Here is a 72089-nt window from a genome sequence, read left to right as displayed (position 1 = left end):
ATGCTAGTGCCTATTGGCCAATTTCAGTTTCCAAATTATGTATTTATTGGGGGGTGATTTAGGAGCTCTGCCTTTCTGTGCTGGCCCTCCACTGAGAGCAGCATGCCATTCATGGCTTTTTAACTGGGAATCGTGGCGGCCATGTGTACACAGCTTGCACTAGCTCAGCAGCAGCAACTCAGTTCTTCTCTACTTCCCTCTGCCCAGAATATTTTGTATTTTACCCCAGAATCATTATCATGAGTTTTGGAAACATCTTTGTGAAATATTGAATTGACTGCAGTGGTCAGAGGACTAAACAAAGTATCTCTATAAGTAGAGGTGACAAACAAGTAGATGGAAAGAGAAAAATCAGTGGCATCACAGTGCTATACTCTCCTATCTACCTTCTATGGCAAGAGAGCCATGCTCATTAGACAGCTAATTTCAGATTAGCAGATTTCTATTACCTTTTGAGCAATCAAAAAATGTAGTATTTTTAGCATCTAATTCATATTTTCCTTCCCAAAATATATTCCTTGGGAGTGAGGAGGTAATATTAGCATGCCAAAGGATCATTAAAACACAATAAATATGCAAATCTAATTTCATATTGCAAACACCTGACCTGAGGAAAGAAAACCAGCACTGTGATGTATTCTAAAATAATAACCCTCCCATATTTCCTTACACAAGTGAGGTACCTACCAAACACACATTTTAGAGGTTGATTGTACATAATAGTTAGCATGTTTTGAAAACATGTTTTCCTTATTCCTCTCACGTATTTGATAGTGACAACAGGCTAAGGTAATCCCATTCCCCAACTTTTCCTTTCATTTATCAAGTATTGTTTTCATAGTTTTAGTTCCTAGTGTAAGATAATTTGAATAAATTCTGTAGGGTGAGGTTCTCCCTTTTCTTTTCGGAGCACTTTGTCTCTGAATGGCTGGTTTTGCTCCCCACTCTTTGTAAAATAAAGGCCTAAGTATAAACTGCACAGAAGGATCTAATTCACCTACAATATTTCAAAAGTCTCCCAAAAGCCCATTAAGAGCTACCAATACCTTTTTCATAGGACACAGAAACCCCCCCCTGCATCCTTTAATTACTAGTTAGCATGGGGCACTTACAAAGGGTCAAATTATTTCCATATAAATTGAAGTAGAAAGTATTTATCCTGATGAGAGAGGTAATTGTAAAGCAATTTTATAAATTCAAGGGAAATAAAGGCTGGTAGTGTGAAATATGTAGCCCTAGGCTGATAGACATATTTTGCATTATAAGCAATTACTGATTTCTTCCAGTTATCAGTGGAAGCACAGTGATAAACAATAGATTTGATTCACTTGTGATCTGTGACACTGATTATTGTTAACCCAAGCTTCTGTAAGGTTTGTAGAATATTGCTGAGTTCTGTGTTTGAAAGATTCTCAGTTTGAAGGGAAGACAGAGTGCCTGTTTACATAACCACCTCTACGACAGGAAGGAATGAGCCCCTATGTTCTGTTGCAGAATAGGGATAACAGCATTTTCATGAAACTATTTTGTAGCAATAGAGAACCTTACTCAAAGTAAAATATTTTTGTTAGCCAGTGATAAAGTAAAATGGAAAGGAACAAAATATTAGTTATCCTGATTTTCTGGTTAAAACCACTTTCACTAGAATGCTTTACTACAAGTTAATTTACTGCAGTATTTTATAAAGAGCAGAAGCATAAAAGAATAGAAATTGCAAATAATAGATCTCTAAGTAAAGACTTGATAATTGTCTATCTCTGTTACTGCAGAACATCTGTTGAGTTAATTTGGCTTAGCACCAGGCTGGTACAGTCTAAGGAAACTAACAGTCAGTCACTGAGACTTTGACAAAACGATCCTCTTGCATTATTCTGGATAAAGTTTTATATGATAACATTGGCCCACTCTAGACAGAATACTCTTTTTTTTTTTTAATGTAATTTGCTGACTCTGGAAATTTTTAATAACTTTGGGTTTGTTTGCAAGTAATTTACTTAAAATGTATTCGCATAAGTTTGTTTTACATGTCATTCATAAAAATAATGGATAGATCTGGTTTGCAGTTAGAATTGTAATAAATAATTGGTGTGTTATTGACCATATCACTTATGAGTACTTTTGGTGACAAAAACGGTCACATAGATTGCACTTGTTCAACATTAGCTTGCATTACATAAAGATAGAAGTTGGACCTTTTTATCTCTCCATATGAAGGAGGAAATAGATATAAATATTTGGACCATTGCTTTTTTTCAGTCCCTAAAACAGTCAGACATAGATTACACTTGCTCAACATTAGCTTGCATTATATAAAGACAGAAGTTAGACCTTTTTTATCTCTCCATATGAAGGAGGAAATAGATATAAATATTTGGACCATTGATTTTTTTTCAGTCCCTGAAACAGTCAGATCTTGAATCCATGGAAAAGGAGCATGGCAGTTCCCATGAGCTTCTCATAGTTCTTTCAGAAATGAAACGAAGCCTCCAAGTGAGGTTAATCACAATATATTGCTGCTTTTAGATCAGAGAAAGCAATAAAATACTGAGTCATGATGGTCCGAGTTTATGTTAACAAAGTATGCTTCTAGTAAGCAGATTTGCATCATTTTGTCCATGGTCTGGGTTTTAAACAGTGTTATGGGTCAGGGTGGATCCCTGCCCCAATAAGATATTGTAAATCTGCCCCAGAGAGCAAATTTACCACAACTCAGGATTTGGAAAGTCAGAATTTTGTATTTTTATAATTAGCCTAAATATAACAGTATAGACTAAAAATACAAACCCAACCAACCAAACCAACAAGCAAACAAACCAAAACAAAAAAACCCAACCCCCAAACCCTACAAATAAACTATTGCAGAATATAGCAACCTTAGAGGAAGTAGAGATGAAGCAAGCAGCACAGCTGAGGCAAGCAGCAGCCAAAGCAGCAGCGGTTGGAGAGATAGCAGCAGGAGTGAGAAAAAGATACAAGCTGTGTTTCCAGATATAAAGTTTTCAACGCTCCAGTGAAATTATATTAATTTATCTATTGTTGCCATTTTATGGCCTATCCCTGGCGTGTTTTCCTTCTCACTCAGATGCTGCCGTATTTTCCGTTTTACAATCAGTGTCTAAGTTTCTCTGTTCCAAATATTTTATGTCTAATCTAGAAATCTATCTCAAATGGCCATAAGCAGAGTACCTCTTTGTACCTCTGTTGTCTCTAGGCAAATGAAATTAGCTGTACATACAGCTGTTGCTCTTTTGCAGTTGGTAGATCTCTGAGAAAGCTATAGATGAGCTCTACTAAGTAAATCTTCACTTGCAAAGATCAACAAGCTTTACTCCTGTGGAAAAATGCAGAGGAAATTCCAATGGCAGATATGCATTTTATTTCTCTTCAGATTACACAGACCTCAAAGGATGAAGACCTGACTCCCCATTTGAGGTTTTTTTAAAAGGTCATACAGGACTTTAAGCGGATTTAAGAGAAATCAGGTTTGAGAGTATTGTGTCATACCTGCACCTTTCTTACCGATGCTAGGAAATATGATCGTAGAGTGAAACTAATGTTTTCTAGGGAAAAAGTAGAGTTAAAAAAACTTTTGAAGGGCTAAAAAAATTCTCTAAGTTACTCTGTAAATTTTCAAAAGAACCTCTAGGAGACATGCAAGTCTTCATTCTTTTTAATAATTGCACTAATCATTGTACAATTGGCATTGGAAATTGATCTCTACTTGTGGAAGAAGAATGTGCCAGTATCTAATTGGATACAGCTGTACACTATTTGGGCTTATTTTTAGAATCCAAGAGAATAATGAGACATTGCAGATACTGTAGAATCCTTAGCAGGATTACATGAACTCAATAAATCCATCTTGAAAATTGTGAATTACATGGTACATTGAATTGCAAATTATACCTCATCCCTCATGTAACTTCACTGGTGTCAGTGAAATTGCAGTGCTCACAAAAGACAGCAAGCATTAACCCATTTGCAACAATATTTTCAAAACATGGCCTTTTGCTTTGTTTCTTAATGATTATTAAGCATGCTACTGAGCCTCAACATCAAGTAATGTGGAGATTGATCCCAAAGACTTGTTGAAGCACGGGACTGAAAAACAACAGGTATATCTATGAATTATCACTAGTTCTTTGTGAGTTTATGCCCTATGCTACCTAAACACTTACCCTAACCTTTCGACAGCACTCCTCAGGATTGCACCATCACTCTGGTTCTCCTCCCTTCTTTAATCCCCTTTGTGATTTGGTCTCTTTTGTACACTCTCTATTCCTTAGTAAAATCCTATCTCACCACTGTCAGGATTTTGCTCTTTATCTTCAGAACAGTTCAAATCAGCTGAAGTGAGGTCAAGAACATAGCTTGGTTTGGTTTGTTGTTTGTTTTTTTTAGCTGTCAAAAATGAGAAGTGTAGAAGATAAAGTATGCAGAGAGGTAGCTCTGACATTTCCCCACAGATAAGATGATGAACTATTTACAGCAATGTGGTTGGTCTGTCAATATTTCAATAAAATCTTAACTATAAAAATGTTGCCTGATGATACAGACTGCCTCTGAGCTTATCTTTAAACTGCAGAAGCAGCTAACAGTGCTGTATTAGAGCTCTGTGGAACGGTGCTAAAGCAGAAGGACATAATAACAGTTGTTAATTAAGGAACATAATTAAAAGATGTGTCATCATGGTTTAATCCCACTTACCTGACAACTAACTACCATGTGGCCAGTCACTCACTCCACCTACTTCCAGTAGGATGGGGAGGAGAAAAAAATATGAAGACTGAACAGTTGAAACAAAGGACAGGGAAGGCTCACTCACCACTTATGGTCATGGGAAAAAACAGCCTGGGATTGAGAAAAATCCCCCATCAGAAAAAATATGTCTGGGCAAGCCAGGACATGTATAAGGCAATTTGGCCTGCTTCGGCCTGCCATGACACCCACCCACCCTGGGTTCAGCTCTGCTCCCAGTTTCTGCGTCTCTTCACTTCCAGAGACTCAGCAGCCTAGTCAACAGTCTGAGCGGTGGGAGCTGCCTCCTTGGCAGCCAAACATCAGGAAACTGTAACTGATATTATTGGTGTGGCAGACAAAGAGAAAGAGATGGAAAAGGGAACAGGAAAATAATTGTGTTCAATTTTTATGGGCCAACACAGCTTAAGGAAGCCACTCAGCAAGTGACTTTTTTTTTGTTCCAATGTGCAATGTGCCTTTGAAGGCATGTGAACCCATAGGTAAAGGAAACATGAACATTCATGTTAAGATTTTATTTAAGTGCCAGCTTTCTCAAATGCAAAGTGCAAATAGCCAAAAGTCTGTTTTCACTGCTCTGTGTGTATAAACAGTAGCCGATCTCTGTGATGACATTTACCTACGCTGGAAAGAAACAGAGAAATAACCCTCTTGTGTCAACAATACTCATGAGTTATTCTATCTTTCCTCAGGAATGAAGATAAATGTCATCATAGAGATCAGCAGCCACATAATGTACAAAGGATAGGAAATGGATTGGCTGTGGGTAGATGTTATTTATTTTCTTGAGTTATTCATGACCTTTAAGCAGGGACACCAGTATTATGGGAAACATTTTCTTCATGGGAAACTAATGTACTTGATCTTTTTTGCAGCTTTTAGTCTTTCTGCCAATTACTATTAGTTACTTTAAAGGATAAATTTCTCAGAGACTCAAAAAAAAAACCAAAACCAAACACCCCACCCCATAAATTATTCATAAGAAATTAACTGAATTATATCAGGTTTTTCACCATTCACTGTTGATTTCAGATCAGGCAATTATTTCCATTTAAGAAAGTGCATTTAAGCACATGCATGCTGAAGTCCACTGTACATGGCTGAAGTCCTCTTTTGGATCTGGACTTACAAAAAGAAAGAAATATTAAAGAAATTGTTCAAAATATGTTAAAGAAATCACAGATAAATGTTCTTGAGGCATCTGGAAGAAGCCTCATGATCATTAACACTTCTTCTGTGGAAGACTTCAAACTCCCTAGTGTCTTCTGGAAATAAAATACAGCAAAGATGGAGCAGTCCCAGAAGCAGACTTTGGCCTGTTTCTGAGACTGATTGACAGGGTCCATTGGGAGGCAGTCGTACAGGCAAAATAGTCCAGGAAGGCTGGACATTCTTCAGGAAGGAAGCCTAAATACACAAGAAGTCTTAAATACACATGCCCATGTGCTAAAATATGAGTCAGTGTGGAAGAAGGCCAGTCTGAAGAGATCTGGTTGCAACGCAGGGAATAAAGGAGAACTGATGGTCTTTGGAAGAAGGGGCAGGCCACTCAAGAGGATTACAAAGTTGGTGTGAGGCTATTCATGGAGAAAATTAGGAGGGTCAGAGCCCAACTAGAACTTAATTTGCCTTCATCTGTTAAAGAGAGATGTTTCTACAAATATATTAGCAACAAAAGGTGGACTAAGGAGAATCCTTTATCAATGCAGGGGGAAAGACAGTAACCAAGGATGAGGAAGAGGGTGAGGTGCTCAATACCTTCTTTGCCTCAGTGTTAGTTAGTAACACCAGTTGTTCACTGGATACTCCGCCTCCTGAAATGGAACATAGTCATGGGGAGCAGAATGAAGACCCATAATCCAAAAGGAGATGGTTAGTGACCTGCTACACCACTTAGATATACACAAGCCTATGGAGTCAGATGGCATACATCCAAGGGTACTGGAAGAGGTGCTGAAAGTGCTCACCAAGCCACTTTCCATCATTTACCAGTGGTTCTGGCTAACCAGGGGAATCCTAGATGACTGGAGACTGGCAATGTGAAGCCAACCTACAAGAAGGACTGGAAGGAGGAACTGGGGAACTATAGATCTGCCTGTCTGACCTCAGTGCTGGTAAAAGTCATGGAGCAGATTCTCTTTAGTGTCATTACACAGCACATGCAAGGATAACCAGGTGTTCAGGCCTAGACACCAGAGAAGGGCAGGTCCTGCTTGATGAACCTGATCTCCTACTACAACAACATGACCTGCTTAGTGGATGTAGGAAAGGCTGTGGATGTTGTTCCCCTGGACTTTAGTAAGGCCTTTGCTACTGTGTCACACAGTGCCCTCTTCTAGAGACTGGCTGTTCATAGCTGGGTCGTGCACTTGGGACACAAAACTTCATGTGATGTGAGTGGTTTGGGGCAGAGTGTCTGGACAGCTGCCTGGCAGAAAAGGACCTGGGGATACTGATTGACAGCCATCTGAATATCAGCCCAATGTGCCCAGAAGACCAAGAAGGCCAAAAGCCTTCCTATATGAGGAATGCTGTGACAAGCAGGATCAGGGAAATGCTTGTCCTCCTCTACTTGGCACCGGTGAGACTGCACCTCAAGTACTACATTCAGTTTGGGGGCCTTCACTACAAGTAATGGAAGGTGCTGAAGTGAGTTTAATTAGAGCAGGGCAACAAAGCTAGTAAAGGGTCTAGAGAAAAAAGTCCTGTGACATGTGTCTGAGGGAAGTGGAGTTCTTTAGCTTGGATTAAAAGAGGCTGCACAAAGACCCTATTGCTCTCTACAACTACCTGAAAGGACAATGTAGTGAGGTGGATATTGGTCTCTCCTCTGAAGTAACATGTGATGGGTTGAGAGGAAACATCCTGAAGTTGTACGAGGTTGGATATTGAAATAAACTTCTTCAATGAAAGGTTATCAAATGGGCTTCTCAGGGAAGTGGTTTCATCATCATCCCTGGAGGTGTTTAAAAGACACATATATGGTGAGATATAAGGTTTAGCACCAGACTGGGTAGTGTTAGGTTAATGATTGGACCTATTGATATTAAAGGTCTTTTCCAGCCTAAGCCATTCTGTGATTCTACGGTTTTAAATTTAAGCTGCAAAAATATTCTAAAGTTGTGAGTGAATAGAAATTGGTTCAGCTATCAGTGACACTTAACTAATGGGATACCTTTCAAATCATCTGAAGTTTATTTAGCTCAAAATGACACCAGTTACAGGTTTTATTCTTTCTCAGGCATAAAGAAAGAAAGTGGATGGGATGGGTTTTCTCTTCAGTCATGAAAATTACCGAGTGTAAAAGAATGAAGCTTTCCAGAACAAAGAATATTTATCAAATGTTGAAGTACTCTAAATTGAATCTAAGAAAATACATTCTCTGCTGTGAAGGGAAGGAAATAGAAACTGTGCTTCACAAAAGAGCATCTACCCTGTGACAGAATACTGCAGAATTTAATGAGCTCATTGTATGATTGTGAAAGGCGCTGCGATAATGGAAAATGAGCTTATTTTTGAAATGTTAGAGATGCTGACTCTGTGAGTTGAATCTGAGTTTAATCGTGATCAAGCAAGTTTTCCTGGTGTGGTAGGAATATAGATTTTGTTCTCTGCTTTGTTTGTAACTGTGAAAGGGATTAAGAACTCTATCATATTAGTAACCTCAAAGAAAGAAGGAAGAGAAGTTTGTTGAAGAATAATTATATAGATCTGAAAATTCCTCGAAGAAATGATAGTAAAAGCATAATCACAAATTGGTTTCATGTAGAGGAGGGAGAGACTGTGCATTAAGGAATCAATTTAAGGAAACAGAGCTCTATATCAAGTTCAGATGTAAAAATATGTCAGCAAACACAAAGCAGATCAGGTTACTAAGGATGGCTATAAAGAGGTACAGAAAAGAAAAGGAAATAAAAAATCTCAAACTGGGATACAACTAATAAAAGATATCAAGCATGTCAAGAAATACTTTAGTACAAAGTTGAGGACAAAGGAGTTGGTCTGCTGTTGAGCAGTAAGGGAAAGCTGATGCTGACAACTCTGAAATGTCTAATACCTTTTGTCTTTGTGAAAAAGATCTGTGCATTTTTGCAGTAGCAAGTCATGCTCACCCTGAAACAGAAGAAGACGAGGTGAAATGTTTAAAGAAATTAAATGCTTCAAGTTAGCTTGGTCTTGAAAACTTCATCATAATGTACCTGAAGAACAGATTGAAGCAATCTGGAACTGCTAGTAATTTGGCAGGGTAGACAAATGAGAGAGAGCAGAAAAACAGAAAAAAAAAGAACATAATGTGGACATTTAAAAAAGGGTGGGCAATGTCAAGGAATTTAGAAATCTTAGCTTGCCTTTCAGTTATTGGGAGAATTCCAGCCCTTTGTCTCTTGCTCAACTGAATAGGCATTTGAAAGGTGAAAAGGAGACTTTTAGCATAGAAGGCTCTAGATAAATCCTGGTTTCCTTTCTGACTGGATAAGGACCAGTCTGTTTAAGAGAGAAATGGCAGCTGTCAAGTATCCTTGCATTAGTAAAGATCTAAAAAAAAAAAAATTTTTTTACTATTTTAAGTGGTGCATTCATAACTGAGGAACAGAAATAGATGAAACTATCATGGAAAAAAAGAAAATCTGACTTTAGAAAACAGTTGTCAGTGGTCATTCTGGAAAAAAAGTTTTAACTGAAAATTTTCACAGGTCTGTCCTGCTGCTCTTTCTACTCAGTATTTTCAGTAGCCACTTAGTTGATGGCATACTCTTGTTAGCTCTGTAGATGACTTAAAGTCAGGAGGAACTGCAAATACACTAGAGGATGCAGAATTAGAAATAACCGTGGCAGGTTATGGAAAAGACAGGGTAAAAATAAATACAGACAAATGCAACATGGTAAGAGCTCATAGATGGAAGCTGAGTTAACAAATTCAACGATTTGAGCATTAAAAAAGGCAGGTCTTCTGGGATATATGAAAGGGAGTGTAATCTGTGGATGTACAGAATAATCATCCCATTAATCATGTCCAGAACATTGGATGGCTCTGAGATTGTCAAATTGAAAACCATCCAGAGAAGAAAAGCAAGAATGATCCAAGTTATAGAAAATATGGCCAATGAAGGTGAAGAAGTTTCCAAGAAAAAGAAGAATGCTGTTCTGTCACCATCATCTTTGAATATGTAAAAAGCTTGCTGTAAAAGCAGCAGAAGTTTTCTTCTATGACAGTGGAGGACAAGATGAGTCGAAAATCAACAACAAAGATTTAGTGAAGACTTGATGAAAAAATTTGTAATGATAATTAAATGCTGGAACAGAAATTGCAAAGTCAGCCTCACTCTCAGACTCTTAATGACACGTTTACAAAATGCAGTTGTGACCTCTTCACTGCACTGTGTTGGATATGATCACATTTGTTGGTCCATTCTAACCTTATTGTTTAGCTTCCATAGTTCAAAATGAGGAGGAGGAGATCAGCAATCTGTGTCAAGCACTTTTAGTAAGGAAAGGGAAGCAAAGGAACACTTCTCCGTTATCATCCAGTTTGTGGCTATATTTCAGTGCTAGATAATGTTGAATTAGATACTATTCTATAGCTACATTTTTGTGAAATTGCATGGATCAGATAAAGATTAATTAAAAAAAATGTAGACTGTTATTTGCTACTACTCCTTCTATTGCAACATATATGTATACAATAAATACGTATTGAATAGCTTGAAAACATGATGAGCCTAGAGGGTATTTCCTTATCCAAACCTCAGATGAACCTCTAATGGTAAAATTGAGGTCCCTGCTCTTTCAGCCAGAAGTAGATGATGAATCATCACCTCACAAAACTATCTAGTTCTGCTTTTCATTTATCTTTTCTGACCTCTGCTTATGCTGAAATAACGAAGAACAATTTAATGTTTAGAAAGCCCTGTTAAACTTGTTTGTCTGATGGGTATTACCAACATTGGGTCTGCATCAGCATTTTTTGGTGATTTATTAGGATTATCAGTTACAGCAGTATGAATGGTATAAAACTCAGGCCTTGTGGTGCTTAACACAGTTCATCTTTTTCACAGGCAAAGGAGCACTTTTCTGAGCTGTTAAATGTTAGTCAGTGTACATATTACAGTAATTCAAACAGTGATTAAGTATATTTGTTTACTATTTGAAAGTTGGCAAATGGTTCGAATGATGTTTTGCATTTGAAAGTTTAGCAGTATTAGCACTTTGACTTTATTTATTTATATTGGGACAGACTTGATATGTTTGCACTTCTAGTGTTAAATAAGGAAAACTATTAAGGCCCTGAGAATTTTCTTCTGTAACGTTCAGTATCCAGTCTTTAATTCATGTAAACTATATGCAAATATATAATTATCATGATAGTCACATGGAACTTTTCAAAAGGATTTCTAATGTAAAAGTTCAGAACAGTGAAAGAGGATTAAGTACATTTGATTGTTAATTGCATATCCTTAGATAACTCTGTAATCTCCTTATTTTTAATACTTACATTTTAGATAGAGGAAATAAACGAAGATGTAGTTTCCTTATCCTGTTTATTTTAAAAGTAGTTTAATGTTGTTTCTCATGGCATTGTGATAAGCCAATAAGCATTTTAAAATGAAAAGTCAATTAAAAAAAAAGTAAAAATTGAGAAGCAAAATGAATATTGCAAGGACTTGGAAACTTTCAACAGTTAATCCAACCATGAAAATCAAAGGAAGCGATATTAATAAGGTGACATATATAGAATTTTGTATCCTTTTATGTCTATGTTTAAAAAAAAAAACAGTGAATATTAGGCCTCAGAAAAGTCAGAAGAAGTCTATTGAGCATATTATTTCAGGAGCAGAGGAAATTTTACTATAATCATTTTATGACAAAAGTACTGACCTGCAATTCACCATCTGTTTGCTCTTGTCTTTCATCTGCCACTAATTTGCATCTCTTTGGCTACCAATGTACTGTGAATATTAGCTATGATCAGCAGTCTGTTAGGTGCCACTAAATGTTTTGGATAGGATTAGCACCCATTTTAGCCCTTTCCTGCATGAACTTGGGAGTGTGACATTAATCACTGTCAGTAGCTGATTGTCAAGTTTCTAACCTCACCTGACTTAAGAATTTTTGGGTTTAAGTAATACAACAGAGTGATCACTGAGCAACTTCAAACAAAGCTCTAGAACTTAGCTACAGTTCATGGAAATCTTCAGTATTTCAGAAAGCAACAACAACAAATATACCCCTGTATTTCTGAAAGGAAATCCAAACCTTAATTGGTTTGAAACAGAATAGGTGGAATCCGATAGCTTTAGTGGAGTAAAATTAGCTGGAATTTCTCCACAGTCCTTTGGGCATCAGCTGGAGGAATTGCTATGCACACCAATCAGCATTACAGTAGGTTAAGCCACTCGTAACATCAACTAATTATGACGTGATTCCCTGATGTCATAGTGCTCCCACTGTCACATTCCTCTAAGTATGGTGCATCACACTGTGTGGGGGGCAAGGAGATTCTCAGGCATCTATGTGGTTTAGACATCACTGTGCAACACTGGAGTCATTGCACTTATCAGCATGGCAAGGAAGGAGCACAAAAAGCCTCCATTTAAAAATTAATCTAGAAAAGTATGGATGGTGAGCTGGGTGCATTTTATGCCTGTTTGGGAATGCCAAGAGAATGACAGGATTTTTTTTTTTTTTTAATTCAATGAGCAAGAATATTTTTAACATTCAATCAACTGTTCTTTTTATCTTTGAAATGACATTTTATATCAGATCTCCATATGACTCTTCTTATATCCCTATGAAAGAGCCTTGGAGATAACACAGTAGAACCTTTTTTTTTTTTTTCCTTTTCTTTTCTTCCCTTCTTGCTTTATTGATAACTCAGTTGTTTTCCACTCCTGAATTAAGACAGGAAATCAATTGTTTCCTAGTATATATTCATGAGTTAGTCTCAAAACCAGGCAACAATACTATCCTGGTATACCACATCCTTTGGGATATTGAAGAATTAGAAATAAATACATGAGACATCTTAGGAAATCATTGCTTTCTGCATGGCAAGTGCTGTTAGGTCTAACAATTACCTGCATTCCATCTCCTCACTTGTTTGCATAACATCCTTTTTAAAGAAGTCTGTCCATAATGTCTGTCAAGAGGCTCTCATAAGTCTTTTTAACAGGTTTCATTTACAGCGATATATATATATCTTTATCTAGAATAACACTATTTATGTCTTTACATGCTTTGTTTCCATGGAAGTAGGTAAGTGCATGTAATTGCATCAACATGAAACCATAGAATCATTGAAGTTGGCAAAGACCTGGCCAGGGTGGGGAGGGACAGGCTCTTCTCACTTGCTGCCTGTGATAGAACAAGGAGCAATGGGTGTAAATTACAGCAAAAGAGGTTCCGTCTCAACACAAGGCGGATCTTCTTTACTTAAGGGTCACAGAGCACTGGAATAGGCTTCCCAGGGAGGTTGTGGAGTCTCCTTCTCTGGAGACGTTCAAGGCCTGTCTGGATGTGTTCCTCTGTGATCTGTGTTAGATAGTATTGTCCTGCTCCGGCAGGGGGGTTGGACTGGATGATCTCCTTGGGTCCCTTGCACCCCCTAACATCCTGTGATCTCTAAAATTGTCAAGTCCAGCCTTCTACCCAGCACCTCCATGACCACTAGACCATGTCCCAAAGTGCCACATCTACTTGTTGGTTTTTTTTTTTTAACACCTCCAGGGACTCCACCACTTTTTTTTAACAATGTGAAGACTTTTTTTTCCATGATCCACTATTTCAGCACAAATCACAAAATTAGAAAAAAAAATCTGACAGTTGCCTGCTAAGAGCATTACTATTCCTGCCTGCTTTAGGAAACATTTCTTCATGCTTACAGTTGGGGCATGTGACTGAAAACAGTTCTGTCACCTGTTGAAATATATCTCTATGGATACCATTTTCTTTTTCCATGAGATATGATTGCTGTATAAAAGTAATTCTCCCATCCTAAAAACATGTTCTTGAGACTTTGAGAACATGCTTCAGCTTGTGATGAATACAAGGCACTCTGCATCAAGAGAAAAAAATCTAGAAGCCAAGATCAAGGATTCTTCTCCTTTAGAAAAATTAATCATGACCTAACAGAGGAGTCATCCCATATCTCATAGGACCAAAGCTGTTTTTCTGCCTCGCAAAATACAGAGACTTAAACATAGCTCTTAATCTTTTAATCACCTGTTTAGCAGTTATTCATTAGAAGTCTTCTTGACAGTTTGAAAAAGGGCATCAAAGTCTAAATCAAGCCTCTGCTCCCTTTGAAGTTAGCAGATGCCTGAAAAGGTAGGTTTGTTTTTTGAAAAGTCAGTATTAACTAATTAAAAGGATATGGTAAAAGCATCCATTTCAGCAAAAGTTCTGTCACCTGCTGCTTCTTGTAAGTAATAGTTTTTTCAGATGCTGAGGGGAATTATACCTGCTGTAGTCATACCATGCACCTCATGGTGCATGTCAAATAGCATTGGAGGAATCTTATGGGAGCAAGATCCTTTTAGAATCATAGAATTGTTTTGGTTGGAAAAGACCTCTAATATCGTCAAATCTAACTGTCAGCCTATCATCACCAAGGTCATTAAACCATATCCCAAAGTGCCACTTCCACATGTTTCTTGACCACCTTTCTGATTGAAAAAGACACTAGAAAGTAGCAAAGTCAATTAATGAATTTTTTGTTTAGGAAGATTTTCTCAAAGAAATAAAGTGCTTGAAATTATAGTATATAATGTCAAGGTCTTCTAGTGCAACTACCAAAGGAAAGGCTGCTTTTATCTTTGACTTCACTGCAAAATTTTTCTTGTCCTCTGATTCTGAGTCAGGATCTGCTGTACTGCTGGCCTCAGAATGACTCTCTTAGGTAGTTCCGCAGATTATTGTATTATTTCTAACATATGGTTTTTGTTTTTGTTTTTTTTTTTTAATAGGAGGGAAGAGAGAAGAAGTGGCTTCTAAAAGGACATTGAAAGGTAAAGACAGTTATTTGGGAAGTTTGATGGAAAAGATATGACCCAAGCATGTTTTGAAAAGCTGCTCATGTCATGTTTAAAAAGGTAGGTGCCTCGTGTAAAACTGTAGGGATATTAGGCAGCATGTAAAAGTTTCTAATCTGAACTGCTTCTTGAGTCTTTTTAGAAGTTTTAATACTTAGTCAAATGTCACCTGATCTGCTTCTTGTGCTACAAGTTGCTTTGTCTTTATTTCTGTCATTGGTGTAACAGTACATTGTAAATTACAGGCAGTGTTAAGTAGCTCATAAAAGAATGTGTATTGAAGCTCATTACATAGAACTCTTCTTACCTTAAATTGTGTGAATGTGGAGAGAATCAATTGCAGGTTGTGTATTTTACTCATATTCAGGTTAGGAATACTCCCTAAAACATCCTCACAGCTGACACCCAACAGTCCTTCAAAAATTGTAAAGATATGTAATTAATTCCTTGAAATACTGACTTTTTGTATGATTATGTGTAAATGAAAGAAAAGAATGCTAACAAGATGACTTTGAGGATCAAGGCATCAGCCAAATAAGAGAGAAGAAAATTTACAACAGAAATAAGATCAAGAAGGTGGCTCTTTAGCTTGTTTCAGTGAACTATGATAATTTTATTTTATCAGGAATTAAGAGTATATCAGAAAAATATAAATGAAAATATTAACACTGGAAATTAATTTAAAATTAAAGAAGAAAAATCATCCAAAGTGCAAATAAATGAATCTAATGCATTTAATAAAACTTTATCAAGTTACAGAAAGATTCCACTATATATATAAAAAAAACAAACCCTCACAGTTGCTTGCAGTCACATCACAAACATGACATTTAAACAGGAGATGGGATCCCCATCACAAGAGAGACATGGACCTTCTCTTTTCCAGGAGGAACGGTCCCAGCTCTACTCAGCCTTTCCTTACAGGAGAGCTGCTCCAGTTCTCCAGTCATCTTTGTAGCCCTTCATTTGACTTTCTCCACTATGCCCATGCCTCTCTGCATTTGGGAAGACTAGAGCTGGAAACAGTACTTTCTGCTAACACAGACTTTCTGCTAAAACAAAAAGTGCTTAATGTTTCATTACCGTGTGTCATTTCTAAATTGGATTTCAGACAATAACAAAAGAAAATAAATCATCATGGCAAAATGTGGCCTTAAAATTTTCTTTCCCAAAACAGCTTGGCTGCTTGTCACTGAAATCTGTTTTGTATTCACAGTTCACCCTTTCTTAATAATGCTGTCATACATCCACACTGGGATCACCACCCAGTCCCTCTAGACTGAGTTCCTGACTAAGTGTAATACTGGAAGACTACAGTGTTCTTCATCTGCAATACTAAAACACACTACTGAAAAAAATCTTGCAGAAACGTTCATCCATTGACCAAAAATGTTCATCACTCCTCTCAGACCACAAACCATTTCATTAAGGTTGAAACACTACTAAGAGCAGGCTGAGTGGTGGCATTGAAGGTGTAGAGTTTATAGCACATCAGCAGATCTCCATGTCACTATAATTTTTTTTTAAATAGGTGATCAAGGTTTATTTAGGAGTGAACCATCTGTAATGGAGAAAAGAAGAAAGAGACTCTTGCTAGAAGGCTTTATGTCTGAAGAGTATCTCCAGGGCTGTTCAGTTCTTTGTTTAAGTGTGGGTAAGAGGACAAAGAGTTGTGTTTTTTTTTCTGGCAATGATTTTGTTGTACTTGAATGACATTGGGCCAAGACTCATCACACTTAAAAATCCCAACACTTTATAGTTAAGATGTAATTGTCACTGTTTTCAGCAGTAACAGATTTTCTGATCTCATTGGGCTGGCCGATTGAATCTGCTGATGAGTATGTGATACAATGATCATGTTATGGTAGCTTTAAAATGGAAGTGCTGCCTGGAGCAAAGTATCATGGGGCTTTAAATTCAGATTGTAATAGGAGAGGTTTCCTGTTTCTGGCTGCTTCTTAAAGGGTTTTGGTCTTTTCTGCTGGGCTGGCTGCAGCCTCTGGGGATGTGAGAGGCTCTTTCGTCACTGGCTACTGCTGCCGTTTCTGGTTTTATTGTGCTTTTCTGTGATACAGACTAAGGTAGGGAGGTGGTGGAGTCATGGTCCTTGGAGATGTTCAAGAAAAGACTGAATGAGGCATTTAATGCCATGGTCTAGATGACTGGATAGGGCTGGGTGATAGGTTGGACTGGATGATCCTGGAGGTCCTGGTTGATTCTATGAAGGTAATTTTACATTGTGTTATTTTCATTAAGCTTTTTATCTCAATCCAGGGTGGGTATTTTTTATGTTACTTGCCTTCTAGATTTTTGCAAGGGTGGGACTTGCTTGTTAGAAGAGACCATTAAACCAGGACATGTGTCCTTCCTGCTTCAGGGACATAGTTCCCCTCCATCCAAGGAAAGCATTTTTGCTATCTATGCAGTTAAGAGGTTTTCTGAAAAAATGGAAAGGCCTCACTGTTAAAGATGAAGTTAAAAATATCACAGAGCATCAGGAACGTTCTACTGTTTGTATTTTTTCCTCTCAGAGCCCCAAGTCAGAATGTCAAGTTCACAAATTAATGTTTTCTACCTTTGCATCTGAATTGTTAGGTATCACAGTGTAGCAGAAAAATGACAATGCCATTCATAGTAATCACCACCATCCTACAGCTTCCCCAATAATAGCATTAAATACTTTAGAGCTGAGATTTACGAGAATATCATACAGACAATTTCACAACATATCAGAAAAACTACAGGCTATTTCTCTTACTCTGTATGTATTCTGTCATCTCCTAGTGATGCAAAATAAACAACATGAAGATATAGAGAGACTTGAAGCAAGATAAGTCACTAATGTACACACTGTAATGAGATGACTTTTCAGTCAAGCTTCATATTCTACCCCTGAGTTTTCAAAGGAAGTCCACAGAAAAAAGTGACCCAAAATCAGGAAATACAATATTATTGTGATATTTAAATTACAAATACAAGTCAGTATGTCTGAGAGCTTTGTCACCTGAAGCTCTATAAAAGAAGAGACTGAAGCTCTGAACAGGAATAGTTAAGAAAATAAATAGCAATTTACTGTCTTAGAAATATGAGTCCTTGTTCTTTTTAAGAACAAAAATATTCTAAGATTTTCATAACAAGGACCCCAAACTCTGATGTAATATTTACAGACATTGCTGGCTTTAGCTCCTGTAATTTCTTCAGTCTCAGGTATTTCTCTCACAATTAGTAACACCAAAAAGAAGGGGAGTTATGCTGGAAGCTAAAAGGACTTTCTAAAAAAACCATCTATTGCCTTTTTAATTTCACTGTTCATATGAAGACCCTAATTAAACATCATGCATGCATTTAGCATCATTTGATACTGAAGAACAGATCAAATGAATCTAGATTTTAGCTTATTTGACCACCTGAAATATGTAGCAGCTGGAGGGGGAAGTTAGAAGCCTGAATTTCTTAATCAGCCAACAGATAAACAACTTAGTGAAGTTTGATTCTTTGAATATTAATATGAAGATGTAGTCAAAAGCAAGAGGAATCCTGGAAGGTCAAAATCCTATGTCTTAATTATGAAATAATCAAAAGGTTATAAAAATGCCAGATCCTATCAAGAGAGGGAACAGATGCAAGTAAAAAGAAACTAAGATGTTAGGAGGTAAAACATGAGTAGCTCATGACAACTGGCTAGGAAAGTGAAAAGGTAGCTCAGTTGCTGCTGGGACTCCAGAAAATAAAGCAAGACATTTAAGAATGTCACTTTACCTATATAAACCATTTCAGTAGACTTCTCTACATGATTAACTCCATTTTTTTTATTCTAGAATTTAAATAAGTGCATGTAACAATGTGTGTATGCTCTTTACCTCCTACTTTGTTCTACAGTTGCTTTGTACTGATTATTATACATTGGAGTGTAAATTCAGCTCTAGGCAAGTTTAAAGTTTCTTGCAAAACTCAAGTATTCAGCTAATATTTATGGAAATTTTCCTACTTTGATGGTGGTTTTAGTGAAACCTATTCCAGTTTCTAATAACACTTCTGGTGAACAAGTTTCTCCCAAGATCCAACTTAAACCTCCCCCGACACAACTTGAGTCCACTTCATCTTGTTACTAGGGAGAAGAGACCAAGAGTCACATGGCTGTAAGTTCCTTACAGGTAGTAGTTGAGAAGAATAAGATCTCCCCTCATCCTCCTTTTTTCCAAATGAAACTACCCTAGTTCCTTCAGCCATTCCTCATAAGACCAATCTCAGAAATAGGCCAAAGTTTGCCCACCTGAAGTCCAAGGCAGCAGTTCTAACCTCCATCTTCACTACTCCAGCATTTGAGAACTATGTCATTTCATGATCACTGTGCCCAAGACAGCTCCCAGCTGTTACATCTCCCACAAAGCTCAGTTGATAAACAATAGGTCCAGCAGAGTGCCTTTCTTATTTGCCTCCCTCACTGGCTGTGTTGGGAAATTATGCTGCACACACTGTATGAATCTCTGGGACTGCTCCATGTTTGCTGAATTTTATTTCCAGAAGGTATCAGGGAGGTTGAAGTCCTTCACAAGAACAAAGGCTAGTGATTGTGAGACTTTCCCCAGATGCCTCAAGAATATTTTACCTGTCTCTTCATCCTGGTCAGGTAGTTTCCCAGTCTCCTACTATAATAATCTGCCACTCTGTTCTTGTGCCTGATTCTCACCCAGAAATACTCTGTTGTTGCTGTCATCAAGTTCCAGACATTCATACCACTCCCTAACATAGGCATAACTCCACCTCTCCTTTCTTGCCTGTTTTTTTCTGAACAGTTTATATTCATCCATTGCATAACTCCAGTGATTCCACCACATTCCATGATGGCAACTACCTCATAGTTTCTCTGCTGCCTAATGGTTCTAGCTCCTCCTGTTTTTCACACACGCTGCATGCATCGGTGTGAATGTACTTCACTTGGTCTGATGGTCCTGCCACCATTTTGCAGGGACAAGTCCTAGTTCCTAACTGACTACTGTCATTTATTTCCATGGTTTCTAGCCCATCAGTAACCCTTGCAACTTTGCCTCTGTCTGGATCTCAATTCTCTGCCTCCACTGGCATGGCAAACTAAAAGACCTCACTAGCACACCATCCTTCAAACATAGATGTGCTGTCTTCAGGCTTACTTCTAGTAAGCCCTGTTTATGCCCTTCCCCACTTTTACCTAAAGTTCTTTAAATGAGCTGTGTTAATTCTTGCGCTAGGATCCTTTTCCCACTTTGAGACAAGGGTATCCCATCTGTTGCCAGCAATCCTGGTGTTGATGATGAGTCATTATTCAGAACTTCATCTCAGATAAAACTCATGACAAGTTTGGATATTTTTGTAAGGCTTATTTGGAAACGTCTCTGTATTTTGGATTGGCAAATTTGGCTAGGAATATTCCCATACTCAAGTATCTAGACTTCTACTAATTTGTTTCCCCTTCACACTCCCCCTTTTTCAATATCAACGTGTTTCATTCTCTCTTTGGTCTTAAAGTCTATAGTCTCAAATCTTAAGGCACTGCCTCTGTTGCCTTTTCTGCCCTTCCTTGACAGTCTGTGCTCAGCTGGAATTCCAGAGACAGATGTCAACTCACAACAGAATATGACCATTGAATTTGTATGGGTTTGGATCAGCATAAAGGACCATGTATGTCATCCACATTTGCTTATCTTGTAAACTCATTAAATCTGGCTTTATATCTTTTCCTGTTAGGGAAAAATATGGCTAGGAGAAAAGGGTGACCGATGTAAAATGGCTGCATATTTTTTCTTATGATCTAGAGCAGTATAACTTACCATTAGGAAGAATTAATATTATTTCTATCTGTCTGCCAGATACATAATTACATACAGACCTTTGCAGTTGGAAGATAAAGGGACAAAAAAATAATCTTTAGAGACAGCTATATGAAATTTTATTCCGGGGGATCGTAAGAGAATATGTTTAACTTTGCCATAAGAATAAAAATGTTACCAGGTTTCAGAAAATCATTCTACCTACTGACATGATTATGCTGCCTAAATGTGGAGACAGATTTTCTGCCTTACCTGGTATCTGTTGGGGGCAGTAGAGCAGGACTACAAAGGAATTAGTTACGGCTCACACATTACAGGTCCAGTGTTAAAGTAGGTGACCTTGAGGCTTGGCAGAGTTTAAAGCAGCATATGAAGTATATAAGCTAGAACTATAGCCTAGAAAACAAATGGTGATATTTTGCCAATATATTTAGCTGTCCAGAGCACAGTCCCCCTGTAAAACTGCCTGGAGAGCACTTGCAATCCAACAACTGGCTTTTATATCTGTTTTCACCAGGTGGTAAGCCCTTGAGCCATGAAGAGTCACCATATGGAGGAGGGAACAGCTTTCTATCTTTGTGCTGTCAGCACAGCGCAAGGTCTCTGACATCCAGGAGACCTCAGACATGGTGTTTAATGCCAGTTCATGGCACTGAGCAATGGAGCTCTGTGGAATGGGAAATTATCATCAATAGCAGACTTAATTATAAAAAAAGGGAGAGAAATCTAATTGAAGTAGAAGCAGGCTTGGGTCAACAGTAAAATATACTAGTAACATACATCATTCAGTTTTATATATCCCATTGTTCTCTGTTTTTTTTCCCCCCAATGCTTTCTCTGCAAGTTTTCCATCCCACTGGATTATGATATAGTTATATATATGTTTCTGATTTTACATTATATCACACTGACAGTTCATAAAGTGCAAAATACCAGTGAGGCATTTTGGTAGGACATTTAGCTTTGTTCTGACTTTGGCTGGAATGAAATATGTTCTGTTAAAAAGGGAATTTATGGAACTAATCACCTGGAGTGATCTCCTTCAACAAAACTCCTAATTTCACACCTTGTTCATACACAAAATAAACCTTTACTAAAGGCATGTGTTTGACAACAAACTGGAACCTTTTCTTCCAAGGCACCTAAACTGTCACTGCATATGATTATGTAAGATACAGAATCAGACTCTAAAACACAAAACCTTGCCAGTTTGTCTCTCAAATATCATTTGGCTCTGACCTGGAATAAGTAAAATGACTACAGATCTAGCTAGCTTTTTTATAATTTTCTTTCCAAGCTCTAAATTACTCAAGGTATGTGTGTGACTTAGTTGAGGCAATTAACAAGGCAGGAATTATAAAATACATAATTTTATTTTCTGGAAAGTGTCATATGTGTGTGTGTGTGTCATCCCCCTCCCCCCCAGCTGTATACCAGTTAGTTACATTTGTGTTCTAATTCCGTCAGGAAAACCCTTACAAGGATGCTGATGGGCAATTCATTCATTTAGGAGAATCAGAAAACTGGAAAAGTTTAGCCACAAAATGGCTTTGTCTCACTTACAGATAGGTAGCCTGGAGCCTTAGGGAAGGTCTGTTCTACTCACTGAATGGAGTAGAAATTTCAAGATAGTCCTTGGCTCCTGTGTGGTAGTGTTGGAACTGCTCAGACATAGAGAGGCTTCTAGATCTTCCCAGGGTGCTGGAAAAGAGGCAGGCAATCTCTGACCTGATCCTGGTTCCTCTTGGCACAGAGGTTTGCAGAGGTGCAGGCAGGATCTGTTGCAGATGTGCAGAGAGCACAATGCTGGTGGCACTTCTTGCCACGTCATGAGACACTTAATTGCCTTCTCCTAGTAAACTTGAAGTACTTAAGTTCCCAGGTAGTTCAAGCCCAAAACATCAGGTCTAAGCTGGTCTGAAGCTCAAGGCAAAGCAGAACATGTTGCCCAAGAGCAGTGAGGCAAAGGCAGCAAGGCAGAAGCAGCACAACTGCTTGCAACTCAGCTCAGTTTGTATTACTTGCCCAAGTGTAAGGGCTCCTTTGGCCACAGAGATTCACCAATCAAAATGGCATTTGCAAAACTGACCATATTAGGTGAAACCAGGACTTGCTCACTCTTATTTGGGCAGGACACCAACAAGTACCCAAACACCTGTGGGTACCTGTTTATCACTTTGGGAGGGGACATAATGGCCTAACCTAAGGCTTTTCCTTCCGCCCTTGCTTCTCCCCTTAGCAGAAGGGTGGGGCAAGTCAACCTATTAGCCTTCCAGGACAGTGTTTCTGTAAGATAAGTCCTTTGGCATGTGCATTTTACACTGATTCCTTTTCTCACTTCCCACCTCCCCTCCCTTTTCTTTTTGCCTCTGCATAAACTCTATCCCTTTATCTGTGTATGTCAAAGGACAATAAAAAGACAGGTAATTTGTCTTCATACTTATCTACAGAGTTCAGATGCTCAGTGGGGCTGCAACTAGGCTCTGGAGATACTCAAGACCCACCTGGATGCGTTCCAGTGTGATCTGGTATAGGTACGCCTGCTCTGGCAGGGGGAGCTGAACTAGATGATCTTTTGAGGTCCTTTCCAGCCTCTGACGTTCTGTGATTCTGTGGAGACACTGAGGCTGCACTGTGCTGGAAGCAGCCGGTTCCAGATGGCTGCAATGAAAGCACCAATTGAAAGCTGTGGCCCCTATGATGGTGCCTTGGAGAAACCCCGTGTAAGGAGGGGCAAAGCAATGCCTTGCAGTGATAGGTGAGGGGAAAGATGTGAGAAACAGCCCTGTGAGCCCCAAAGGGAGAGAGGGAGAAGGTGAACCAGGAGTCCCAGCAGCTCCTGGGGAGACCACAGTGGAGCAGGTATCCACACTGCAGCCCTCCTGGAAAGCCTGCATAAGAAAGAGGAAAATGATGTATGGAGAGAGGAACAGCACAGGGAACACTGAGGCCAGAGGAGGTGGTGCCCCATTTTACTCTCTATATGTGCACATGCATAAATAAATACACCTTTTTTCCTTTTTTCTCTGGAATATTTTCTAAAACATTGAGTGTAATCACATTCTCAGTGCAAACAATTTCTGTCAGACTGTTTTGTCCCAAAGAAAAGATAAGATTCCTACAATTTGAATCTCAGCAATTTTCTGTAAGGAGTTACTATCTGGGAATTGTATCTTTGTAAGATTTTTTCCCCTTCTGCTTGTAATTTATGCTAAGTCCTTCAAAATGTCTTCTCTTTTGGACACCTAAGGATTCCATAGACTGTGAAGAGTTTTGGTTCAGACGACCTGTAGACATGTTTTTAGCTTCACCATATTTCAGCTAAAGGTACCCTTGTCAGATCAGTGTTTTTATCCAAATCTTTAAAGATTCTTATGCCAATTCACTTACTGTACAGACAAGAGGCCTAATTAGATGTCATCTGTGGGTTATAATATTTAGTTCGATGCATAGAGAATGCCAGGGTAGGTATAGGCTGGATGTTAGGAGGAAGTTCTTCACAGAGAGAGTGATTTCCCATTGGAATGGGCTGCCCAGGGAGGTGGTGGAGGCACCATCCCTGGGGGTCTTCAAGAAAAGACTGGATGAGGCACTTAGTGCCATGGTCTAGTTGATTGGTTAGGGCTGGGTGATAGGTTGGACTGGATGATCTTGGAAGTCTCTTCCAATCTGGTTGATTCTATGAAACTGGTATCAGCCCATACAATTTAATCTGTAATACTAAATGGTACATAAAGTACTGCTTGCTTTTCTCTCTGATCAGGTTTGATTTCTAGAGCTTTCATGTTACATCTTCCTGTAAAAAAAACAGGGGGAGGGGAAAGGAATTTGGCGTATTCCAGAGCAGGGACAAACAGAAATTTTAGCTACCAAGAGTGCAATTGGGCAAGTATTACATTTGTGACAGTCATATCATGGACTCTAGTACAATATATTTCCCCAGCAACTATGGTGTACATATGCATTAAGCACTTGGTTCCACCAATATATTTAAATACCAACATCATCCTTTAAAAATCATATAAAATGAGAAAGGATACTAAAAATGCTACGTATATAACACATTAACTGTTAAAAGTGTTTGAAAACCAGAGAAATACAATATTGCTTTACAATTTATGCAGCCAACATTTCATTGTAAGGGGATTTTCTCACATATGCTGTGGTATATATTAATTATGATGCAATGATAACATGAAAATGACCCCAAAAATTAATCAGGCTAAGAGGGACAAAGTGGCCTGCACTTTAAAATTAGTTCTGGTTTCCTTGGCAGGAATTTAGTTCTAGGTATTCCTTGGGAAAAGCACTGAACAAGAGATGTAATTTAAATCCTAAGTGATTTTAACATATAAAATATACAGATCCTATTTACAGGAATAATTTTGCTTATCTTTTGGGAGCTAAATCTGGCTTTATGTAGTGGGATGTTTATACCAAGATAGGCAGCAAAGGTATTGAAAGCAAGTAAGGTCATATTACAACAAGGTCAAGTTTGCAGAGAATTTCAATCCCATCTGGAAATATGTAGGCATTTCTTTCTATTTCCCAGTGAAATATGTGGATAATTAAAACAGTTTGGCAGTAGATGTGTTCCATAGAAGAAATCAGACCAGTAATTCAAAGAGCTTTAAACAAGAGACTCAAGCCCTGGTGATAAAAAAGTGGCTGGCAGTTTTGCCAACAGAACTGTGATTTGAGGCAAGAGTTGTCCATAATCATAGCTTTTCATAGGCTATGTGTAAGCATTTGGGGAGAATTAAGTTTATGGAATTTTATATCTAAAATTAATTAATTTTCATCAAGATTTAGACTAAAATATCTGCACAGTCCTTGATGATGTAATTTGTAAATTAAACTCTTGACTTTTAAAGCTTTTCTTTAAGATGCCTTTGCAATTGGAAAAAGTAGATATTGCATAATTCATTAGAGTGGCTGAAGGGTGAAAAAGTTTACTTTTGTTGTGCAGTTTGTTCTGTTTTTTTTCCTTAAGTCTCGGTTTTTAAAAGGGATTGCTGTTGTCTCAGCTGGTCACAGACACCACATCATTGGGTTTTGTTACCCAGTGATGCCGTAGGGGAGGCCTTTGCTGTACTACTCAGTGTCTTAGTAGAGTAGGAGGTTTACCTGCTCATCCCTGACAAAGGTTCTTTAACAGCAGCCTGCAAGCTGGATAGCCCTCTGGCAATGGCCTCTCTGCTGAGTGGTGAAGCTCCTGCTGGAAGATCTCCAGATCTGGAACGATTGGGCAGCTATTTTGTTCTGCTCTGTGCAGGAGGCAGATTAATTCACTGTTTCAAATGGCTGTATAATAAAGTTTTATCTCCAAACTTTGGATTACTGCCTTAAACACTGTCACCAGCAATGTATTTTCACTGTCTTGCATTTGGAGCCAGCTTTGCCTATGTAGGATGAAAAAAAAAGATAAAACCCTACTTTATTAACTTGTTTTTTTTCCTCCTTTTTCTTCCTCCCCCCCATTCTCTTCTAATGAGGTCTATGTAGCCGTTTTCTGCATTGCATTTTTTTGGAGGTGTAGGAATCAGATATTAGTGTTTCAGAAAGTACATTTTCATTATTCAACAAAACATAAACATCAATTGTGGTAGGTTGAACTTGGCTGACCATTAGGTGCTCACCCAACTGCTCTTTTGCTCCCCATGCGCTGCAGAACAGGAGAAGAGAATACCACAACAGATCATAAGTTGAGAGGAGGACAGGGAGATTGCCCAGCAGTTACCATGATGGGCAAAACAGACTTGACTGGGGGATATCAGTTGCATATATTGTCAGTTAATTACAGAGGAGGGTAGTGAGAAATGAAAAAAAAAAGGAACCCATTTCTCCCTCCTCCTTCCCCCCCTTCTCCCTTTGTATCCAGGCTCAGTTTGACTCAACTGTTCTACTTGAGCATAACACCCACCCCAAGTGGCACAGGGAGATGGGCAATGTGGGTTGTGATCAGTTCATAATACCGCATCCTTTTCTCCTCCTCACACTTCTCCTGCTCTTATTTGGGGTCCCTCCCATGGCAGAGAGTCCTTCACAACTTCTCCAGCATACATCTTTCCCTTGGGATTCAGTTAAGAACTGCTCCAGCATGGGTCCCCCTACAGGGTCACACATCCTGCCAGTGAACCTGCTCCTTTGTCCGGTCTTCTCTCTATGCATCCAGAGGTTCTGCCAGAAGCCTGTTCCAGCAAAGGCTTCCCACAGGTTCACAGACTCCTGTGGATACAGCCATCTGCTCTGGTGTTGGTCTTGTATAGGTTGCAGGGGAGCAACCTGGGTAACCATGGTCTTCACTGCAGGTTGCAAGGGAATTTCTGCTCCAGCACCTGGAACACTTAACTCCTCCATCAAAGACTTTGCTCTGTGCAGGCTTGTTTCTCTCACATATTTTGTCACTCCTCTCTCCCAACTGCTCATGCACAGTGCTTTTCACCCTTTTCAAAATACCTTCTCACAGTGGTGCTGCTAACATTACTGGCTGCCACTGGATCTGCCCAACATGGGGTCAGTTCCTGCTGTCTTCTCACAGATGCCAGCTCCCTAGTGTCCAAACTTTAGCATATAAACTCAGTACAACACTGCACTGGCCCCAGAAAGTCACAGGTTTTTGCTGTAATGGCAGGCTGACTTGTCCTGAGGCTATGTTGCCAAGGCAGAGATTATTCTTCAAACAGATTCTATTCTCAAATTTCTAGCTGAGCTGGTGACGAAGAAATAATTTTAAGTGCTGTTTTTTGATGGAGCACCTAATAACTTTATCCAAACTTCTTTCTGTCTGGTTGGAATCTGGAGGAGAACGTTCACAGTATACAAAGACTTAAAAACCAAAAATCAGATGTGTACAATAAATAGATATTTTAGGCCCATTGAAAGAAAGAATTCCTGAAAAGGACATACCAGTATATTTTCCATAGCTTAGTAGAATCTGGTAACCATAGAGCTGGTATCTTTGGAAAAATACAGTGCTATTTTAAATATGATAAATGTTAAGTGAAAGCAAAGATGCAGATTTCTGTGCCAAAACCACACAAAACCAAATGCTGAAAAATGTCTAAAAGTAATGATGAAAACATACTTGTCTTTTATAAATGTAACTAGAAAGCTTTATGCCAAAGGGCATTTCTACAATACCAGGAAAGAGGAGGCTGAGGGGAGAGCTCATCACTGTCTACAGCTACCTGAAATGATGTTGTGGAGAAGTTGGTGCTGGCCTCTTCTCATAGGTAAATAGTGGTAGAACAAAAGGGAATGGACTCCAGCTGTGACTGGGTAGGTTTAGAGTAGATATTAGTAAAAAAGCAAAAGTGGTCAGGCATTGGAATAGGCTGTGCAGGGAGTTGGTTGTGTCACTAACCCTGGATACGTTTAAAAGTTGTTTGGTTGTGGTGCTTGGGGTTTAGGGTGAACCTTGTAGAGTAGGTTTATCAGTTGGAGTTGGTGATCCTGAGTCTTTTCCAACTTGAATATTTTTGTGATTCTGTGATTTTGTGAATAGTTTATAAATAATCTGGTTTTCATTTAAGAGTATTCAGCAAAAAATATTCCTATACAATATAGTTTAAGAAAAGAATATAGTGTCTAAACTTACTTTTCCTTAAACTTGCTTACATAAAATACTTCTGATAATTATTACACACAAGACTGTTGTCCCAGTGTTGTGGTTTAACCCCAGCTGGCTACTAACCATCTTACAACTGCTTACTTAATCCTCCACAGTGGAGGGGGCAGACAATGAGAAAAAAATTAAAACTCATGGATTGGGATAAGAACAATTTAATAACTAAAATAAGAACACAGTAACTAGTAGTAATAAAATATAATAATAACAATGAAAAGGAATATTTAAAAGAGAGGAAAAAAAATCAGGAGCTCACCATTCACTGAGAAACAATCCTCCCCAGCCAACTCACCTCCATATATAAAGCATGATGTCCTGAGGTACAAAACATCCATTTCAGTAGTTCAGGTTAGCTGTCCTGGCCATGCTACTTCCCAGCTTCTTATGCATCTGCTTTCTGGAAGAACATGGAAAACAAAACAATTCTTAACTTAAGCACTACTTAGCAACAGCTAAAGCACCAGTGTGCTATCACTATTGTTCTCACGATAGATCCAAAGCACAGCACCACCTCTGTTACTAGGAGAAAAAAAAACCTCTCAGCAGAACACAGGAGCTTTCTCAGCAGAGCTCTCCTTTGTGTGAAGTAATGCTGCTTCACGTTATTAATTGAAAGTCCAAATGTACACCATACAGATCAACAAGTAGCAAGCAGTTGAGTGCCACTTGATTTCTCTTGCCTTCAGTTCTTTCCTCAGCAGGCAGGGGGATCCCTTCCTGTGATTAGTCTGTCACAAAGATTGAAATCTGATTTTGGTGCACATTTGGACCCCATTGAGGGCCAAATCACCACACTTGGTCTACTCAGGAATTAAGTACATTGAATGTTAAGCTGCAAACACTTAACTGTTCACCCAAACAACGATGAATTTCACTTAATTTTGCCTAATGATAGCCCATGAAAATAAACTTTTTTTGGACATACTTCTTGGAATAACTTAAAAATGTTATTTCCTTTCTAATATTTCTGTGTACTGTACAAGGCAAACATCTCATGGTTCTCTCCAAAGATGTCTTGAGTGCAAGTTGACCCAGACTAGCATTCCTTATTTAGACTACAATGGATTTTACAAAGAACAGTTTTGAAAAGTGTGTAGTTTGGAGAAACAAAGTTTAGGAGCTTGATAATCACATAGCCCTGTTAAAACTGAAAGAGAGAAAAAACCCAAGTTTTAATACTTGACACTGATCAGAGTGCATTAAACTCATCTACCTTTCACATAACAGTAATGCTTGTAATAGTTTAGTGAAGTGGTTGTTGAGAGCTTGGCTGAAAATCACATTGATAATTCAGTGACCCTAACCACTTTGTATCAAACTTCAAAAGACTCATCATAACACACACAGGGAAAAAACCCACACCAAAAAAACCCAAAGAAACAAGGAGAACTTTAGGTATTTTGCCCCTTCCCCCTTCCAAATTATTTGGGAGCTGGTATATATTTTTACTTTTACTCATGAAATGAGAATTGGTCAGCATAAAACTTTTCAGTCACCATAAAAAAACAACTTACAGAACATTTTTAACATTAATTATATGACTCTAGAAGCAATACTAACTCATTTCATTTGCACAATATTCTATTAGCTGAGGTACTAATCTGAAGGAATATAGAAACTTGGTTTTGACTTGTAATGCAGTAACTTTCAGATTAAAGGAAATGTGAGAAATGATCCAGTCTTTCAAAAGCATGTTATTCTGCATGTGCTTTCCTCTTCTGCTTTGTTAAAAACTAATATAGCTTCCTGTTACTTTGTCCAATTAAAACGAGCTGTCATCCATTAACTAAAACAAATTAGCAACTGATAAAATAATTTAAATCCATATAAAAAATGTTTCTTTAGCAAAAATACCTAAATTTCTCATATGGTTTGTTAGGAACTGAACAAAACTAGGTCAGACTATGGTTATTACCATCTGATGACTGCACATCAGTGCTGAGGAACAGAAATTAGGTTTTAATGAAAAAAAGATAACTCCAGCAGAAGATTTCAGTCTTTACATGTTTGGATTGTAGTATAGCGATAAATCTTTTATCTCAGAAAAATATGCAGAACATTCAGGAAAATGAAATCTGTAGTTCACAAAAATAATTGATGCTAGAAGTTGTCAGGGAAAAGATGACTGACCTTTTCTGGGCTTTTTCTTGCTTAGCAACCTCCCTTAGCAACGACTGATTATTAGTACATATCAGATAGGAGAGATCACAGACAGCCAAATGCTAATCATTCTCACATCAAATGGGAGGTGTATGGACATTAAAGACTGGTTGATTGGTTTGGTTCAGTTTGAGTCAAGTCACTATTGCCCAGAGATGTCTTTTTTCATTAAATACTTAACTTGTTTTAAAAAATGTTAATTTTTATTTGGTAGGGGTTTAGGGGTTTTTGGTTTGTTTTGGTTGCTAATTTAACCACATTGTTTCCATAAATTCTATTTAAGCTCTCCTAAGACTTTGTTTTCTGTGGCCACATAACTGTCTGTTCTTGCAGACTTAGGCAGGCATCGCCTTCCTGCGTGCAGGACATGCAGAAGTTGTATTAGTCTCCCAGAGTCCACAAGCAAAGCTGCCTTTGCAGTTTCCCAACCCTGGAGCTTTGTGGAAAACATTGCTGAAAAGGAAATTCTGCATTAAACCCAAAGTCTACTATTGGGAAAAACACCCCACAACAAACAAAAACCACTATTGCACCCCACCTCCCCCCAAAAAAAACCCAAACAACCCAAAACTCCAACCCAAGACCCAACAACCAAATTTAGGTGGCTCAGCAGGTCACTTGCTACTTCCTCCTGGATTACAGGGGATCTGTACTAGTCCCTGATTCCATCTGCCAGCTCAGGAAGCCAGTTGCCCTGGAGTCAACCTGTCCCACTATTGAAGATTGAGGCAAAGAAGGTGTTAAGCCTTTCCCTTATCTTTTGTTACTATATTCCCCTCTCCATCTATTAAGGAGTGGAGGTTGTGCTTGCTCCTTCTTTTGGCATTAATATGTTTATAGAAATATTTTTTATTCTCCTTAACAACAGTGGCCAGCTTAAATTCTAAATTGACGTTTGCCTTTCTAATTTTAGTATTGTTTTAGTATTTGAGCTATAGTAAAGTGTTGAAGCTGTACCCAGAGTGGGGGTACCCATGTGTTCCCTGGTCCCTAAAGAACTTAGTGGAACATGTGCTTCCCCAATACCTAAAAAGCAGTAAAATATTAATTTTCATAACTGCATTTTATTCTCAAGAACAATGTTTGCATTATATATATGTATCCAGATATGTTGAGTACATTTGAATATAGATATGGCATACTAAGTAATTTGTTGTACTGCAAACAAGAGAAAAAAGCATTAATAGTGCCTCATGATTCTAATATTCCATAATGGCAGCAATATCAGCTAGAGAACCTAAGCTGTTACACAACCACAAGTTGCTGTGTTACATGTAGTGTATGGAGATGTGTTAATCTACAACATGTGAAATACAGGCATGTTAGACTTTCCCTGTGCCTTACAGGATTTAGCTTGGCAGACTTCAGCGTTCAGGATTTGAATGCATCCGCTTAACTGAAATGGGACCTTTCTGCTTTAAAAGACTAATTCTCATCCCATTAACTAATGCATGTAAGTTAGACTGTCTGGTGTCACTTTGTGGACACTATGGCTTTCTAACATGCATCAGAGGTGTTTGACAGCTGTAGCAGATGACTACACAAACCTTTAGAATAAAACTCCCGAGGCTGGAACAAGACAGCCAGAGGTTGGGAAACAAAAACAAAACCAAACCCCAAACAAATAAAAAAATCCCCAACAAAACAAACACAAGAAGACTAAAACAAAGGTGAAAAAAAGAAACCTTAAACTATATCCCTGTTTAAATGTTTTTGTACCTCCTAGGAACTTTGGAAATTTCAGATGGGATCTTCTCAACATTTTGGCAAGCTGGATGTCTCCATGAAACCTTCTTGTCACCCCTGCATAGTCACCATCTTTGTTGATCTTGCACAGATTCTCTCTTCATTAACTCTTTATGGTCCTATGAACTGTGTTGATTTTCCCCAAGTTCTAATATTAATACTGATTAAGTTCTTTTTTGAAGGAATGCTACTTTAGAGTTTGGTGACCAAACTAAAGGTAAAAACTTACTATAAATGCATGCAGTCTTTCTCGTGTGGCCTGTGACCTTAAGGTCTTGTAGAAAATATATCATCATTCTTAAACTGAGAACATGAGGAAGCTCAAGGCAAAGAGCACTGTAAGTCTTGTGCAGCATGCATTTAAATCACAGACCATATTATTTAATATTGCTAGTAAGGTTTAATTGATTCCTTTATTGGAGTGGTAGCATCTGTCTGTTTGAGCTGATGCACATGGAGTCAACAGAAATTATCACAGTGACTTTAGTATTTTAACATCTCACTCTCCATTCACTCCAATTTGTTTTACAATGAGATTGTTCATTTTATATGGAGTGAATAATTTTATAAGATAGGAAATCACCTCAAAATTAGGAAATCATTGGCTAAATGTTAGGAGGAAGTTTTTCACAGAGAGAGCAATTTGCCATTGGAATGGGCTGCCCAGGGAGGTGGAGTTGCCATCCCTGGAGGTGTTGAAGAAAAGACTGAATGAGGCACTTAGTGCCATGGTCTAGTTGATTGGATAGGGCTGGGTGATAGGTTGGACTGGATGATCTTGGAGACCTCTTCCAACCTGGTTGATTCTATGAAATTGCTTATGTAGTAGCTCAACTTCTGCTACTTCATAATTTTCAACTGGTTAATTAGAAGGTTCCAGAACATTTTGTCAGTTAACTATTGATGAATAACCATTGAGTTTGAAAAACAGTTTGTTTCTAGCACATACTTAGTGCATTGTTAACTCAAAATGTCTTTAGGGTACCAATATGGGAAACGTGTTCCTGCCAATTCCAGCCTACAGTGATTGCAGTTGTGTTGTATAGAATGGTCTCAGCTAGTACAGGCGCTGAGCAGATAGAGCTGTGCTTGGCAGCAGCAAGCATGTGTGTGAGGAAGTGAGGGCCACGGTGTGTTGTGGGCAGGGAGCATGCCTTCAGAGAACCAGCAAGGGCAGAGAAAGCTTGCACTAATTCATATTTCTTACATGTTACAGCTACCACAAAATAGCTGGAGTCAATAAAGATGGATATCTCTTGTAACCTGGAAACTTTAAAATGACATGGTAAAGAGCAGGCCTTTTATTTCCTTCCTGAAATGACAATCGAGTTGCAGCTGTGGTGTCTTGAACTCCAGTACATAACAAAACCACCACTGATTAGCTGAAAATGTTGATCAGCCTGCAGGAACTGAACCTGGCTGAAGAAGCTTCCAGTGAGAAATGAGCATTTAATCTCATAAATGAAATTTTTTTCTTCCTCCAGTTGCAATTTAGTATTTCATACGCTTGCTTAGAATTAGAGATTCATTTAGGTCTTGAAACTGTATTGGCTTAAGGTGACTGGCCTAAGCAAGGAGAGAAATGGGAAGGGGGTGGGTAGTGTGAGAGTGGGCTGTGTTAGGACAAGCATGGTACTTTGGAAAATCTTGGAACAGAGGAGTTAAACAGACCACAGGCATGACTGATATTAAACTGGGATCAGTGAGAAAATCCTAGGTAAAATAAGCTTTCTTTCATAATGAAGATACAAAGAAGCAGTATGAGATTATATTTAGATTAGTGTATTCTAACAGTGGTTGGTTGGTGTTGAGTATTCATAGTGAGGTAAAAAGTATGTCTTTATCAGGGATCTTTACTGCATCTTAGGTCAGTGAAATACTTACATACTTTATGATTCTGTTAACTCTGAGGGTGAAAGCTTGCCAGCTTCAACATTGCTCAGGGAAGTATTTAAATATATTGAACTTCAAGCACTGTAGCTTTCTCATTGCCTTCAATAGGCTTTCAGCTATCTTAAAATAGACACGAGTGTTCTCATAGCACTTTGTTAAGTTTACTTTAGAACCAGTAACTTTTTGTCTTCATAAACTCTGTGTCTGAGCCAGAAGTTTTGTTTTAGTAGAGAGGCCACTATGATGCCACACTACACTAACCCCTTGGGGTTATTTCTTTACAAGAGCAAACAGCTCTGTGGGTGTGCTTGTGCAGAACAATATTTTTGTGATATGTAGATGTTATCTCTGTGAACTATACTTAAGTCACCACAACTGACATGTCTCACTTCTGCTCTCACTGGACTTAAATGGCAGTTAAAAAAGTGAGTGGCTACTTTTGTATTTCAGCCTTCAGAATCCTAATAGCAAAATGAGTTTCTGGAACATTCCATAGTTGTCAAAACAAGTACAAAGTACTGAAACAGTGGTAAATACAAATTAACCATCTAGATAAATATAGCCTTTACTGCAGAATGATGAAAAGAGGCAGAACTAGTGAAATAACTGTTTCCATCATATCCCTTCAGCTCCAAGACTATTACTAAAAGGTACAATTGTTCCTGTCAATCACACCTTTGTCTCAATTTCTCTAAAACCTTCCACCTACATTAAAAATCCATTAGTCATACTGCTTTTATGACAGGTTTGGTACTCAAGGAGAGTGGTGGTTTCCACCTTTTTATGAAATCATACTTTTCTGTCTATTTTACACAGCAGCCTGAGACCACTGAGCTGCCCACATGCAATGATTTAAAGCAACTCAAAGAGGCCCAAACAAAACAGATGATCACTATGAATACAGCACTTATTCAGTTTGATTCTGCAGACCTCTGATGTCTGATTGCTGATGGTAGAACAATTTTTTGGTTACGTGTATTATTGTAGGTAACAAAAAATAACTCAGACCCTGACAGATTAAGTTATTCACAAAAACTAAATAAAAATACCCTTTCTGTACAGGATAAGACAATATTTTGAACTAATATTTGAACAGTGAAAGTCTGTACTTGCTGTAATTGTGAACATCTAACCTCAAGAATCTTTGAAATGAATAGGTTTTCAAAGGTACTTCCCATACTGAAATGAAATAAGAAGTTTCTTGAACACTTCTGAAAAAATGCATCTTTTCTATCTCTTACAAGAGAGAAGGAAAAAATAGAACTGGGATTAGGGAAATGTTCAAAAGACCAGCAAGCTTGTGAGAGTCTAAATCCTCTCTCTCCCTCATCAAAGATAAAGATTGCCTTTGGTAACATCCCGGACCCAGACTCGGTGCTTGGCCGAAAGCTCAGGGATGCAACTCAACACCTTGAAAATTCCTGGACCTCAGCCTGTCTGGAATGCCCAGAATGCCTACATCTCATCTCAGCTACCCCGAAGAGAAAAGGCTTATGTGTATTCAGGGTATGGACAGGTACAGCCCAGGAGGGGGCAGAGGCTCTCCCCATGGTGGTGCCGGACCCCTGCGAATGCATGAGAATACACAGGAAGATTTTCTGGGGAGCTGCACTTGGACACCAAACAGAAAACTCTATAAAAGGCAGGAGGAATGCCTGCTAAAGTGTGTGCACTCCCACCAGACCAGCAGGTGCCCTTCTACCAGACTACCAAGGGTGCACTTCTACCAGACCACCAGAGCAACCGCTGACAAACTCCACAGAGGATCACCCCTGTTGAAATTCCTATTGAAATGAAATACAGCATTACAAATTCACCTACATCAAAACTTTGATTTTTGACAATTGCCACAGCATCTCTGAAAACCGTTTTGGAGATAACATTTTATTCTATACCTGTCACTGTGCCTCTTACAGGCTACAGATTAATAGACAGAAGAAAAAACTATAAGTTTAAAAATAACTCTTTAAAACTGAGCTTGTGTCTGCCAAATATGTTCTTAAAGGTGCTTAAAAAACTAGATTTTTTAAATTATTCTCCCACCCTGCCTCAACCACCAGTAGTTTGATGGTGTTCTAGTGGGTTCTTTGAGGAAGTGAACACAACACAGGGGTACCACCCCTCTAGATACAGTTTCAGTGCTTTGTTACAGCCCAAGGACTAAAATGATGAAAAAGAGTTATACTGGAAACTACAATACTGAATAATATATGACAGAGAATACTGAGTAACTCTACTGATTAAAGAGCAGGTTATATTCACCCTATCCAACTGACCAGCAACACTCCTGAGTTGTACAGATTGCAAAGCTGATCAGCACTCATCCTTAAGGTAGACTTCCCCACCTGCAAGCAGCCCTGTCCTGCTGGTAAGACTGGTGTCACTCAACCCAGCTGCCTAGGCTTTTGGTTGAAATGGGCTCAGCATTCAGTGACATACAACCAGGACATGCCAGAAGGCAGAACCAAGGAGAACAGAGCTCCTCATTCATTTTGCAATTCATTGCATAACATCTTTCCATTCTGCTCAGGTTCATACTTGCAGGCCCTCTTCTCCTTAGTTTCATCTCTGGTAACCTAGTGACTATTGGCATGTTGTGAAAGTCTGATCAAACACATACTGACTTCCCTCTCAAAGGGCAATGAAAGAGCTCTGGGGAGAGCAGAGTCTTTTCCACAGGAAGGTAACTTTCATCTTGTTGTTAGTAAATATTACAGGTAGATGTTAATTGGGAGGGAACCATTGGAGAACTCAAGTGGCTTTCTTTCAATAATGCTGAAGTATTCTCTAGTGAGGTAAAATGAGCAATTAATACTTTGTAGGGTCATGCCCTCTTTATTGCATTAACTCAATGGTTATGGGCTAATGTGGAGTGCCAGCTATTTAGAAAAGTAAAGTTACCTTCGTTCTTTTAGTTTCCCATCATAGGTATTGCCTGTGCACATTCTCTTTTTGTACACACTGAAAGGTTTTTGGCTTTTTAAACGTGTTTTTCAAAGTCTTCTAGAGTCTTTCTTTCCACAACTTGTCTTTCTTATTCCCTAGGACATTGCAAGCACTTTGTAAAATCTTCTCTCTTCAACATCAGTACTTTAAAGGAGTAAGGTGCTTGGGAGGAGCTGTTTGCAAGAGCTATTTTAAACCTAAGTCAGTTTTGAAATATGTTTCTGAAATCCTTTGTGTTTGTAGAAGGGGATAAAAGTTACTGCTTAATAGCTTGGAATCCAAGTTCATGTTCAGCTGTCTAAGCTCTTTCCTTTTTGCTGCCTGACACAGACATTATTCCACACTTTCATTGTCACTCCTTGTTGTTTTCCCCCCTTGTCCGAAACAAAAAGCATTTCAAATCAATAACCAGGATCTATATTTTCTTTCAGAAAGTGGCCTCTTACTTTAGCATCTCTGTTAGCTCCTACGATTGGAAAATATACTCCTTTTTAACTCAGGCTCTTCAACCTGTGCTTTTGCCTGACTTTAATGTATTTCTTCTTTTGTTACACTGTCTTCTGAGTGGGAGGATTTTACTGTGATTATTTCAGTGCAGTTATCCTTGACTTGTATTTGGGTATGACAAACAGAAGAGTGAATTTGAGGCTTGAACCCTTTAAAAAGCAGAGACTTTTCCTACTGTGTTCACAACTCAGTTGCAATCTCAAATGAATTAGCTTATCAATAAGTTTAACTGTAAGAGAAATATTGTTAAACCCAAAGACTGCTTGTGCAGATTTTGGATTTGTGTTTTTTTAGATGAACACACTCAACATCTTCTTTGTATTTAATGACAAAGTTACCTTTGTCTTGATTCAGAAGCAAAATCTGTTTTATAAAGTCAAGTCAAACTGACTCCTCAAATGACTGCAATTCCCTTTGTGATATTTTATTTCTTCTTGACAAACGTGATCATGTTTTGGAGGTAGCAATGTGAGATTTCTTTGTTTTCCTGTCATGGTAGGCCTAAACAGGCTTATACAGGTACAGGCTTGCCCAGACACTCTTCTGCTCTCCCTCTCTCTGTTATAGGGAGAAGCAACTGCGGGAAAGAGGACAAGTAACCGGGAGCCATTGAGCCCAAGGACCCTGGCTTGCCCAGGCTTGTTTTGATCCTGTTTGCATCCTGCAGTAAACGAGGCACACACACCTGGGCTGTGCCTGCCTCATGTGAGGCCTATATTTTTCCCAAGTTTGGGTAAAGCAAGCCTATGGTTTCACCTGATATGGTTAAGCTCAGCTAACTGCCATTCTGCTTGGCTATTCTGTGTCCAAAGGCCCATGAGACTCAGGTTCTATTGATAGGAAGAGATGAGTATGTAACACAACATGCTGTGCTGCTGTATTTGTGCTTGCTGCTGTTCTGCATATCATGCTCTCTGCTTCTGGCAGTGTTCTGCCTCACTGCCTTATTGCATCCTGAGCTGCCTGGAAACTACCTACCTTGAGTTTACCAGGAACAGGCTCTAAATGCCTCCATGTGATTGGCCTGCATAGCCAGCGTGACCTTGTGCTGAGACTGCACATCGCAAGACATCCTGCCTACACCTGAAACTCTCCTGCCGAGATGGGAAGTCCTGGAGCTACACAGATCATCCAGAGAAGCCAGGATAAGTTCAGAGCTCATCTGCCTCCTTTCCACAACACTGTGGGAAGAATCAGAAGCCTCAGCAGCTGACAATACACCAACAGAACCCCATGAAGCTGTAGCTGGCCCTGCGAGTTGGGAGACTAATTTTGGTGAGTAAATACTTAAATCCTCTTGTAACTCACCAACTGCCTTCTGCCATAAGCAGAGACACTACAATTATTAAAGAAATGGAACATCTTCCTTATGATGAGAGCTGAGGCTATTTAGCTTGCAGAATAGGAGACTGAGGGGTGACCTCATTAATATTCATATATATATAAAGGCTAGGACATAGAATCACAGAATGGTTCAGATTGCAGAGGACCTCAAAGCTCACCCAGTTCCAACCCCATGCCGTAAGCAGGGACACCTCCCACTAGAACAGGTCGCTCAAGGCCTCATCCAATCTGGGCTTCCAGTTCAGCCAACTACTTCAACTCATCATAAGTGAACAGAAAGCAGCAGCTAAATACAGAGGAGTAAGGAGACCCAGCCAGCATCCATGGATGATGTTAGAGTGACCATTGAGTCTCTATCCTACCTACCTAACCGGGGGGCCACCAGGCCCCCCGGCCTTTAGATCCCCTCCACCATTCACCCAGTGTGCACCATGAGCACTCACCAGTCACGGTGTGAGGAGGATCCTCTGCCCAATTGGGCAAGCTTGAGGCTTCTGCCTTTCCTGGGGGGGATTATAAAGGGAGTGAGCAGGGAGGGCAAAGTGGTCACACCTGTGGTGGGAGGAGACTCCAACAGAACCCAGGTGCTCTGGGTTTAGGGGAAAAAAGAGGAAATTGCTGTGTTGGGTGGGAAAGGGGCAGGTGTGGTGGAAAAGAGGAGGTGGTGCTGAATTCCTGCCTCATTAATTGCCCCAACTAAATCAAGTGCCCAGGGAGGTGGTGGAGTTACTGTCCCTGGTGGTGTTCAAAAAAAGACTGGATGAGACACTTAGTGTTGATTAGGTCTAGTTGATTGGATAGGGCTGGGTGATAGGTTGGACTGGATGATCCTGGAGGTCTCTTTCAGCCTGGTAGATTCTATGAGTCTATGATCTCCATTCTATATATTTCTGTGTTAATATGTGAGTGACATGAACAAGGAATGATGGACAGCACTCTTGCTAAAAAAGGATTTTTTTTACTTTTATGAAGTAAGCATGTCCAGCTTTTGTGTCATAAGAGTTGCACCTAAGCAATTAGCATGAAGTCACTGAAATCTGATCTAATTTTCTTCATAGAGAGAAATATTTTTTTGCCTTACTGTATGATTTTTTTTCTATTACATGCATCTTACCACTCAGGTAAAATAGCTATCTTCAGCACTTGAACATGGATTAACATGACTATTGTTCAGTGCTCCCTACACTGATTACTTGAAGCACTTTTGATTCCTGTTCTTGAGGTTGTTAATGTGAATACAGGCAAACTGGAGAAAGCACAAAACAAACATCTCATCAGTTTCTCTTATGCTTACATGATACGGGCTTTTTGGCAACTTATTTATCAGCAATACCAGAGGCAGAGAATAAAATGTCATTTGATCCATCTCATGAAAATAATTCCTTTTCAGAAACTCTGGAATTTTCAAACTTCAGAGCTCTTCAGTACTCACAGGACTTGGCTTGTTTCACTTGACTTTCTAGAGTTAAACACTGAAAACAAAATTGAAGCTTCCCTCAGCCATATAAAATGAAACAGTAAAGCCAAGCATTCCAAGATATGATGGCTTCATATTGGTCTATTTGGAACTTCCATCTATTGCTGAAGCTATGCTTAAAAATACCACTACATATAAAAATCTTTCCTTATGTATGTGGAAAAAACTCTTTGCGCAATAAGGGTCTTTCAATGAACGTTTCTCTATTCAGAATGAACTGGGGGGCTCCATAAATCATCTAGAGTTTATGTTTATCATAAAAATCTGTAGTGAGGAGACAAAAGTGAATAAGCACCTCAGTTCATAGAATCATAGAATCAAAGAATCATAGAATCAACCAGGTTGGAAGAGACCTCCAAGATCATCCAGTCCAACCTATCACCCAGCCCTATCCAGTCAACTAGACCATGGCACCAAGTGCCTCATCCAGTCTTTTCTTGTTCTGATATTTTATTCCGTTGCAGAACACAGGAATCTATTGAATTTTACAATCATTGATAAATGGAAATTACTATTTTGAAGAAAGTGAAATTTTGTGGTCTTCCTCTCTAGTATTTTAATGTTTTCCTTGGTTTTGTTGATTCTCTTTGGTTGGTTGTTTGCTGTATTTCACAGAACCCCATATTTCTGAGAGGCTCAAGAGTTGCTAATTGGCTGAGTGCTTCATAAGAGTTTTTACTGTTTCAGCTCAGCAGATTTATATTTAAATGTTTCCATGAGTAAAAAACTGAAAAGATCCTTGCAAAGAATGAGATCCATAATAGCATATATAGAGCAAAAGCAGTATAGTTCAAAAGGAAGGAAAAACAAACAGAGTATAATTTCTGATGCTTAGAGACCAAGTATCATTTCTATTTACAGTGGATTGAAATCAGTGATACACTTCCAAATTAAGATAAGGTATGATTATTTTAAAATGGCACTCCACACATCTGGAATAGTTGATATTCTGAAGAAGTAATGGGTAGGTTAAGTGATGAGATGCTTCAGAGCAGCTGCTTCTGCTATATAATCACTACCTTTAAGCCACAACAAGAAGAGCATTTAAAGTCTCTATTTAAAAGTAACCCAACAGTTTAGCTAATTTTTCTTTCTATAATTGCTAAACTTATCTGATCTTCTTTTCTCAACCAGTCATAACAAAAGGAAAATGTTAATTCCTTCCTCTTGCCTATGACAACTTTCCTTGATACTCCTTACATTGTCCACCATTTTTTTAAACCCAGCATAATACCTTATTTGTTAATAATTGTAGAAAGAGAATTAAAGTCTAAGTTTCTCAGGTTGTCTGCCTGTATTGCTCCAGATCCTCACAACTTTGTAACAATCTCATGCTGCAAAATGTTTGTGCTGATATTTTTCACAATATGTTGAAATGTATTAAATAAGCAAAGAAAACCCAACCAGAAGATAGATCCTCAGAGTTGAGCTGTGGCTAACATTTAACTCAATGAAAACTGAGTCAGTAGTGTCAGAACACCAAAGTAGTTATAAATTCTGGTCAACCATTAAATCATCAAATTCCTCATAAATGCAACCAAACCTCATAGTGCCTAAAGATACTTCTGAAATGCTGCCTATTTGATTATAAATTCTAGCTCAATAATGTTCCTAGAGTTAATTAATTTAATAGCTTGGGGCCTGTTACATATTTTAACAATGAAAGTTAATTATCCTCTGATGTATAAGCTCAACCCTGAGGCCAATTATAAAATTTCTTTTCAATATGTCTATTCTTGGGTGATGGTTAAAGACCTCACTCCTTCATTTCTATTGTAGAATAAAATGCATGTTTTAGTCTGCAGGCTCACCAGACAGACTTTGCTAACCCTGTCTCCCAAAAAAAGCACAAACAATGTCTTTATATCCCATCTCAGGATTTTTGAGCCTACAGCGGAGCAATGAAGGCTTTTTTAGCAATAGTTTTCTGAAGCAACAGTTGCTATTTTTGCGTCACAGGATCACAGGATATTAGGGGTTGGAAGCGACTGAAGGAGATCATCAGGTCCAACCCTCCTGCCAGAGCAGGACCACAGGAGTCCTACTAAGTTTTCCTTCTTCAGCTTGCTGCGTGTGACCTGGTTTCTTTATTCCCCTCAAAGCAAAGCGTTTGTCTGCGCACACTCTCACAGTTCTGCATCAGGAACCCAGGCATGTGAGGAAGCTGCAGCGCTCACCAGGGCAGTAAATGCAAAATGTGAACACTTTAAAATAACAGGAAAGGGAAATTCTGAAGCTAATGAGAGAAGGGATGTTGATTTAGGGTGGAGGTAGCACGTTCTGGAACTTGGGTCTTGCAACCTGCTGACTGAAAATGCAGGCAGAAGTCATCTGTAAGTTGTCAACAGTCTCAACTATAAGGCTCAATTAAAAAAAAAATAATTGAGAGCTATGATAGTTTAGAACTGGAGGTAGGTAAAGGGTAAATCAAATTTGCATTTAGTACACAATTTTATACAATATATGAGTGGCTTTTAAGAAAAACAGTGATCCTCTTCCTTATTTATTGTTTGGTATAAATGAAGCCTTATTAACTAGCATAGGATATTATTGTAATGATGCACACCTGTGTTCAGATGTGTTATTTCTACCTGCTACAAAACATATCTCAATAACAGCATGTTACTGCTACAGTATTTGTACTACCCAGCTGGCTTTTGAATAGCTTTTTTGGGGAAAGAGAAAAAAAAAGGCAGCTAACTGAAAGCAACAGCAGAGTCTGGTCAAGTAGCAAAAGAATCTAATAGTAATATAAAAACACAAGAGACTATCAGCATGGCTACAGTAAATTTCATCAGAAAGTAAAATACTGCACTTGACAGGAACCCATTGATGGATTTTCATATACACAAAGCAGCAAAACGTTTTGTTCCCCAGCTAGAGGGATGAAAATTGTGCTGCTTGGGTTTGGGTTTGGTTTATTTTTCTGTTTTGAAATTGTAGGCCAGAATCTTAGAACAGAGTGGCTGTGTTATTAAATCTGTGCAACTGAGGAGATTGGCCCTTGCATCAAAATGGCAGCAATTGCAGCATTTGCTCTGCATACCAAAGAGCTCTGTATACAATTTAGCATGGATTCAGAGATGACATATGACTTGCAGTGATGGAAGCTGATAAATATTCTTTTACATATTTATATGCTTTTTGGAGGGCAAAATGTTTTCAATTAATTAATGTATAGCTTTTAATTATTTTTACATCTCCAATCCCATCTTATTGACAATTACCTATTGAGAGCATGCCTGTTAATGTCGCTGTCCTGACTTTCTTAATGGTTCTCTTTACCACTGTAGCAGTTTTTGGTAAGATAGTTCATCTCCATATGTACATTTGGCTTGTGGAGTGCAGTATAAAATTGGATGATACACTTGTTTAGTATACCATATCACCATGAGATATTCTACAGGAAAATAAAAGAAATTGTAGTTTCTTGTGCAAGAGAAAAATGTATTTCCACTTAATGTAAAAATATGTATTTGATCTATTTGCATTTGATTATTTATGGCTGTCTATGCTTTCTCTCCTCCTGGTGTTTAAAGCTGTTGTACTTGATTCAGAACATTCACAGATACGTGTACATGTCTTGTCTTTTTTATGTACACCTTGTCACTGAAATCAACAGAGTCAGACACATCCTTAAAGCTAAGTTTCTATCTGCTTATGGTTAAAAAGCATTTGTGTGGATTCACTTAATGCACAGCTCATCTTTGAAGACTCAAATGAGGGAAACTCCATTTTTTACCTAATCAAGTGACATGTCCTAATGTAGCAGCTATTAAGAGCTGAATTTGTTTGGCAAGAAACTCATTACTTCACAAACTAGAATCTTGGTGCTTCAGACAGTCTAACATGTAAGCTTCAGTGAAACTGTTCTCATAATTATAAAAGAGAGAGTAGTGCCTTGATAGATGGGGGAAAGACTTAACAAACAGCCATTCAAGTGTTTACTGTTGACAGCAAAAATGCCGGTCTTTATGTGTCAGCAGAGGATACTGACCCAGCTGGCTGGACATTTGACTTTGGCTTAATTGTCCTCTTCTTCATGCAGTTTAACAGAGGGCAAAACATATTATATTTGTGAGTGTATGAGAGTTGAAGATTAGAAGCAGAAAATATTGTTTGCCTCTCCTTTTGTCTTCTAGATGACAACAGATACACAGGGTTACTTTCTACGTAATTGCATACAAATGGAATTACAGAAATGCAAAGCTGTGTGTCAGTGAAGGTTAGGGTTAAATTCCCAGAGCTGTGGGGAAAAGAGCATGGCAGAAATAATGTATCAATATGAAGAAATTAGATAACTTTATTATTAAAAACAAGTAACTGAATACTATTTAAGACTTCTTCCCTTTTTTTGTTTATTTATATGTATATATATTCTACCATCTAATCAAACATGAACAGTATTTTTTTGGCTACTCTTCCTCTCTTCACTGCACTTTTTATAGATGAAGGTTTTCTTTTTTGTTGTTTAATTTCCTTTTACAAGTCGAAAATCTCTAAATATGTCTATTCTGAATTGATAAAATACTGATCTCTGAGGCCAATTGCTACAGAAGAGATTTATATTGGAGGTGTTTGCAGTACTTTCAAAATTTGTGGGATTTTGTTTATCTCTCCAAGTAAAAACAAAACTCGTTTCTTTGAGAAAAAAAGCCTAAATTTCACCTTCACTAAAGATGCTTCAGATCATGCTGCACCAAAGATGGAAACAGATCTGATAAAGACATAACAGCTGTAGGTGTTTTCAGATACTATCAATAATTACAACACTGACTTTTTGCACCTACAGCTGTCAGTGCTGACATTCTTGGTCCTTTTATCTCCTGTGAGTTGAAGTGGCACAGATTACACTAGTGTTTCCTACAGTAAAAAAGGAAAACCTATTCACAAACCTAAACCAGCTACTGAGTGAACATAATGCAGGTCTCAGTTGCTACTGAAGCATCTGTCACGGGATTACAGGATGTTAGGGGTTGGAAGGGATCTCCATAGATCATCAAGTCCAAGCTCCTTGCCAGAGTGGGACCATAGAATATAGCACAAGTCACACAGGAACACATCCCATGGAGACCTTGCTGACAGACCTCACGTTTTGTATAAATATGTTTACCATTTGTATCTGTTTTTCTTTGCTATTTTTATTTCTTAGTTTTTCTCTTTATTTGCTCATTTTTTTTCCTCTTCAACAGGTGTGATTTGCTTTCCTCCAGCCAACACAGTGAGCCAGTGAAGAGGACTGGTTACTACTCCAAGCAGAAATGACAGAGGGCTGGCCATGAACAGTTTCTGTGCAAACACCACAGGCCAGTTTTCTTCTATTTTATTTTGTTTTTTTCTTTTTAATCTCCCTTCTTCCTCCTTTCCTCTCCATCTCATATTCTCCCTTGTCTTCCTCCTTTTCTTTCCATCTCCTTTCTTTCCTTTCCATCTTCCTCTATCACCACGTCTTACTCCTTTCCTCTCCATTACCTTCCTTTTCTTCCAGAAAGCTTTTCCTCTCCATCTCCCTCCTTTCAGCACCACCTCTCCTTTCAGCACCACCTCTCCTTTCAGCACCACCTCTCCTTTCAGCACCACCTCCCCTTTCTCACCCCCACACAGCTTTTTCCCTTTTCTTGCCCCAAACCTAGAGCACCTGGGTTCTGTTGGAGTCTCCTCCCACACCAGGTGTGAGCACTTTGTCCTCCCTGCCCCACTTCTGTTTATAACCAGCCCCAGGAAATACAAGCCCCAAGCTTGCCCAACTGGGCAGAGGGATCCTCCTCCTGTCACCACTGGTGAGTGCCCATGGTGCACACTGGGTGCATGGTGGAGGGTATCTAAAGGCCGGGGGGCCTGGTGGCCCCCCGGTTAGGTAGGAAGAAGCTTGGTCAGGATAATAGCACTTTTTTGGTTGGCTTGTAGAATAACTGCTGAAGTTTAGGCTTCTACTGCCTAAACACAACACCCTACAGCCTAGCCCAGGAAGAGCCTTCCAACATCACTGGTTGTGCAAGAACTATCAGGCAGGACATGCAGTGCTGGGTGCAGCAAGATTTGTTGAAATGGCTTTTCCTGTTTCTGTTCCATATCCCATGGCTTCTGCTGAACTTACTGTGCTTTTCCTGATCCCACAGGAAACTGATCCATCACCAGTCAGCCTTTCTCTTTTAAAATACATCTTTAGAGGATGTTGAAGGTCACAGAATTACAGAATTTCTTAGATTGGATAAGACCTTCAAGATCATTGAGTCCAATCATTAGTTTCAAATGGGCAAGTCCTTGACTAAACCAAATCCTCCAGCACAACATCTAATCACTATGAGTCGCTATGGTTGGAAAGGACCACCAGCATCATACAGTCCAACCTTCATCCCAGCATCCTTAATCACTAGACCATAGCCTCAAGCGCCACATCCACTCTTTTTTTTTTAAACACCTCCATTGATGGCAACTCCACCAGCTCCCTGGGCAGCCTGTTCCAGTGCCTGACCACCTGCTCGGTAAAGAACTTCCTCTGGCATTCGACCTAAATTCCCCTGATGCAACTTGAAGCCATTTCTTCTTGTCCTATCATTAGTAATTTGGGAAAAGAGACCAACTCCAGCCTCACTACAACCTCCTTTTAGGTAGTTGTAGAGGGCAATAAGGTCCCCTCTCAGCCTCTTTCTCCAGACTAAACAAGTCCAGCTCCCTCAGCTGCTCCTCATAGGTGATGTTTTCCAGACCACTCCCCAGCCTCGTCGCCCTTCTCTGCACCAGCTCCAGCACCTCAGTGTCCCTCCTATACTGTGGTGACCAAAACTGGACACAGTACTCGAGGTGTGGTCTCATGAGTGCTGAGCACAGGGGCATGATCACCTTCCTACTCCTGCTGGTCACACCACTTCTGATACAGGCTAGGATGCTGTTAGCCTTCTTGGCCACCTGGACACATTGCTGGCTCGTGTTCAGCCAGCTGTCCACCAACACCTCCAGGTCCTTTTCCACCAGGCAGCTCTCCAGCCACTTCTCCCCCAGCCTGTTGGGCTGCTAGGAGTTGTTGTTGGCTTTGTTAAACCTCATGCAATTTGCCTCAGCCCATGGCTCCATCTTGTCTAAATCCCTCTGCAGGGCCTTCCTACCCTCGAGCAGGTTGACACTTATGCTTAATTTGGTGTCATCTGCAAACTTGCTGAGAGTGCATTCGATCCCCTCATCCAGGTAATTGATGAAGAGATAAAACAAGACTGCCCCCAAAACTGAGTCCTGAGGGACTCCACTTGTGACTGGTCGCCAGCTGGATTTAACCCCATTGACCACAACTCTCTGGACTTGGCCATCCAGCCAGTTTTTAACCCAGCGAAGAGTCTACCTGGCCATGAGCCACCAGCTTCTCCAGCAGAACATCCTTTCTACAGAGTTATATTACCTTATAGCATTGGAAAACTCAGCTAAAAGGATCTACATGGTTCCTACTAGGATTCAGTACAGCTCCATGCTAGCCTTCATATTACTACAACATCAAACTGTAGAGGTAAATAAGAGCTATACTTAATTAAACTAAGATGGAAGTCCTTAGCATTTGTTACTAATATAAAAGAAGTAAGTTTTGCTTATTCCATTGCAAGTTTCAAACTCAGTTGAAGACCTTTTACTAAACCAAAACCTAAGCACAGTTTGTTTTTTAGAAATCTTGTGTATCATCCAGGCCAACCTAGCACCCAACCCTGGCTATTCAACTAGACCATGGCACTAAGTGCCCCATCCAGGCTTTTCTTGAACACCTCCAGGGACAGCAACTCCACCACCTCCCTGGGCAGCCCATTCCAATGCCAATCACTCTCTCTGGGAACAACTCCCTCCTAACATCCAGTCTATACTTCCCCCAGCACAACTTGAGACTGTGTCCCCTTGTTCTGTAGCTGGTTACCTGGCAGATGGTAGGGGGTTTTGCCTCCTTCCTGGAGAAGTTGTTTAAAACTCTTGGTAAGGAGCCATTTAGCTACAGGTAGTAGTATCCGACTGAGGTTTTCCAGGTGTTTGAGTGTATCAGTTTGAAAACTCTCATGACTTGAGACTGTGTCCCCTTGTTCTGTAGCTGGTTACCTGGCAGATGGTAGGGGGTTTTGCCTCCTTCCTGGAGAAGTTGTTTAAAACTCTTGGTAAGGAGCCATTTAGCTACAGGTAGTAGTATCCGACTGAGGTTTTCCAGGTGTTTGAGTGTATCAGTTTGAAAACTCTCATGAAATTTATTAGATATTTTTAATATTAAAGTTGATTTTAAAAAAAAGTGTTACTTTTCTCATATAGTTTTTGCATAGAGTCTAGTTTAAAGAACTGTTAATAGAATTCTAAATTAAAAATATATCAAACAGGTGAAAGTTTTTACTTGTAAATAAATTTCTTTAAGCGCTATCATTCACTCAGGATGTGTAGGATAACACCTGCCAAATAAGATCGCAGCTGAAGAAATATGAATAGCATAAAACCCAAACAGAAAAGAAAAAGTGACTCATTTTAAGCCCACAGTGAAGCAATCCATTTTATTTATCTGATGGCATTTCAAGTAATTAATGCTCATATTAGTTATAAATGATAAGTTTTCTTACTAGGGGACACTGAAAAAGCAAGCGATGTACATTTATACGTGCGTCTTTTTCTTTTTGGATGTTGATTCAGTCATCCATCTTTTAAGCAATCTGATTCTTTACTGTAACCAAAATATGAAAAGTGTAAATGAGTAGGAAGTCTAAAGTTATGGGTTATATATGTTTGTCATAACATTTCTGGTTGCGAAAGTGCAAGAAGCTGCTTCTGTATTTAAAGTCACAGCTCAATAGTCCCCCAAAAGGGGGGGAAATAGATGCAGGCAGACAGGCAGACTTTCAATTTTTGTGTTGTTTTTTTTTTTTTACAGAAGATGCCTTTTGGAAGCAAGGATTGAGGTGAGGACTTTTGCCTGTGTGTTTAGTTGTAAGAAAACTACTGTAGTAGTCTAGCACTAGTGTAGCTACTGATCTCCTGAATACGCTTCTGAATGGACTTTTCCAGTGAAACAGTGGTGTGGAAAATGATCACGATCACAGTCACAAAGTGGAGCTTTAAGGAGCAAAGGTGCTGTCCAGTATTTTTCTATGTCTTCAGATTTGTATTAACATCACAGTTCTTCTCTGGTAAGACCACTCATTTTCTGACATGATTCCTTTAACTTAAGAATCTCTACTTGCTATTACATTGACTACCCAGCCTTGCCTTGAAGGTAATGGGCTGTGTCTTTCCTCTGCTTCTCTATGTTGACTGGAAGATTCCATTTCTCTGGTCTTGTTCCACACACATCTGGTGAAATTTTTCCAAATGTATTTTATTTTGAGACCATAAAGGAAGCAAAAGAAACTGAATAAATTGCAGCTAATCGAATGTAAACCGTCACAGTGTTGGAAAAAAAAAACCAAACACAGTAACATTTGCCTCTGTAGTAAGATAATAAATGTAAGTTTAACACCTGACTTCAACAAATTATGTCAGTAGATGAGATAAGTGTATTAAGTGTATTCAGGTCAATACTATTACTTCTGTGTTGTTACGCACAACTGCATGAATGTTACATTGGAGAGGCTGAACCAGACACATCAGTGAACACAGCCTTCTCTGAAACTTGAAATTCCACAAGAGAGTCTATGATTCCCTGATGGAACTCTTAAGACAAGGTCTTTTAAGTTGCCTTTTAACTTGCTAGAGTTACCAGAAAGAATTGAGTGATTTTTGCATCAAGAGTATCTATCTTTTCCAGGTGACTTTTTCCCTCTCCTTTTATTTTTTTCCCTACACTTAAGAGTCAGTGCATCTGGCAACTCATTTAGGTAAAGGACAATTATTAATCACCTTCCTTTATTTCAGTTATGATGTATGAAGTCTTTCACACTTGTGAGATTTCAAAAGTATTTAAAGCTTACATCTCCCTCCTGCTAATTTAAAGTCTGTTACAAATAGCTTTCTTGTGGAAACAGACACCTGTGATCGTTTAGCAGCTCATGGTCACTCTAAAATTCATTACTCTGCTGCTGAATTTTTGTTTGCTTTCCTCTAGAAAAAAGCCTCTCCATTAGATGCTTTTCAATTACTGTGCCCTTCAACTCAATAAGGTTGGTTTGGTACGAATCCTTTTGGAAGTTAATCATGTGCTTAATAGGAGAACATCATCTGTTTCTCATTGTGTTGAAACTGAGAGGAGCCAAGAAATATATGATTAATTCAAAGCTCAGAAGTGCTCTCTTTAGCAGAACATAAAAAAGATGTGAGGGTGGAAGGTCTCATTATGACCTAGCTTATGATCCTTTACACTCGTGATGCATCCATGCTCTCCTCTCCTTCAGTTTTAAAGTCTTGCACTCTGAAACCAATATTACTGTTTCCCAAAGCTACAGTGGTGTGAGGATTTCACCTAAACTGTTTACATTTCTCTGTGTAATGGGAGCAAGTGAAACAGGGATTCAACCAGCCCGATCTAGGGTAGGGTGTCCCTGCCCATGGCAGGGGAGTTGGAACTGGATGATCCTTGTGGTCACTTCCAACCCTGACTGATTCTGTGTGAAAACCTGGTATTCACCACAGTGAAAGAAGAGACTAGCAACCACTCTGATGAAACATATTTGTGCATTGGCAAGCTCTCATAATAATCCAGTTTCTTTGTCAAAGTCTCTGTGGGGTTTTCTTGTGAGTTCCTGTTTGCTTGCTTGTTTGTTTTTTAATGGCTATCTAAAGACATTTCTTTAAAATATAGGAAGTAGCCCACACCTAGTCTGGCACTGAACAGTGCATGAATAAAATGTGTAAAGGCATTTGGCATAAACAATCAGATTATTGTTCCTGAATTCTCTTTTCAATTTTGTAAGGAAAAATAAGACTATCTAAAATAATGTGAGGTGGTTTTTTGCTTGTTTTGTTGTTTTTTTTTTTCTCCTTAGGAAAGATCATTATGAATCGATGTTTTAATGGCAGCAGTACAGAGAGGCAGAAGTTTTTGATTCTCTTTGAGAAGCATTCTACTGCATCTTAGGTAAATATTTGTTTGATTGTTTTTTTTTTCCATCCTAGGGAATAGAATGGAAAATGTATTGTGTTTACAAAATATAAGTATCCTGTGTTAACAAAGTCTGAGCTCACAAACCCCTCTCTCCCTATACAGACAGGGAGTCACCATCCCTGGAGGTGTTTAAGAGGAAGCTGGATGAGGCACTTAGTGCCATGGGTTACTTAATTAGAAGGATTAGGTGATAGGTTGGACTTGATGATCCTAGAGGTCTCTTCCAGCCTGGTTAATTCTGTGGCCTGTGACAAAAGAAGCCTCTGGGCTGAGGTAAGGAAATTATCAAGATAGTGCAATGCACAATTACCTTACCCTCTCTGCAGCAAAATGCAGAAGCAGCAGCAGGAGTCAGCAACCCCCCACACCCACAGCCTTCTTGGTGGAACAGACTAACACCCCAAACCCAGAAACCAGATGCAGCAACCAGAGGAAGCCTCTCATATTGCAATCTGAGACGTTACTCCATACAGCATTTCATTTTGAAGTTGGTGTGATATTCAGTACCCATCAGCAGATTCAACTCAACACAGGACAAAACCAAAAATTAAGATTCTTGTTTTACATTATTGGAGTTCCATACTTTATTATGGGACTTGCAGGGTCATATGTTTTTTTAGACTTTTAAAGATTTTAACGTGAATTGAAGTTATGTAACCAGCATTTATAAAATTACACTATAGGTCTAATTTTTTCCTTGAAGGGGAAAAAAATAAGTATTGTAGAACATATTTAATGTTAGCAGCCTGTTTGGTTTCCATAACTTTATAATATGCTGTACTCAGGAGACTTCCTTTGTGTCAGAGATCTGTAGTGTGGTAACCGAGTTTGTTCTGCAGGCAACCAGCAACAGAACAAGGGGACACAGTCTGAAGTTGTGCTGGGGGAAGTATAGGCTGGATGTTAGGAGGAAGTTCTTCCCAGAGAGAGTGATTTGCCATTGGAGTGTGCTGCCCAGGGAGGTGGTGGAGTCACTGTCCCTGGAGGTGTTCAAGAAAAGCCTGGATGAGGCACTTAGTGCCATGGTCTAGTTGACTGGATAGGGCTGGGTGCTAGGTTGGCCTGGATGATCTTGGAGGTCTCTTCCAACCTGGTTGATTCTGTGATTCTTCCTCTGCTTTGCTGCTGTTTCAACATTATTTTATTTACAGTAAATGCTGAAGTAGTGCCAATCAACATTTTAAAGCATTTTACTGATAACCTGCAGAAAAGATGAAGGAAGTAAAGATTCTTGAGAATAAAAATAAATAATGGGAAGGAGTGGAAAAAATATTAAACCATGAAAATATTAAAGTTTATTAAAAATACAAATTCTTCGTTTACTTTGATCAGTAGTTACCATTTTGATAGCCACATGAAAGCTAGTCTGATTGTCAGGTTGTTTATTTATTTGTGGCTAGAACTATTTTCTCTTGTTAATTCACATGATTTCTCAAACTGATCTTTATTTACTCCATAATTAAAATGTACAAAAAATATCAAATACATAGACATATTTCTCAGTCCTGAAGATACACATTTAAGAGTTCAATAGAAATAATAAGAAGTGGTTAATGCTTCAATTCTCTGACTGATTTTGTAGGGTAACTTTATCTGCCAGCAGATCCAATCGAGGCCAAATACCAGTTGTGATGAATTTTCAAAGAAATGGACCTGAAAAAGAAGATGTTGCTGTGCTGTAGAGAAGTCAGTAATGTGATTCTGGCCCATTTTCAAATCAAAGTGAAGATAAGATACAGAATTTATGATGTATAAATATTTCATTGCTACTCATACAAGAATGAATTTCATGTGCTTCGCGGCTAGTCAGAATAGTGATTGAAGTTTTCCATAGGCAACAAAGAGTCTTAAGGAGAAACATTCACCTGGATAACCTTTTATACCTGTCTTCTGGGAAATGAGAAGGAAATTTATGCATAGAATGAATATATCAGTTCAGAGCCATATAATGCAAATTTTCCTCTATATGAAGTCCCTGAGAAACTGTATAAGCTAAAGCCATTCCACTTACTTCATCTTTTGCTTTGCCTGAAAAGAATACTTGAGTTTTCTTCAGACAAAACTAAAAATTCAGGCGATGTATTTGACATAAAATCAGTTACCTGATGCTTCTGAGTTTCCCAGAGATGAGATTATTCATATTAATTTCCAAGCAGTCATGCATCCAGCTGTCAAAAGGGCAAGGGAAGGTGCTCTACCTCAAATCACTGTCCTCAGCCAGCTGCCTAACTGAGCAGGAAACATATCAGGTATATGAATGCAGTTGAAAGTAATCCTTTCTGCAGCTGGTGAATGAGCTGGGCAGGGAACTGGGTAGTACCCACTCAGAAAAATTAATTCATCTATTTCATTCATTCTCTTTCTGCTGTTTTGAAGTAATGTGTATGCTACTTATGCTAAAACTATGCATTTAGTTACTTCAGTTAGCAATTTTAAGTTTAGGCCAAACTCAAGGTATGCTATTAAATCAATATTCAGTGCATTCCTTGCGAGCTAACAGTCAACAAAATTTGAAGAGTATGTCTCTTTAACAATATATATTTAATAACATGGTCCACTAACCATAATAAAGTTCAGCTTAAATGTTCCATACCTCATTCAGTGGCTGGTATTAAAGTATTTCAGGTTCAGCTGTAAGTAAAGTGCTGAAGCATTAACCACATATATATTATATACTATTTTAAAGAAGAATTATTATCATAGCTGCAAAACATACTAAAACAATATGAATCTTCTCTTGAATTCCTACTGAGAAAACATAAGCTAGGAAGAATAAAGCTAAGTCTTACCCATAAGTAAATGAGTTACCATAGGAAACAAAATTAGATCAAGAAGTTTCTAGGATAAATCAATGTCACACTCATCAATCATGAGATCTTCTACACTATAATGTGTTCAAAATGCAACACTCTATTTTTGGTATAATTAGAATGAATCCTTCTTTCTTAAAAATTTCCTTAAAAAAATGGAGTGCTTCTTTTTGACTGAGTTTATTTGTTTTATGTGATTCTTTAGTCGCTGCTTACTTACCAAGTCATATTGAAAATGGATGAATTATTTGACCTTGTCATCCCTAATGCTGTGTTGGTTAATCTAGTAGGTGCTGACATTTTTTTGACTATAGCTTTGCAAGGAACTGAAAAAATCACATTTATTGCCATGAAAGACCAAATGGCTTTTTTTTTTAATTAGAGATTTCTGATGTCAAGGAAAATTATAGGTGCATGAAAACTGCAACTTAATTTTATAGCATGATTCTATTTGGTCATAAACTCTTTTACTGTTACCATCAGTAAACTGCTTTAGTTGCCCTCAAATTCTAGTGCAATATGCATATGAAGTGCATCATCCTTACTGAAGGAGATAAAAAATATATGAGTTTATTTTTATTTTTCAAATGCATCATGTTCTAATAATTTACAAAACTACATCCTGGGCACAGGAAGCAACCCTATTATGAGAGCAAGTGAGGTGCTTACATATTGTGGTACAATACAATATGATTGTGGTGGTTTGGGTGTTACCTGCCCCCTCCACTTTGGAAATCACCCCAACTAGACTCAGCCATCTCTGGAAATTTGAGTGAAGCTTATGTTTACATCTTAACACAATGTAGAGTCATAGATTTCTATAATAAGCTTAACACAATATACAAGCAGATATTTACAATATATACAGAAATAAAGAAGGTAAATGGTAATACAGAAACACAGCAGCCCTCCCAGAAACCTGAGTCCCCAGGAGGGGCTCCCAACCACCCTTCCACCTTCTCCCACCCCTCAATCTTGCTCCAGGTGTTGCCTTGTGCCCCAAAGAATGGAGGGTTGGCCAGGGAGGTTAGGAAGCAAGTGGATTAATCAGAGAGATGGAGAGTGAGGTTAGAGAGAAAGGCAGCTCAGAGCTCAGGCTGTGCTCGAACTCCCTTATCTATGTTTTCACTCTTGTCCTTATACATCTCAGCAAGCCTCTGAGTGAAGTAGACATCACCAATGTTTCTCTTTCACAGCCTGTGGTCTAACCCTTCTCACCAAAACATTTTAGCTAGCTTCAAACTAGCACAATGATACCATATGATATGATATGTGTTCCTGTAGGAGTTTCTGTTGAAAGGATGTTTGTTCACTCACTTCTTTGCTCGTACTCTGGATGCATTTCTTCAATGTTGGAGGTACTTTCCTGTCTCAGTGCGGTCATTTTTGATCACAGAAAAAGTCTTTTAATCACAGAACTGCAAATTTACTCTTTGATTCTGTAATTGTCCTGACATGCTCTATTGATCCTTCCATAGCTATGGATGCAATGTCTGTTTCCTTTGGTTATGTATACATTCATGTGGGTATTTATATAAAACATATACCAAGATAATGGCACACAAGGGTGTTCCATGAATGAAGAATTCTATATTTTCACTGAATTTTCTGAAGAGAGTTCCATGGGTTTCATTTTTAAAGTTTTAATATTTTACTATATTTTAATCAACTTTAAATTCCATGTTGAGCCCAAGAATCACCAATAAACATCCTTTAGTGTTGAAGTTTGGGGAAAGTGATTTTTAAATATTTAGCTTGTTTGTTAGTTTGGTTTTCATTTTGAAGATTTTCCTCTATAAAAATTAATTACATTTTAAAGCAACTCCTAAGTTACATTTCACAATGTATTCTAAGTGGTTGACTGAAAGGTAAAGTCAATGCATTGAGAACTGTGGCACAAATCAAATCTTCTTTAAGTCTGCTTACACCTTCAAATGCCTCATGCTGTCATTGCTACTGCTATGTTCTGTTGAAGCTCAAAAGCTTCAGTTGTTGAGCAGACATTTTTCCATCATAACTTTCCTATACTACAAAGACTTGGGCTTTTGCTATGCTCACTTATATAGCAAGGGGTCATGCTGAAATCTTTGGGACTACTGATTATTAGATTAAGGAAGTGGTATTCCTTTGTTTTGCTACTGCAATGCATTATGAACCACACAAACTGTATGTTATTAGTTGTATTTGATAGTGGGCTTGAGATACAAGAATAAAGAGTTATGTAATGTCATACTGACAAAACCTCTGGGGAAAAAACCAGTTTTATCAAGGCAATGTGACTCCTGTGAGGCTTATACCTAGCTCATTTCTTACACTGAGTTGCAGGCATCAATAGCCAACTTATAGATCCAGTCAGAGAGTTCTCTGTCACTGCAGTCTTATTCCACACATGCACACAGATGTTTGACTTCTGATGAGGTGTTCAAGTAAGGAAGATATGTGACACAGCTATGAGTTCTTGTTTTATCTATACAAATTGAAAATGTTATAGGAAGGTGAAAGCTCAATGCAGTAAAGTAGGAGAGGATTGTGAGTGGGTCCGTTGCTCATGAACTTGATCTTCATTTGATCTAAGACATGCCAAGAGAAGCCAAAGTCTCAACTTTAAGATACTCATCCTCTACAACAATTTATTCAGGCCCTAAAACCTGTCTAGTTGAAAATGATTTATTCTTCTCAGGTTTTTTAGGAGTCATAAATTATAAATGTTAGTTTTTTGATCTCTCTGCAATATTCTCAGACTGATATATTGCAGGGAATCTCACATTTAGGCTTGGGACTGGCCATTATCCAGGACTGTAAAGATCTTTGCACACTCATGAGCTTTATCACGAAACTCGCGTTGTCAAAATATTTACATGAGCAGGAGCAAATGCACATTCATCATTGCTGTGCCACTTCCACCTAAAAATGTTCTTCTCACAAGGCAAAATCATTAAGAGAAGTAGCTAAGGAAAAGTCCAGTATAAGTCATATTTAGAGGCTTTTATATACAAAAAATGTTAATGTTTAATCAATGGTGATTGCCCTGTACGAAAAACTGTATTAAACTTAATGTGCCAAATCCCCAGACCGTAACTTGGCTGAACTCCACTCCAGTTAATGCATAAAGAAACTTTTATTATCAGATGAAGATCCTTCCCTGAGTTTTACAGGGACATTCTATTTTGGCTTTCAAATTTCTCTTCAGAGGAAGAGCCTACTGGGGACCAATTTATCACAAAGCACTGTATTCCAAGTCAAGCGTTGCAATTTCACTGAAAACCAAAGTATTAAAATAAGAATAATAGAATATATTTTCTTAGAATTAAGACTTTTCTTTTGATTTACAGAAATATTTGTATTGATGTGGCTCTTGACTTTGCTGTTTGGATAAACAGTCACAGGGCATTAAGGGTAGATAAAGGGAAGTCTTGTGAGACAAACGATTGCTTTTGTTCTGAGGTACAAGCTGAATGTCAAGCAAAGATTCTTGGTAGCTTGTAAGGGAATGGATTAAAATCTCAAGAAAATAGATGAAGCATCTGTCTCTGCAGCATTTAAAATTAAAGAGTACTAAATACCTGAAACTGTGCTCTGAGGAATGAGTGTTTATTAACAGGAAAGCTGAAACAGAAGATGCAGAATTATTTCACCTAAGCTTCTTCGATTCTTCTGCTATATTCTGTGGCCACTGTGCTCTAACAGTGCACGTTATTACAGTGCTGTTTGAAATTTTGGACATTGAATTAGCTCATACTATATTTACAATAAACTAAGAAGTGGCAGAAATCTCTTTTGTCTGTAAATGTCTTCTGAAACATTAACTCTTTCAGTCTGTTTTAAGGTTTTAATGCAAAAACATTGGCATGGTGAGTAGCCAGGAAGTGTTGGTCCTTATAACTGGGTTAAAACTGAATTGTGTTTAGCAACTGTGTTCTTTAGTACCTTTAGTGCTTTAAAATTGACCTGCCATGATTAATTGTTCTAAAGTACAGGGCATGCTTTTTTGTTTCACAGTATGAAGAACCATATGTATAGATTGCTTTTTCTATTAAATTTCTTCACTTCATGGGATTGAATTTTATTTCTTTATTCTCATTATTTGTCCATGTTGGCCTTTTCTACTTTTGAGATTAACAGATTTTAGAACTGAGCTTTTTAAAAGCTCAAAGCTTCCTGGGCTACATAATTATATTTAAAATTGATCACAGGCTTTGTAGGAGCAGAAATTCAGGTGACTAGGGTAAGAAACCAACAATGATGGATTGTCTTCTGTGTCCATCTATTACTCCATCCTGTCTCTGAAAGAAATAGATACTTAATTTGGAGAAAGCAGGGACTTGACCATTGTTAGCAATATAAGTCTATCATGAAATTGGGGAATCTACAGCCTATGCACAACCAGCCCATGTCATCAGGTACTGTTGTGGAAGTGTTGTGTCGTGATTGCATATTGATCTGTATGGCCACAGCGTGGTGCTCTAAGATGTATTTGTACATGGGGGTTGAGGCACCCCTGGTCTGCAACAGGGAGAGAGCTGAGCACACATCATGCTATGGGCTATGCCCAGGATAAATTGTGCCCCACACTGAATGGCATGGGGATGAAGGCATCTACTTCCTTCATTTCTCCCTCTGGGGAAAGGACTGCCATGGCTGCAATGAGCACAGTGGTCATACTAAGGGGACGTCCGAGGTCCAAACCAGGGGAGGCGTTGCTGAGCTGGTGGCTGCACTTCTCACTTCTTCATTTATATCATCTCTGTGAGCTTATAAGATAGTTGGTGTCACCCAGAGTATGTCTCGTGTTCATCCTAACCAACTAAATTTCCTTGTAAGCTGTGTTACTGCAGGTGCATTTGGATGTAATATATGGCAAAGCCATTACTTGGTGCATATTTTATTACTATTACTTGGTACAATATCTCTTTCCTTAGTATATTTTTTATGACTGTTTTTAGGGGAAGAGCAGAGTTGGATTATCTGGGAAGTCATGACCTTTGCCTGCAAGAGCTTCCAGATGAATTTTGAAATGATGCAGTAGTAGCAGTATCTAAAAGTAGAACACAAGGACAAACTGAAAGTGTAGGTAAGAGGAATAGTGATTTATTAATCCATTTCAGTCTACTGCAATACTGCACCCTTCAACTCTAAACCAGCAGGTTAGGGATTTCTGCAACCACTATATGCTGATGGATAGGTTAAAACACAGAAAAAGTGTCAACCATGCAATTAAAATATTGAAATAAAAAGATTTAATGAATCTCATTTGTAAAAATTGCATTAATGCATACACTTACCAGACAAATGGTCCCCACAAGAATCATGAAAAAGCACCAGATAACTTTTATCCTTGTTAGATTTAGAGTGCAATGTAAGTACTCTGTTAAAGGTGTTAAGTGGTTTGTTTAACTAGAGAAGCTATTGTGGGAATTACATAATGCAGACTCACAGGGAGTGTTTCTTTGATAAGAGCACTGGGTAGCAGGGCTCAGATTGTTTGATTATATGTGTGATTTGTATGTGTGTTTTGATGAATGTATATCATGTCCCTCCCACTTATTAATGTTTCTGTGTATGCACTATTTGTCGATGCTTCTGAGGTTTTTTTTGTAGTACATACTTTGCAGGAGACCTAAAATCTGTGTGATAAATTAAAGAGCATATGTCTTTTCAAGTGCCTGATCCTTGTCACTGGGACTGATGAATGTTGTAATTCACCTGATTTTGTGAAATTGTGCTTAATTAAACAGAAGAGAGCAAAATCAGGGAAGAAATAACAAACCCAACTTTTTAACCAAAATCATGTTGGATGTTCTCTGTTATATAGTCAAGAGAAAGACCTTGAGGTTTTCTGGCATAATAAATACACGCATTTGTGTGATGGTTTGGGTGTTTCCCGTCCCCCCACACTTTGGAAATCACCCAGACTAGACTCAGCAGCTCTGGAAATTGAGTGAAGCTTATATTTACCAGCTGGCACAATATACAAGCAGATATTTACAGTCTCTACAGTTATAGACAGAAATATACAAGGTAAAAGGTAATACAGAAACACAGCAGCCCTCCCAGAAACCTGAGTCTTCAGGAGGGACTTCCAACCATCCTTCCACCTTCTCTTCCCCTCCCTCCTCCCCCCCCAGCAACCTTACCACAGTCCCAAGGAAGAGTGGAGGTTTGGCCAGGGGCTTAGGAAGCAAAGTGGATTAATCAGAGAGACGTGAGAGAGGTGCAGCTCGGAGCTTCCCAGCAGGAGAAGTGAGTTATCTATGTTTTGATTCTTCTTGTTATACATCTCAGCAAGCCTGTGAGGGAAGTAGACATCACCATTGTTTTCCTTTCACAGCCTGTAATCTAGTTCTTCTCACCAAAATATTCTAGCTAGCTTCAAACTAGCACAATCCATCCCTATTTCACTCATAGTATTGATGAGAACTATCTGATCTAATCTAAACAATGTTTACATTAATGAACATTACAAGTTCAGTTCACACTTTATTCTGGCTATACAGCATATACTTTAATAAAGTGTGACATTAAAAACAGTACCTTGACATGAATGCTGAGTAAGCTCCTGTATGTTTTTGTTCTGACCTGACTTGTATCAATTAATAAATAACTACTGAATCCTACTCTGAAACATGGCACGAAGGAGCGAGCATATTTAGTCCACTTGTCCAGCAAGATCCATAAACCCAGCAAGATTAATGGAGCTACAAGAAATGGATGAAAAACTCTCTAGACTTCCAGCCTTCTTTTAGAGATGTGATTGGAGTGTTGAACTGTTTCTTACCCTCCCCAAGAATGGACTTTCACTTTCTTTAGCTGAAAAATTGTTGCTACAATTTTAGCTGAAAAGTTGTTGAGCTACAGATTGTCTAGCAAGACAGGACAATCTGTATTATGGTATTTCTTTACATAGGGATTACTCATGAAATGGCACATAAATATGAGGGAAAGTTTTTGACACCTAAAGTCAGAGTGAATATTCTTCTAAGCAGATATGCAAATATTCAACTTGAATGAACTGTTTTGGGGCTTTGTCAGTCTTGTAAAATGTTTCTTTTTATTTAGGCAGTAGTAATAAACAGATGCTTCAACTTCTGTTGTTCAGCAAAATACCTGAGTTTAGTTAAACTTAAGGAGAGAACAGGAAATACCTGGAATAAGAGATACCCATTCCCATTTAAAAAGTTTTTAAAGTTACAAGAATTGGCATCTAATACTAATTTAGATTAATATAACAATGAGCAGTCTATCTGGTTCTGAGACACACATCAATTCCACAAATATGTGAAGGATTCAGGCATTAGAGAGCCATAAGATAATGGGATATAAGTTCTCTGTAATAGTACTCATCCATTAAAACTAATCCTCAAAGGTAAAGAATGTTTCTGATGTATTGCACTTCCTTCATACAGGTTGTACATAGAAAATAAATCCATGTTAAAAAAAAATAACACTAACACATTTTCAATTAAATTGCTTGTTATTTTCATTTGTGTGCATTCTGTTTATGCATTCTAATCTCATTTTGTTTTTATTTCCCCTTTTGTATGTAGCACAGAGTTAATGCAGAATGCACAGTACTGAGCTAATGATCACTGTTCTGTAGCATTTGTCTCAGCTCACTCTACCTCCACAGGAACCAAACTGATTTTCCTAAGTGTTTTGTGGTTTTTTTTTTCCTTTAGGGCTTTATCATATTCACAGATGAGTGGTTCATAAACAGTAATATCTGTGTTCTCACAACACTATGATAAAAGAATTTACTTTTATCTTTTCTAAACAGATGGGGATTAATACGTGCAGAGATTACTGTCTAAGGAACTATTACTTTAAGTTGTTTAGCTTGACTCATTTGGGGTTTATATTGTCTGTCTGTAATACTATACAGCATTCACATACTTCAGCAACTTGCATTGACTTCCCATGCAGCCATGAATTTACAGTAGCTCTGCAGCTTAGGCCACTGATATTGTAAGTCAGACATTCAGAAAATAGGGAACATATAGTTAGAGTGATCTTCACCTGCAGTTGTCCGTATATGTCTGCTGCTTCCTGACACAAATTAAGTAGGGTAGCACCTTCATTGCCCAGTCATTCCTATGTTATGTTTCATCCTTGGACCTGATTACTTCTGTATGAACAGCTTGTTTTTTTCCTGGGACTTGGCAGAAAACATGCCTCAAATGCATGGTTTTAATCTGCAAGAGGGGCTGAATTAAGTTTAGAAATGTAGTCATGATTCTGGCTCTTCCCATGTGATGAAATTAATTTTGCCTTCTTAAAGATATTCTTTCAATACAGACTTTGTGTGTATATGTATACATGCATGTGTGAAATTTTCATCTTGGATGATTTTCTTGGTAATTTCTGTTTGTTGCTTTTTAAGAAACTAAATTACACTGACAGTCATGTGAATCATCAGCACTGATGAGTTTTCTGATCCACCTTATAAATTTCTGTCACCTGAGCTAATACAGTAGCTGATAAAGCAGTAGGTTGTAATTCTGATCACAACAGAATGAAAATGTCAGAAAAGGAAACAGAGAAAAGAAAGATGGAATTCTGTCCTTGGTTGTAGAGTGAGCATGTGCTGGGGATTGGGCTTTAAATCCAGCTTTTTCATGTCCATGGTGTTTTCCCACCCCATGATCTTCCCCTCATGTTACTTTACTCATTTCACTGATTTCTATCCTCTCCATAGATACCTCATGATAGCTCTAATTTCCTTACCTAGACAGCTGTGCTTTTCCTGGCTTTTGGTTCCTCATTGCTGCCTTCTGTTCACTTTTCTTCCTTTCTAGCTGGTTATCTAGTGCACCTCATAGCTTCTTGCTACCTCTTTGAGCGACTTCAAGTGATAGCATGTACCATTCACTTTAACCTCTCCTTTCACAGAAGCTCATGGCTTCTCCATTCCCCTTTATTCACATACACTTGTTTTTTCCATAGGTGGGCAGGTCAACTTCTTGTCTTACTCCTGTGGCTCGTAGTAACAGTGTCACTCAGATCACAGGAGTGATGACCTGTTCTCTAGGCTTAAATGAACCTAGTAAACAATAGAGCTGAGAGGTAGATTTATGGGGATGTTTTCTCAAACTAAACAGCAAATGGAGGGTGTGAGTTCAGAACATTCAGAAGGGTCTCCTCATTGCTGGGGAAGCATAAAGCAGAGGATAGATACAGCTGACGTTTCTTACTGAAATGGGCGGTATTAAGCAGTCGTCGATGGTCCTGGTTACAGATGCTCCAAGATCGTAGAATCATAGAATCAACCAGGTTGGAAGAGAACTCCAAAATCATCCAGTCCGACCTAGCACCCAGCCCTAGTCAGTCAACTAGACTATGGCACTAAGTGCCTCATCCAGTCTTTTCTTAACTCCAGGGACGGTGACTCCACCACCTCCCCGGGCAGCCCATTCCAATGCCAATCACTCTCTCTGTGAAGATGAGATGCAACTGACGGCTCTCAACTAGTCACTATTCACATGTGAGCTTCAAAGGCTTTAGCATGAACCGTAAGCACTTCCTACTGAATGTGTGCAAACTGCCTTTATCAAAGGCAAATCTAGAATAGATTTTAAAGAAAAATACCTGAAGGAATGTCTGTGAGTCAGAGAGGGTCCCCTACTAAATTACAAGTCTTGTCAGTGTATAGTAAGTGGGAGTCACATTTGAAAAAAGGTCTCTAACATTTCAGTAAGACATTAGAGTGTGTTTTCTTTTGGTCTCATTCTCTGAAATGACTGAAAATCGCTATGAAAAGTGATTAAAACAAATCTAATAGATACAACCCATAGGAAAGACTTACCCCAGCACTTTAAATTCAGTGAAGTTGCAGGTGATGGGAAGATGGATTTAAGAATGAAAAATAGTGATCTGCTTTAATAATGAGAAATGTTTTCATTTCCAGTGGATAATTACAGCAAATTTTAATTGAATACAATGGACTATCAAGGTAATATTCTTCTAGGTGGGTTTCTTCCATTAAGAAATATTATAAACATTGAAAGATAGTCCAGTCAGCTACTTCTTCCCAGCAGAAGACCAATTTAATTCTCCTCTGTGGTAAGCAAATATGGGAGTTGGTCATGAGGTTTGAACTCTTCTAGAACATCTGCATAGGGAATAACAGTAATGCGACATTCAGAAGTCCTCTCAAGATTTTAACTAAGAAAGCAAACTAACAAACAAAACTTTAAGGTTCATCCTAGGACAAAACTGACATATTTTGTTTATTCTCACTGTGTTTCATACTTTGGGCCAGGATAGTTGTTTTTATTGTCTGTGTGTATTAAAAATGGATGATTTTTTTCCTAACCACTTTCAAAAAATTTATCTGACAAAGGAGAAGCTTGACAATGTATTTTAATAGCAGATAGCTGTGAACTGAATGCCTACAACAACCTGCTAAATAAGGAGGTGTCAATCTAGCTAGCTGCATTTCAGAAAGACTTAGCTTTACTGGTTAAATTTCCAAATGTAAAATGTTTGCCATTGGAATGGGCTGCCCAGGGAGGTGGTGGAGTCACCGTCCCAGGAGGTGTTCAAGAAAAGACTGGATGAGGCACTTAGTGCCATGGTCTAGTTGACTGGCTAGGGCTGGATGCTAGGTTGGCCTGGATGATCTTGGAGGTCTCTTCCAACCTGGTTGATTCTATGATTCTATGATATCAAAGCCACTATAACAACAAAAGTTATATCCTATCGACATAGCAACAATACTGCACACAAGATGATATCCTTCAATCAGTTATTTCTCTTTCACATTTCGAAAGAATATTGTTCCTAAGAGCCAATAATTCAATCTCTTTAAAACTCATTTTTAGCTATGGCAGATGAATTGGGATGTGCAATGTTTTTTCTATGGAACAATAACAAAGTGCCCCAATCGTATCTTTCAAAAAGAGAGTATACTTGAGGCTCTATCAAATCTGGTATTTTAAAAGCTTGTAAGATTACTCCACTAAGTTACCAAGTAAAAAGCTGTGAAAATATAATAGTACTTTAAAATAAAATCATTCAGTCTCCCATCACTCAAGGAAGTTAGTTATCAGTTGGACCAAACAAGTTTAAGTAATTAAATTTGAGCTTGTGTGCCACTGTTGTCATTTCAATGAGATCCTCCTACACTTCCTTGTGACTGATTTATTCAGACAGTAGAAGTTGGATGAGCATAGATTTTTCTGTTAATGTGCTATATTTTTTTTTCTACCTGACCTGCTTTCAGATTACTTTACAGTGCTTTCTTGGGAACAGATCACATTTTCAACAGCACAATTTTTTACTCTCCCCGCCCCAATCTGGAAAGTTTAGTAACTGAAGCATGGGCTCTGAAGGAAAGCAAATAATAACTAAAAGAATAAAAAAAAAAGGATTTTACTAAGTTTTTGTTCCAAGATATTTTTATTGAAAATAATACTGTGTGCCTGATACTCACAGGAGTGCTGTGAAAAGAATAAAAAAGTTGTGGTGTTTATCACACCCTTAGCAAACCAATATCTATCAGATTAAAAGAAGTAGAAGATATCACCAAGACTTTAAGAAGATATTTCACAGTCACACTGTCCATTGCATATCTTATGCAGCAGTCCATTAAGAAATCCACTGAGCACCTTTGTTGAAAGTGTCAAGGCTCCCTGGCCCACTGCCCCATGAAAAGGCTAGTTGGGCTTCAATTCCCAGCTATAATATATCTGATAAAAAGATTATATTGCAGGGGAAACAGGTGGGTTTTTGTTATCCTCTTATGAATCTTGAGGAAATCAAAACTGTCAGCTCTGTTTTCAGGTTCATAATGCATTACAGCCTCCAAGTTTTTCCCCAAGTATGCAGCATATACCTACAAATGTGTGCTGTTTTCCTGAAACGAGGGACTGTAACATAGAGCAGCTGAAATGGCATGTTTGTAGTAAAGGTACTGGTGGACTCAAAGAGAGATGTTTCCATTTGGAAACCAGAACAAAAAGGTGTGTTGGCTTTTGTCCCTTGTAGACCGATTTCAACTTTCAAGTTCGTGCATACAAAACTCTAGTGGCTCAGATGACCTCAATGCTGTTAATTCATATTTGCAGTTCTCTCCGACTCTTATGAACACAGAAATCACAAACCATAGATGTGGCAAGTATCTCAGGAAGCTGTGGTGACCGTTTCTCACTCAAAATCAGGAACTGTTACCTTCCATGACAGATGTTTCAGGTATCGGGTCAAATTTCTCCCTTGCTATCTATATGTAGTTCCACTGTTGTGGTCACATCAATATGCTTGCTGCATGTGAATCATAAAAAGCAAAAAGTTATCTGGTGCCAAATGCCTTTTCTTAACTTTTATTTTTTATAATAACATTTTGGTTTGGTGTATTGCTTTTCATCCCTGGCCCAGCTGCTACATAAAACAATTTGATCATGTCTCTACAGATGAGAAAGCTGAAGCACCCAAGAGATTTGCTCCAGCTCATAGCCAAAAGAAGGATATAAACCCCGTTTCCTGAAATGAAGTTTCAGACAGTATCTGTGCCTAATGAATACAGTAACAATTTCTGAGTGTGCTTTCTTCAGTAATGTAATTTCTGCTGACAAAAGGAGATTTAAAGATTCATATACTTACCATTCAAATGTTCTCCATTTGGTTATTAGCACTGAAAAAGGCAAAACAAAACAATTCCCCAAAGACTGCCTTTTTTTTTTTTAATAGAGATACTATTAGCAAGCAGTTTTCAGAGTCCTTGAGAACCTCAAATATCCTGGTTAGGTTTGGGGGTGGATTTTTTTGTGCTTCTCTGCTTTGTGTCATTTGTACATACGCATTTCTATTTCTCACGTCCATCTCTAACTTTACACTTGGGTAGCTAAACCAAGCCACACACACTAAATAACACTTTCTCCTGTCTTTTCTTCCTCTTCTTGCTTGTGCTGGATTTGGATATATATTTTATTATCTGTGATGGTTTGGGTGTTCCCTGCCCCCCCACACTTTAGGAATCACCCAGACTAGACTCAGCCAGCTCTGGAAATATGAATGAAGCTTATATTTACAGCTGGCACAATATACAAGCAGATAGTTACAGTATATACAGTTATAGACAGAAATATACAAGGTAAAAGGTAATACAGAAGCACAACTCCCCTCCCAGAAACCTGAGTCCCCAGGAGGGGATCTTAACCACCCCTGCACTTTCTCCCCTGCCCCTCTCAACCTTACCCCAGTCCCAAGGTAAAATGGAGGTTTGGCCAGGGGGTTAGGAAGCAAAGTGGATTAGTCTAACATGGAGGGTGAGGTTAGAGAGATGCATCTCAGCCAGCAGCCCGAGTGAGAGTGATGCCGAGTGTTTTGACTTACGTTTTTATACATCTCAGCAAGCCTATGAGCAAAGTAGACATCACCATTGTTTTCCTTCCACAGCCTGTAATCTAGTTCTTCTCACCAGAACATTCTAGCCTGCTTCAGACTAGCACATTATGATAAACTGTGTGTACCAGGTGGAGAACTATAAAAAACCTTCTGGAGACTAGGAGACTGTTACTCAATGCCATAATTCTGCTGTCTCTTTATAAACTCACGGCAAGTCCTTTCCTGCCCCTCCTGCCCTCTGTTGAGCAGGAGCTGCTTTATCGATCGGGAGAAACATGTAAGCAGTAGGCCTGTCCTGGGGCCTCCAGAGCCTCGTGTGTCGGCCTCTTGGATGGCAGAGGCATTGGCGGGAGCAGAGGATTGGAGCACTGGGGATTATAGATTTAGTTTTGGGCTGGGGGACAATTCAAGGGGGTTCTCTGTGACTGTTGTATCTGCTTCTGTAATTTCTATATCACTCCAAGTGTAATTCTGATGTTTTTCTCCAGTTGGAGAGCTTAATTTCTGTTGGCTCTCTGCAAAAACCACGACACCATGTAACTCTAGTTGTGCTTTCAGTATTGCTTTTCCTTACTATTTTATGCTTTTAAAAGTGTGCATTCTGTGTGTATCAATGAGGCTATTTAGACTGAAAAAAAAATGAAGGGAGTAGTAGTATCTCATGTTACACTGGGTGCACCAAGTGTGTTTTCTTGGTCTCCTGTATAATGTCATCGGCTGGAACAAAGCTGTTTTCAGATTGTTTTAGATGAAAGGTGAGTCAGAATGGAAAGAATATTCTTATTCCCTTTCAAGAGAATCATAGAATCAACCAGGTTGGAAAAAACCTCCAAGATCATCCAGTCCAACCTATCACCCAGCCCCATCCAGTCAACTAGACCATGGCACTAAGTGCCTCAGCCAGGCTTTTCTTGAACACCTCCAGGGACGGTGCCTCCACCACCTCCCTGGGCAGCCCATTCCAATGGCGAATCACTCTCTCTGTGAAGACCTTCCTCCTAACATCCAGCCTGTACTTCCCCCAGCACAACTTGAGACTGTGTCCCCTCGTTCTCTTGCTGGTTGTCTGGGAGAAGAGACCAACCCCCACCTGGCTACAGCCTCCCTTCAGGTAGTTGTAGACAGCAATGAGGTCACCCCTGAGCCTCCTCTTCTCCAGGCTAAACAACCCCAGCTCCCTCACCCTCTCCTCATAGGGTTTGTGTTCCAGGCCCCTCACCAGCTTTGTCGCCCTTCTCTGGACACATTCCAGCACCTCAACATCTCTCTTGAATTGAGGGGCCCAGAACTGGACACAGTACCCAAGGTGATCAATGCTGAGTACAGGGGAAGAATAGCCTCCCTCATCCTACTGGCCACACTGTTCCTGATACAGGCCAGGATGCCTGTTACAGCACATCTTGCTTCTTAATTTCTTGTGTACTTGAGCTGTTTCCCTGGAGGCTTATCTTTATTGAAATATGTTGCTAGGATGGTAGTGTTGTTCTTCTTTGAGCATATGCACAAACCCAAACTACTCTTCAACCATTTTCTCATTGTCAGCACAACAATATTTTGTCTTTGGTTTTGCTTATACCATCCATATAGCTCTGGCTGCTATCACAGTGGTTTTGTCTTTGTAACTTAGACTGGAGAAACAGGTTGGTTTTTTTCTTTAGTGTGTAATTAAAGTTAAATTACCATGTGCAATTGTAACTATGAGGTGAGGAAAGGAAAGTATCTAGCTTTTGTTCAAGATTAAGCTAACAAGCTGGAACAGCTGAATGGATAATATCAGTTTTTCAAATAAGAGGTTTCTCAGGCTTAGCTTATATGGAAGACTCATATGTACTGAGATGTTGTAAAGAAATCAGTGGGTCAGCTGAAGGAGAAAAGAAATATGTGATCTGACTCATAAAATGAGGTTGGGCATGTTTAATAGTGCACATAAACTGGTCTCGAAATTATATGGATGACATATAAACTACATATCCTGCTCTACTTCTCACATTAAATATGGATTTGATAAGTTAGTTTGTACTGCAGCTAAAGAAATTCTTATGTCACCTAAATCAAAAGGCATTCAGAAATTAATTTCTGTGATTCTCATAAAAAAATATTAATCAGATATACTTTGTCTTTTCTTCTGTCCACTCAGTTTCTGAGCAACCTGCTTGTAGAGTTGAACATTGTTTGGAAGTCCTAAATAAAAATATTTGCCCCTAGAACTGCAAAGCTCTCAGGTTTAAAATGTAGTGCAATGTGCCATATAATTCATGAGTTTTAAGAGTGCTGTGTTAATGCTGAAAAATTAAACTTCAGAAGATTAGGGTGTAGACCATCTAATCTCTACCTTCAGTGCACTCCAAGGCTTTTCATTTTGGGTACTTTTCTCTCAGTGAATTTGTTTTTATAAGAAGTAAGATGAGATAAATATTCTAAGTGGAAAAACAAGGAGGATGACTTCCCTTGAGTTCTGAAAGATACTCTGAAAAGTTGACTGGTTTACTGAAAAATAGTATCCTTACTCCACTGTGAGTTTTGCTTTCTCCCTTACATGCTCCTAAGCACTCTGTTATGTAGAACAAATGAATACAGAGCAAGATTAATAATTGTTATTTAATTGCAGTTCCAAGAGATTCTGGGCACCACCTACAACTCTTTGAATGCAGTTAAGAAAAGAAGTGCTCATAATTTCTCAAAACTTGGTGCTTTGATGGAATACAAGCCAAACCCAAATTATTTGACTGCTATTAATACAGGACAACAAAAGACCTATTTTGCTTTTCTCTCCTTCTCACATCCTTTGTTGCTGATAATACTTCTAGTGTCCTGGGCGTTGAGAGAAGATTTGAGTTTAGTTTCTGTATGAGATTTTAAAGTACAGCAACTGCTCTTCATCTTTGGGATATTCCAGCCAAAGTGCATATTAGTTTTCTTTAGCACATTTCTCTTTGCTTGTTATGGTTGGTCCCTGGAGCTGCAAGGCCTAGATTACTAGCCAGATCTCTGAGCAAAATTCACTGTTTCCCAAACAAGAATTTACCTCATGTCTCAGTTTGGAGGAGTCCAGGATATGGGAGGTTTGGATTCTTGGGCACAGAACTAAGGCACCAATGGTGTCAAATGCATAGGCTAGCTTGATTGCATTCACACAACACATACACACACGAGGATAGGGAGGGATGAGGAGAGGGAAAGAGAAAGAAAGGAAAGAAATACCCTCACGCAGAGAGAAGAAAGGTCACACCCCGGAGTCATTTGGCATCTCAAAAGTCCGTTTGAAGGGAGCGGGTGAGGAGCTCTCCATCTGCAGGTTGGAGCTTCTTTCCTTTTCCCTGACTGCCTCATTGAATATGCATGTTTTTCTGAGAATCACTTAGCATTTTCCAGGAGTGATTTGCTTAGCCAGGCCCACTGTCCAGTGGTGTTGGGCATGCTTGGTGTGGCAGGGGGTTCCCAGAGTTGAGCCCCCCTTGTCTGGCTAGGTTCTTCAAAATGATTGCTGCTGTCGACAGACCAGGAGCTGCTAGACTGCAGTTGGGTCACAATCAGCATCACCTGTCACAACAGGAAGCCTTCATCTCCTGTGGGTGTGAGGTGATAAGAGCTCAGTTCCAGGTGTGGTGGTCCAGACTGGTGGTCTTAGTGCCATGGTCTAGTTGATTGGATAGGGCTGGAGGATAGGTTGGACTGGATGATCTTGGAGGTCTCATCCAACATGGTTGATTTTATGATTCTATGATATTGGGGAGCTCCTGGGGGCCTGAGCTCGTGCAGGAGGGGATTTTCAGGACAATGAGTACAAACGGAATGCTTGCTTAGCACTTCTCAGAAACTTAGCTCAAAACAAGTGTTTTTTTCTGAGGTGTTGGGACATACTGCTTACCTCAGTCTCTGACACCTCAGCAGACACCAGCTTTTTCCCAGTTTCCACTTTCAAGAGTTGAATTGTACCAAGTGTTTGTGAAGAGTTGAATAAGTACTAAGCATTTGTGAGCCTTTTATATTCCTCAGAAGCATCCTCAGTGCTGAGGTCCTTGATAGGCTGTGCTGGAATATACTAGAGCTGAGCTGCAGTTTGTTGCAGCGTTGCCCAGCTTGTGTCTGATAAGCCTGGACTGACCTCAGTGTAGCTCTGCCTGCAGCTGAGCTGTTTTGTTCCATCACACAATATAATACTTACCTGCTGTCCAAGTGTGGCACAAGTGGCTATAAAGGAATCAAGATCTTGTAAAGAAGTTGGGTAGATGTGTTATATTAAGCTTAGTGAAAGTTTTCTTTCAGCCCATATGACTTCTTTTGTGGTTATTTTTAATACCACACTTCATTTCCATGTGGCTTACATCTGTATTTAATTCTGTAAATTGTAATTCTCAGATTTTGGTATGTATGCCCTTGTGGAAAGATAAGAATCTTTCTGCCATCTGTAAAGTGAAGAAAAAACCCAGTTTTGTCCAGCTGCCAACAGCATTTAATTTACTGGTGACAAATCTTTGTTAGGAGGCTGAAATATCTTGTGGATCAAGTACTCTAAAGAAAAATACCATTACCCAGCTCCATCACAGACTTGCTTTGTGACTCTGGGCTTCACATTTACTCTTTACTCTCTCTGCAAG

The 72089-nt window shown here is 38.8% G+C and overlaps 2 long non-coding RNA genes across 8 annotated transcripts; one reads left to right on the top strand and one right to left on the bottom strand.

The window, feature by feature from the left end:
- Positions 1 to 24286: 24286 nt before the first annotated feature.
- Positions 24287 to 28615, bottom strand: LOC135179979 (uncharacterized). 2 transcript variants are annotated; one of them, XR_010304225.1, is made up of 3 exons: positions 28516 to 28615; positions 27503 to 27552; positions 24287 to 27391 (listed from the first exon to the last, which is right to left on the bottom strand). It is a non-coding gene; the product is annotated as an uncharacterized LOC135179979 (long non-coding RNA). The 2 variants fall into 2 exon arrangements; XR_010304224.1 differs by lacking the exon at positions 27503 to 27552.
- Positions 28616 to 38410: 9795 nt separating this feature from the next.
- Positions 38411 to 66772, top strand: LOC135180110 (uncharacterized). 6 transcript variants are annotated; one of them, XR_010304282.1, is made up of 7 exons: positions 46022 to 46076; positions 49178 to 49205; positions 50348 to 50402; positions 51225 to 51316; positions 59097 to 59224; positions 66216 to 66339; positions 66558 to 66772. It is a non-coding gene; the product is annotated as an uncharacterized LOC135180110 (long non-coding RNA). The 6 variants fall into 6 exon arrangements; XR_010304279.1 differs by lacking the exons at positions 46022 to 46076; positions 66216 to 66339; positions 66558 to 66772 and adding exons at positions 38411 to 38750; positions 45489 to 45602 and having other exon boundaries at positions 59097 to 60014; XR_010304281.1 differs by lacking the exons at positions 66216 to 66339; positions 66558 to 66772 and adding an exon at positions 50051 to 50120 and having other exon boundaries at positions 46036 to 46076; positions 59097 to 60014.
- The last annotated feature ends 5317 nt before the right edge of the window (positions 66773 to 72089 follow it).

This window comes from Pogoniulus pusillus, chromosome 12, assembly GCF_015220805.1.
Source record: "Pogoniulus pusillus isolate bPogPus1 chromosome 12, bPogPus1.pri, whole genome shotgun sequence".
In the NCBI taxonomy this organism is placed as follows: domain Eukaryota; kingdom Metazoa; phylum Chordata; class Aves; order Piciformes; family Lybiidae; genus Pogoniulus; species Pogoniulus pusillus.
This window is presented reverse-complemented; position numbering and strand designations above follow the sequence as displayed.